The sequence below is a fragment of the Marmota marmota genome, unplaced genomic scaffold (genome assembly GCF_001458135.2).
Source record: "Marmota marmota marmota unplaced genomic scaffold, marMar, whole genome shotgun sequence".
In the NCBI taxonomy this organism is placed as follows: Eukaryota; Metazoa; Chordata; class Mammalia; order Rodentia; family Sciuridae; genus Marmota; species Marmota marmota.
Window position 1 is genome coordinate 4,197,331 of NW_026000242.1, and position 70,702 is coordinate 4,268,032.

The 70,702-nt window shown below is 50.5% G+C and overlaps 1 protein-coding gene across 3 annotated transcripts; it reads left to right on the forward strand.

Annotated features, from left to right (window-relative positions):
• The first annotated feature begins 13,025 nt into the window (after positions 1 to 13,025).
• Trim29 (tripartite motif containing 29) lies at positions 13,026 to 38,797 on the forward strand. Of its 3 annotated transcripts, none has more exons than XM_048795677.1 (10): positions 13,026 to 14,005; positions 22,132 to 22,227; positions 23,005 to 23,238; positions 24,589 to 24,787; positions 27,422 to 27,523; positions 29,779 to 29,871; positions 31,921 to 32,016; positions 33,447 to 33,548; positions 34,938 to 35,014; positions 37,705 to 38,797. In XM_048795677.1, the coding sequence occupies exons 1-10, from the start codon at positions 13,214 to 13,216 to the stop codon at positions 37,765 to 37,767; spliced, it is 1,854 nt and encodes a 617-aa protein (XP_048651634.1). In that variant the 5' UTR covers positions 13,026 to 13,213; the 3' UTR covers positions 37,768 to 38,797. The 3 variants fall into 3 exon arrangements, with proteins under 3 accessions (XP_048651634.1, XP_048651635.1, XP_015345217.1); XM_048795678.1 differs by having other exon boundaries at positions 33,450 to 33,548; XM_015489731.2 differs by lacking the exon at positions 33,447 to 33,548 and having other exon boundaries at positions 13,029 to 14,005; positions 37,705 to 38,796.
• Positions 38,798 to 70,702: the final 31,905 nt, after the last annotated feature.

The window sequence follows — 70,702 nt, forward strand, 5'->3', positions numbered from 1 at the left end:
CCTGGGATTACAGACATGGACCAGGCTCCAGATACTGAATTCTCTTTCCTTTTTTTTTTTTTTTTAGTACTGGGTATTGAACTCAGGGACACTCAACCACTGAGCCACATCCCCAGCCCTATTTTGTATTTTATTTAGAGACAAGGTCTCAACTGAGTTGATTAGCACCTTGCTTTGTGCTGAGGCTGACTTTGAACTCACGATCCTCCTGTCTTAGCCTCCTGAGCCACTGGGATTACAGGCATGCACCACTGGGCCCAGTCAAATACCAAAATTCTTAACAAAATTTTTAGCAAATCAAATTCAGCAATATATAAAAGCTATAATAAATCATGATAAAATAGCATTTGTCCTAGAAATTCAATATTGATTAAACATTCAAAAGTAAAATTATACATAACTTGGATGACTCTTGAAGACATTGTACTGACTGAAATAAGTAGTAACCAAAGGACAAATGCTATATGATTCTGCTTATATAACACATCTAGAGCGGTCAAAATAATTGAAACAGAAAGTAGAATGGTGGTTTCCAGGAGCTGGGAAGAGGGGAAAATAAACAGGAATTGTTCAATAGTTATGTCTCAGTTTTGAAAGATAAAAAAGTTCTAGAGATCTATCATATGACTATGTGAATACAGATAACACTATTGAACAATTAATGGCTAAGATGGTAAATTTAACAATTGTGTTGTTGGTTGCTTTTTCATCATAATTTAAAGAAAAGTCCATCTACACTTTACCACAGGCAATTAGCAGAATATTTATCTCCTACTCTCCAGAACCTTTAAATAAGCTATTTTACATAGCCAATTGGTTTTGCAGAAGTGATTGAGTTAAGGAGGTGGAGACAGTGGATTACCTGGGTGGGCCCAATATAATCACAAGGGTCCTTATACATGAAGAGAGGAGGCAGGGGGGTGAAAGTCAGATGAAGAGATCTGTGATGTCAGAATTAGGTATTGGAGGGCTAGAGATATGTATCAGTGGCTAAATGTCCCTGGGTTCAATCAAGAAGAGGGAAAAAAAAATAGGGATTGGACTGATTTAACTGACACAATTGCTGGCTTCGAAGATGGAAATGACAAATGAACCAAAGAATGTGGGCACCCTTTAGAAACTGGAAAAGACAAGAAAATGGATTCTCCTAGAGCTTCCAGAAGGAATGCAGCCCTGTCAACACCTTGTTTTTAGCTTCATTAGATTCATTTGGGCTTTTGATCTCCAGAATCACCAAATAATGAATTCGTGTTTTTATTCACTAAGTTAGTTATGTCAGGAATAGGAAACTGTTATCCCGTAAAAAAAGAACCTAAAAAGATTTCTTCACATTCTTCACATTCATTTGAATGGGATCATATCAATAGGAGTAGGCAAAGTTTTTGACAAAATTCAACATAGATTCATAATGATATAGTCTTAGCAATTTGGGAACAGATGGGAACTTACCCAATCTGGAAAAGGGCATCTATAAAAAGAATCCTACAGCTAATATCATACTTAGTTGTGAAAGACTGAACATTTTTCTTCTCAGGAACAAGGAAAGGAAGTCTATTATAACTGCTTATAGACAAAAGTTTACCAGAGGTCTTAGTGCAATAATTCAAGATAAAGAAACACAGGGCATACTGCTTGGATAAGAAGATTAAAAACTGTCTTTACAGACAACAAAATTTTCCACTTAGAAAGTCTTAAGAAATCCACAAATAAGCTAAGAAACTAGAAATAAGTGAGGTTAGCAATGTTAGAGTTAAATATGCAAAAATTAATTGTATTCTATATACTAGAAACTAACAATTGGGAATTTTAATTGAAAATGACATTGATGTAGCATAAAGGCATGAAACACTTGGGGGAAATTAGCAAAATTTATACAATACATTGAAAACCACAAAACACAGCTGGGAGAAATTAAAGCAGATTTAAATAAACACAGAGATATACCATATTCATAGACAAGAAGACTTGATATTTTCAATATCTCCCTGAATTGGTTTTCAGTTTTAATGTATCCTCAGTCAAAATCACAGCAGTATTTTTGAGAAACTGATCAGCTGATTCTAAAATTTATATAGAAACATCAAAGTCTACAATAACTACAAAAAATATGAAGAACAAAGAAAAGTCTAGGAAACTTATTACTTTATTTCAAAACCTACAATAAAATGAGTACTTGTTAGATAATTGTAGTACAGAATACATATTTAGATCACTGGAATAGAATAGAGAGTCTGGAAATAGATTTATGCATATATGGTTAATAGATTTTTTTCACAAAGATGCTAAGGTAATTCAATGGTGGAAATAATAGTATTTTTTTAACATGTAGCGATAGAATAATAAAAATAAAAAGGGCTGGGGATATAGTTCAGTGGTAAAAGTATCCCTGAGTTCAATCTCCAGTACCAATAAATAAATAAATAATATCCTAAGTCAAACATAGAAAACACAACCTACAACAACAATAAATCAATAAATTGGAGTCCATCAAAATGAAAAACTCTTGTTTTTTAAAAGACCTGGCTAAGAAAGTAGGGGTTGAAAATATTTGCGAAACATTTAACTAACAAGTACTCGGCTACAGAATATTTTTACAAAATTTCTTTCTGTTCAGTAAGAAGACAATCAGTCTGATTAAGAACTGGGCAAAAGCTCTGGAGTGACATTTCTCCACTAAAGGTAAGCAAATGACAAATAGGCACATGAAAGGATGCTCAACATCATTAATCATGTGATAAATAAGCTTTACAATCACACCGAGATACCACACAACTACTTGAATGGCTAAAATTTTTAAAAGACTGATTACACCCTATGTTGGCAAGATGAGAAACAACAGAGAGCCTTATGATTTGTTGGAGCGAATGCAAAATAGCACAGCCACTTCAGGAAACAGTTTTGATAGTTACCTATAAGTTAACCCTCTTACTATAACCCAGTAAATCCACTTCCAGGTACTTATCCAGAGTAATAAAAATAATCACTCAATGACACTTATGTAATTATTCACAGCAGCTCTATCTATAATACCCCAAGCTGAAACAAAGACAAATGTCCGTAAAAGTGAATGAATAAATAAGTTACACACTCTCCTTACAATGGAATACTATCTGATATTAAAAAGGAACCACGTATCCAGGCAACAACCCTGATGAATCTCAACAACGTTTTGCTAAGTGAAAGAAGGCAGGCAAAAAAAGATTATATACTGTAAGTTTCCATTAATGTGAAATTCTAGAAAAGGCAAAAATCTGGTGTCAGAAAGCAGATCAGTGATTTCCAGGGGCTAGCAGTAGTTGATTTACCACAAGGGACCATGAGGAAAGTTTCTGGAGCAACAGGAACGTTTCTGTATCTTGCTTCTCAGGGTGGTTTCATGACTGAATACATTTGTCTGAAACTCATTGATTGGTACATTTAAAATTGATTCATGGATACTATGCCTTATGTAATTTATGTTGTATTAATTATGTTTTATATAATCTATACTTCAATAACTCCAATAAAAGGATACCATTAAGAAAATTAAGAGGCAAGCCACAGATTTGAAGAAAATATCCACATATCTGATAAAGACTCAGAGCCACTAAAATATACAAAGAACTCCTATGATTCGACAGTAGGGGTTGGGGGTGAAGCTGAGTGGTAGACTTGGCATATGGAAGAGTCTGGGTTCAAGCCTAAGCACAAATAAATAAACAAATAAGCAACCCTATTAAAAATGGACAAAAGACTTGAATAGATACTTCGAAAAGAAAATAAACGAGTGTCAATATGTACACAAAACACTGCTTGACATCGTTAGCCATTAGGTAACTAAAAAGAGAAGCTACTACACACGCGCCAGAATGACTAAATTTAAAAAGCCTAATAACAACTCAGCACTGATGGGTCCCTGGAGCAACTGGGATGTCTCCGCGCTGCTGGCAGGAAGGCGAAGTAGGGCAGCTGCTTTGAAACCAGGTTTGTTTCCCATAAAGTCCAACAGACATCTACTGTTTGACATGGTAATTCCACTCCTAGGTATTTATCCAAGAGAAATGAAAACATGCTCACAAAACCAAACATTCATAGAAGGTTTATTTACGATAGTCACACACCAGAAACAATCCAAACGCTCAACATCAGAATTGCTAGACAAATTCCAGTGTAGTCACACAGCGGGGTCCCAAGAAATGACTCCTGTGCATCAAGACAGACGAATCTCAAAAACGTAATACTGAGGAAAAAAGCAGGGCACTAAGTAAGCAGCACATGTCACGTGACTCCACTCATGTCAAGTTCTAGATTAGGCACTACAGATCTATATTTGGAAACTAGGTTAGTCTGGAGTGGAAGTGGGTGGTGAGATTGACTCTGAAAGAATGTGAGAGAATTTTGCGGTGAGGTGGTAATGTGCCTATTATGATAGGCATGTGGGGTACTTGGAGATAAACATTTATCAACACGGTACAGCTAATATTTGTACATTTTAATGTATGTAAATTTTCCTAAAACATAGTAATGTCAAAAATAATAAAAAACCGAGTGGGTAAAAGTAGGAGGAAATGAGAATGGCAAAGTGGGATGGTTGTTGAAGCAGGGTGATGGGCACCCAGGGATTTAAATTATACTATTATGTTTACTTGGTGTATTTTTTAAGTTTTCCATAATAAAAAGTGAAATAAAATAAAGGGGAAGAAAAGGATAATTATACCTCCCGGGGCTGATGTGTTGGTGCGAGGCGAGGCTGGGGAGAGGTTTTGTAGGCTGTGAAGTGCGGCTGACATAAGCTCTCTCCGTGGAATCTGCCTCCCTCTCCCTCTGCTGGGGTTCTTGTTCTCTTTGCTCACTCTTGTTCTCCTTCCTGAACTCCCTGTTTTCCTCTCTCCCATCTGCCTAGCTCCCTTCTTTGCCTCAATTACCCTTTGTCTATGCTGGGGCCTCCATGTCCCTCTCACTAGGCTGCCTTCTTCACCAGGGGCCTCAGGCTGGACAGTGACTCAGGCAGAGCTGGCCTCATTGCCTTCCATGTGACTCACACCTTCCTTCTGCCGCTGTGGGCTCAGGTTGTCTCCTCCTGCTCTCAGGGAGTCCTCTGGCTCTGGGTCAAGTTTTGGTTGGGCTCTGAGTCTGGTTCTGGCCTTGGGCTTAGCTGTGCCCCCGGGTGAGGCCGTACATGAGAAGCCAGGCCTTGCCGGGGACAGGCCAGGATTCTGACTACACAGCCTCCTCCTGGAGAAGGGCCTCTCTGGATTCCTGAGCTCCGGAGGCCAAGGTGTGTGCAGGGGCAGTCATGCGGTGGTGACTGGCTACGAGTGACCTTCCCAGAGATGGAGACTGGAAGAACATGGAGGACTTGGAAAGAATTGTTAGAGACATCACAAAGGTAGCTGTTTGACTTTAAAATCAGTTAGCCTGCTCAGCCAGGAGGAAGAAAATTGCCAGCATAGTTTAAAGGATTAGAGAGAAAGTTCTAGCGTGAGATTATGTGGAGTTCAAAACCCAGTTCTGCTAGTTATTAATTCTTGTGACTTGGGCAATTTACGTAACCTTTCTGTGTCAGTTTCTTTAAAATGGGGGAGAGCATCACTTCAAATTACGGGAGGACTGACTGGGAGACCCATGTCAGGGGTTTGTGCCTGGTACCTTGCTTGGTACATGCTTAGCAAATAATGATGAAAATGCTATTTATTTTTATTCTGTCCAGTCCCTCTGATGGACAGGTGAGTGACCCTTGTCTGCCACTCACTGGAGAGCCTCCTAGGGATCTCTCTCTCTATCCCTAGAGATGAAAATGCTGCAGCAAGTGGAAATGCACCACTGTTCTCAGGAGGGGAAATGTTTTGGAGCTGGAACACCTGGCTTCTTTGGTTGATACTGAGTGACTGAGGGCAATTAGCTCAACTCAGTCTTATTTCCTCTTGATTAAGATGGGGATAATGTTATCTCGTGGTCAGAAGTGAAGTTCAGATGGCAGGGGTGAGTAGCTCAGGGCTGACTCCCGGCTCTGCTGGGTGGCCCTGGGGGAGTACCTGGCAGAGAGGAGGCCCTCAACCAAAACAGTAACTAGCAATGCTGTTCCAACGAAGTAATGCTGATGAGGCAGAGGTTCTTACAGGAGAGGCCTGGCTGAGTCCCAGGCTCAGGATGAGAAAAACATCACATTCTTCCTGGGAGATCAGCACTACCTGCACCTGGGCAGCTTGTGTGTGAAAGGAACGGGGAGGAGGGCATCTTCTGGGGTCAGAGGAGCCAGCCTGGAGCACAGACTTCACTCCGAATAGCCTTCATGACCTTGGGGCTTCCCTGGTGACTCCATTGTGCCCAGAGTCAGTGGAATGCCCCTGGGCCAGCATCCCTCTCCCATACCCATGTTCAGTTTGCTCTGTCCACCTGTCTTTTTCCTCCTATCTCTTGCAATTTTGTAAAGATTAGCTTCTAGAATTCAAATAGCAGGAAGAGAACCCAGAGGTCATCCAATCTGTTTCCAACACAGATAGAAAGGATGGATGCTATCTCAGCAAGGCAGACACACTGCAATCTAACTTCTGTCCTTCTTGCGCCTGTTAGCCAGTTTCCTCTCAAATTTTCCCTCTAGAGGGATAGAGGGAAGCTGGTTAGGCCTGCATCCAAACATCCCTCCCTAGCTTAGGTAGGGTGTTAGGAAACTACTCCTTCTTCAGGCTAAATAATTCCACCACCTTTAACCCTTTCCTCTCAGGTCCTATTTTTTAAGTCTTTAATTATCTCTGCTGCTTTTGTTTCTGTGTATTTTAGGATGCAGCCCTATAATCACAGAATTTTACAGCTAAGAGTGACCTGGGACATGCCGTCAGGAGAGCCACGAGCAGAGGGTTGTGAGCCTCACCCTCCCCAGCTGCAAGAACAGGAAGGAAACTAACTGGTCAATTCTTCTTTGCGAAGCCCTTCCCCATTCCTCCTCCAGCAGAGGAAAACCCTGCTCATTTTCCTTCAAAGCCATAAGTTAAACAAAAACCAAACCAAAAGTTAAACTTTTGATGCTCTGCACAATGATGACCTTCTTAATCCCTCAGTAGTCTGGCCAGGGAGTGAGGAGCAACTTCATTTGCAGGCATGGAAACCAGCGGAGAGAGTTTAAGTAACCTGCCCAAATTCACACAGGAAAGTCCCTGGGCTCCTGCACCCATGCTCCCTGGCCTGCTGCTGTCACCTCAATTCCTACCGTCCCCACAGAGAGCCAGACCTATGGGCCCTCAGGGAAGCTCCTCTCTCATTGAGAAGCTGTTCAGGCCCCAGGGAGCCTAAGCTGGGCTGTGGGGGCAAAAAGTCAAATTCCACCGTGAAATGGAACCAGCAGGATATGTATTTCTATGAAGAAATTTATTTCCACAAACTGGCTCAGGTGATTGTAGGGCTGGCGAGCCTGAAACCCAGGGGGTACGCTACCAGGGGGGAATCTGGGCTGGAGCTGATGCTGCTGTGGGAGGCAGAATGTTTTCTTTAGAGAAACTTCAGTCTTTAACTCTTAAGGCCTTTGGGCTGATGAGATGAGGCGCACCCATGTCACTGTCACTGAGGGTAATCTTCATTTAAGGTCAGCTGGCTGTAGGTGTTAACCACGCGGATGAATACTTTCAAGGCAACACCTAGATTAGTGTTAGATAACTGACTCTCACGGCTTAGCCAGGTGACAGCGCTTAACAGCACGGCATCCTTGATGGTGTTGGTAGAGAGCCATGGACAGAGGCTGGCCTGATGCAGGGGGCATTTTTCCTGGCTAGTGTTGACGAGGTGCTGAGGAAGGGGTCTTGGGGAACCATCGTGGATCAGTCAGATTTCACCACCAGCCCCAGGCCTGACCCCCTACCTCAGGGAGGCCCCACCCGGTTTCTGCTTACCTGAGAGCCACTTTGGGATCCAGTGTATTCTCAGGGGACAAAGACCTGGAAAGATCACAGGGTAGTTCTTGGGGTTGGGGGAGAAGGTTATTGCTTGAATCCCGAGGGACCCCTTGAGCATGGAGCTAGTGTCTCCTTTCTCCCCGCATCCCAGGGTTGGGACCATGCCTGGGTCCCTGGAGATGTGCTATGCATGTTTGTTCCTTTGCCTCCCCCTCCGCACCTAAAATATTCTAGGCAGGTAGAAATCAGTCCTGCTTTTAAAGTGCTTCGAGAAGGGAATTATGATAGCAGGAACGGTACTTCTCAATCCAAAGAGTTCTTCTTAATCCGTGATTGAAACCCCCATTCCCGGGTTTCAGGATAAACTTTGTTGTATTAGGCTAGCATAAATGAGAAAATTAGACTTCAGACATTTTATTATTACTATAAAATGTCAAACCACTGCAGGCTCCCTGCGCTGTCTGTAGCTAGAGGCATTCCAAGAGAACAAAGTTACCATGACCTTAAAAGAACCACAGAGACATTAGGACCCAACCAGAGCCCTCCTCATTGATTCTCAGCTCATCCTTGGCAGAACCAAAGGCTCAGTTCTTCAACATCAACTGCATAGTAAACTGTCATTTCTAGAGTGTTTAAGTTAGACTCAAAGAAGAACTGCCTGCAGCAAATAGTTCTAATGCTTGAAATAAACAGATGAGAGAGGCTGTGAAATCATTTTCCTCCTAGGTCTTTTAAAGGCTATATAGTTAAATATATAAATATTTTTTTTTTTTTTCCGGCAGGGGGATAAAACTGGTGGTTGCTCTCCTCCAATCCTGGGGTTCCAGGGAAGGTAGAGGAGGTTATTTTTTTCCCTTTTAAGGGGTTTCCTCTTTCATGAGAAGATGATTGGTGATAGGTGTTACCGGGCCACTGCAGTGGGTGGGTGAGGCTGCTCCACCTGCTGAATCAAGGGAGGCTGCCAGGAGGGGAGGAGAATGGCTGTAAGATGTCTAATGAAGGAAGCTTGGGAGGAAGCCTGGGGCTGGCTGGGGGAGGGCGTGGGAGAGGACTCCGTGGGGGCTGGCTGGCAGGCCACACCTGATCTGAGAGAGCCCAAGAGAACAGGTAGAAGTCGCCTCTGCTTCATAAGGATTTTTCTCTGGAAGCCACACCTGCCAGCTCCTCCTTCCTCCTGGTCCTTTAGGGATGAGGTCGGGGCCAGCAGCTAGAGTCCCTCCCGTTGCAGAGGGAGAACAGAATAGGGTGGGAGATGATCGCCTGAGGGGGGGGGTCACTGAATCCCTTTCTTTCTTTCAAGGCTTTTTAAAATGAAAAGTTCCCTCTGCTTTGAGGTCCTCTGTCAGTCACAGTGGTAGATCTGATAGCCTTTGGAGATTGTTTTTGCCAGTTGGCATGTGACAAATAAGATCTGGGGGCCACCAAGAAACATCCTTTCAGGGAAGCGGTGCAGTGGAGTTGAGCTGGTGAAGGGCAGGAGCCTCGCAGGGGACTTTGTGCATAGTCAGGTTCTTCAGTGGGCAAAGCCAGAGAGAGGGACCTGGGGGAGCTTGAGGAACCAGCACCGTCCCTGGAGGGTCCTTGATGTCCACCTCAGACCTCAGAACTAGAGTGTGGAAGCCCTTGCCTCTTTGGGGAGTGGTGGGAACAGAGGTGGTCTAAGGACTTGGACTGGAACTGGAAAGACAATGTTTCTTTGATTTCTTTCTCTAGGGAGTTCTTTTTGGCATTGGAATTTTTGGGGATCACAGGAGAATCTACTTTCCACCAGGTATTTGAGGTGAATAGCCCCACACAGGAGGGGAAGCCTGCCTTCTAGCACATGAAGACCAAAAGACCAATCAGTCTACACCAGCTGAGAGTTCAACTGAATAAACTTTCTGCTGAGTCAAAGCAAAGGCCGCCCACCTCTGTCTGGCGGGGAGGATACGTCTGAGCATGGACATCCAGCCCTGCCCAGCCTGGTTGGAGAGACAGGCCTCTCTCAGGTTGTCCTGGGCTGTCACTCCTCTGGGCAGCTCAAGCCCTTGCACATATTTCTCTTATTCATTGTTAACTCCAAATTCAAGCTATTTGCTTACTGATCTCTTTTCCCACTGGACTGACAACCCCAGTGGCAAGATGGGCGACTCATTTCTGGCTGTCTGACCAGTCCTTGCTTACCACCTGGTCATGGTAGACTGTGCAGTAAAGATGTGAATGAATGAATAGTAAAGGGCACTGGTGGTCTGAGCTAAATGCTTTCTGAGTAGGACAGACAGGGAGGTTGCAGCGATAAAGGTTGTGGGCTCCGTGGGACAGCCTCCTAGAAGACAGAACCATACCTCTTCCCATCTGCCTTGAAGCACTGAAACCTGCTTCCTTCCCTTAGGACAACTGAAATGGGCACTCTCCAGCTTCCTTCTATCCTTCCTCCTGTGGTCCATTCACCTGCCTCGATCATCATCTGCTGGTCCTCCCAGGTTGTGTTGGAATGGGCTCACTTTGGCTTAGGATGGTAGCTGTGCTTCTTTTCCCAGCATGCCTCTCAATGGTACCTTGAGATTGGCCAGGGTGCAGAAATTCGAAAACACTAGAAACCAGTATTTTTTTTTTTTTCATCCTGGAAGAGCCAGTTGCTAAGCTTCCACTAGCACACACCTGCAATCCACTCCATTTCCTACTGTGTATACACCTTTCTCTTTTCTCTCTCCTTCCTACTTATATTCCTTCCTCCCCCTTTCCCTCCATCTTTCCTTTCTTCTTTTTGTTCTATTATTTTATCCAATTCTCCATCTGTTTGTTTTCTTCCTTCCTTCCATCCATTCTCTCTCCACCCACTCATCCCTTACTACCTAACTCCTATCCATCATTCATCCGTTTCCATTCATATCCATCTAATTTTTATTTCTTCCTTCTGTCCATATGTCCATCTATCCATCTACACACAAGTGTTTTCTGGGCATCTTCTCTCTGTCAACTTATTCCTAAGGTTCAGAATATTCATGGAGATTGCTGCATGGCAGGTACATGAACTCTAAGGTCTAGCAAAGGCCTGCCAGGCTCAGCCAGCATTGATATTGAATCTTTACCTGGACTCCTCTGGCCTTCTGTGTCTTCTTGTCCTCTCTTTTCTTTTATTCTTATAGTGTATTCTCCCAGGGTAAAGGACCTTCTCAGGGGAAGAGGGAGGTGCATGTCCCAACCCCAGACCAGAAGAATGCTTTGCTCTCTCCCTCCGGCTCCAGCTTCAGGCAAAAGCCCAGATTTTTTTTCCCCTTTTGGGGAAAAAACTCAGGGGTGCTTAACCACTGAGCCACATTCCCAGCCCTTTTTACTTTTTATTTTGGGGCAGAGTCTTGCTAAGTTTCTTAGGGCCTTGCTAAGTTGCTGAAGCTGGCCTTGAACTTGTGATCCTCCTGCCTCAACTTCCCAAGCTGCTGAAATTATCCACATGCACCACCAAGTCTGGCTAAGAGCTCAAGCTTTTTGAGAAAGGGATTCCTCATCCTAAAAGTTCCCATGAGATCTTACAGTTAATGAACAAGAGGGGGCTCCTGTGGAATCTGAGGACAGGAGCCTCAGGTAAAGGGGAATCCCTATCATGAAGTCAGCACTACCCACCCCTACACATACCTCCTCTTAAAACTTGGCTGCTTTGTGAGCTAACCTTGTCTCTGCCCTTGTTCCCAGGGCTGTTATTGCAAAGGATTAGCTGTCAAAGCCTGGTGAGCCAAGGGGCGGGGGCTCCTGGAGCCTGACCTAGATTGGAGAGGAAAGATGGGAAACCCACTCCCCTCCGCACAGCCCTGAACCTGCCACTCCAGCCACACCCACTGTCTGCTCCACCCTGACCAGCGCAGCCCAGAGAGGCATAGCCTTATATTGGGTGTATGTCGTGGGGTGGGTGCTGGCTTCCCACAAAGTGACCAGGAGAGATGAGGGTCCCAGGATTTTTGTAGGATTCAGGGAGAGGAAGAAGTGGGATAGCTCTCACTTTTCTTCTGGAGAGTGCAGAATCATCTGAATCCCACACTGCACTGACCTCATTTTGCAGGATATTACCTATGGCTTGCCTGGGGAAGGTGGGAAGATTTTTCTGAGTCACACAACAAACTTACTGTGGAGAAAGGTGAGACTCAAGTGTTTTAGCCCCAAGGACCAAGCCACCTGGCTTGTGTTGCCTGTATTCCCTCCATTACTGTGTCTCTGGCCTTTAGATGTAAGCAAGTTCTGACATGCTCTGGTGAAATTCTTAAGGTCCATATGTATCTTGTTAGGGCCACCAGGATAAGAAAGACTTCAGAAACAATATTGTGGAGAGATATTTAGGTGGCTTCATGGTACCCAGGCTGAAGAAGGGACTTGAGAACCATAAAGGTCTTTGGTTCAATCCCAGCTCTGCCACTTGACTGACACCAATAAGTTGGCTTAGCTTCATTTTTCTCAACTACTCAAAAGGCGTGATGGAGCTGGGTACGGTGACACATGTCTGTATTCCCAGTGCTGTAATTTCAGCAACTTGGGTGGCTGAGGAAGGAGGATCACAAGTTGGAGGCTAGTCTCAGCAATTTAGTCAGGCCCTAAACAACTTAGCAAGACCCTGTCTCAAAATGAAAAATAAAAAGGGCTGGGAATCTTGCCCAGTGATTAATGCTCTTAAGTTTAATCCCTGGTACCAAAAAAAAAAAAAAAGGCATAGATTGAAGTGAAGCTTAAATAAATTCACATGTAAAGGACCTAGGACAGTGCCTGGAAGTTGGTAATAATAGGTGGCCACATCACTCCATATCCTAAAATCCAAATCAAATTGAAGCCATATCTCCCCGTAGGGTGAGAAGCATCTCCACTCTCCCCAGGTGGAGTCTGTCTCCTGTGAAATCCAGCCCCGCAAATTACAAGGCTATTTGGCTTGTGTGACCCAATTAACAGCCCTCTGTCCTGTGGCCCTCTGCAGACACCTCGGCTTCTGCCCCAGGGGCTGCTGGGCTCAGAAAATCCTGTCCACCTGAGGAAAGAGGCTCCCGCTTCCCTGATGAGAAACAAATGCGTCACATAGAAGCAGCCCAACTGGTTGCTGAGTTGTGAAAAATAATTAAACTGGGGGAGAAAAAAAAAAACACACTTCTTTAAAAAACCAGGTTAGGGATGAATGTGCAGGGCGTGGGCCTGAATAATTGGCGGAGCCACCGCCTCTCCCTGGCCCGTTGTGTCAGGCTGGGCCGCTCCTCCCCTCCGTCTGCAGCTCCTCCTCCGGGCAGGTGTGTCCCGGGCCTGCGGCTGCCTGCCCCACTCCCTGCCGAGACACCCGCTGAGAGGTCACCCACCACAGTCCCAGCAAGCCAGACAGACCAGCTTGGTGATCTGCCATGGAAGCCGCAGATGCCTCCAGGAGCAATGGGTCGAGCCCTGAAGCTAGGGACGCCCGCAGCCCGTCGGGCCCCAATGGCAGCCTGGAGAACGGCACCAAGGTCGATGGCAAGGAGACGAAGACCGCCAACGGGCATGGGCACGGAGGGGAGGTGGCCGAGGGCAAGAGCCTGGGCAGCGCCCTGAAGGGGGAGGGAAAGAGCGCCCTGTTCTCCGGCAACGAGTGGCGGCGGCCCATCATTCAGTTCGTGGAGTCGGTGGATGACAAGGGTTCCAACTACTTCAGCATGGACTCTGCGGAAGGCAGGAGGTCGCCCTATGCGGGGCTCCAGCTGGGGGCCGCCAAGAAGCCGCCCGTCACCTTTTCGGAGAAGAAGTCCATCTTCTCGGAGCCCCGGAAGCCCTCGGTGTCCATCGTGGAGCCTGGGGAGGTCCGCAGGAACAGCTACCCGCGGGCCGACGGGAGCCTCCTGCGCTCCAAGTCGGGCTCCGAGGAGGTGCTGTGCGATTCCTGCATCGGCAACAAGCAGAAGGCCGTCAAGTCCTGCCTGGTGTGCCAGGCCTCCTTCTGCGAGCTGCACCTCAAGCCCCACCTGGAGGGCGCGGCCTTCCGCGACCACCAGCTGCTCGAGCCCATCCGGGACTTCGAGGCCCGCAAGTGCCCCCTGCACGGCAAGACCATGGAGCTCTTCTGCCAGACCGACCAGACCTGCATCTGCTACCTTTGTATGTTCCAGGAGCACAAGAACCACAGCACCGTGACGGTGGAAGAGGCCAAGGCCGAAAAAGAGGTAACTGAGTGCTGAGCTGTTTGCTGTCCCTCCAGACCTGGCCTCCCTCACCTGCCCTCTGACCTTGATCCCCATGGGGCTTCCTAACTATGGGGGCTTAAGATCATTCCAGACTTGGCCCTTTTAGAAAACATTTCTTTCCCCTCTGTACCTGCTGGCTGGGAATCAGAGGTGGCTCCCAACCAACTAAAGTTTTAGGAGGCAGGGGCATTTTTTTAGATAAGCCAAGAGAGGCTCAGAAAAGATTGCTTGACCAAGGTCATAGGTTACATTCAAGTCTAGGCAAAGAGTCAGACCTAATGGTGCAGAACTCTCTACTGGGCTCTGCCTGGCTAGGGTTATCTCTCCTTTTCCTCCTGTTCCTTCTCTTTCTCTCCCCTCCACCCCCCTTCCCACCTGAGTAGGACTGGCCCCTGGGGAATAGGTCACAAGTGAAGGAAGATATTGGAAGGACCGAGTTTGGGGGCCACTAAATTGTCCCTTTTGGCTGGCTTCTGGTTTGCATCTGCAGGACAGTGGCTCCTTGTTCGGTGTGATTCCCTCTAGGCTCTTCACTTTGCTCCCAGCCTCCTTTATCCTTTGCTCAGCAGGGCTGACTGTGCTTTGTGTGTGGTTGCAGGTGGACATGCCTGTGCCTGTGGGTGGACGTTTCTGGATTTTGTATGGAGGTGGGGCGTAGGTAAATGCGTATGTGTTTTCTATGAATGTGGGTGTCTATGTGTGCATGTGGATGTTTGCACATATTTGTGTATGGGATACGTAATTGTTTTGCATGAATTCCATGTATGTGATTATGCGCTACTTCCATGAGGCAGAGCAGAGGCAAGTGGAGGCTTGTGTATGTGGCACACCTGGGGAAGATATTCTGTGCTGAGAGTCCAGCTGTGGCCATTGCTTTTTGCCCCACAGATGCTGGGCCCACCATCTGGCCCTCCTTACTGCAGGAGGACTCTATGGGGGGCCAATGCTGGCAACTCTGCATTCTCAAGAGTTTTTGTACCCCTCAGAATGAGGCAACACAGGGTCCCTCCCTGCCCAGCTTTTCTGACCAGTAACTTGCGATTATTCTCTCTCTCTCTACCTCCTGCTCATACCCCTGGGCAGGGAGGGATGAGACCGAGATGGGAACAGAATCAAAGATCCCTTCCAGAAACTTCATTTGGCCTCAAAAGAAGATATCCCCGCTCCCTCTGGTCCCTGCTTTGTACTGGGAGCTAGAGGTGGGACATGACCATGGAACCCATTCTCAAGGACCTTACTTGGAAAGTTGAAAAAGAACAAAAGGTAGTCACCTTCAGCCACAGAAGCAAAGACATTGCAGAACCTCAGACTGAGTTTTAGGAAATGTGACCAAATTCTAGTCCTGATTTTTATATCTAAGTAATGGTAGGACAGTGAATAAATCCTTTCCATTCTCTCAGCCTTGGCTTCTCTCTATGTGAAGCTGAGTGGTTGGGTTAGATTTCTCTGTGGAGCCTAGGATTCTTGGACAAGAATCAGGGTGACAAGAGGTACCCAGAACAAGGAGGTGCTCAGAAGACACAGGATCCAGGTTACCACTTCTATTGCAAGCAAATCACACTTACGGACCTGTTTTCTATGCAGGGTTGGCCCCAAATATCATCTGAAACAAAGGTGTCACCATTTAAGAACATCCAGAGTGCCTGTGGAAGAGGTGGGCAGGAGGGTTTGGGGTCTTGTTTCAAGTTCTGGTTCCAGGGGCCTCCATGATGTAGGTCAGGAGGCAGAGCTCAAACACACAACAGGACTGGGGAGCACCCTCCCAGTTACATAGTAGCAGCTTGGAGTAAACATGGAATGACAAAATAAACAATAAACAGAGGACAGAACGCCAGGCCTCATGGAATTCTTGAAATCCCAATGCCTCCTCTTGCACCTTGTGGATAAGGACACAGGCCCAGAGAAACAAAGGACCTGTTCAAGATCCTGGTGGGAGGAAGAAGCCCCCTAAGTCTTCTTCCAATGTCTGAGAGCACCTCAGGGGAAGGGCATGGGGGCATGGAATTCAGGATGTGTGTGCTTTAGGAGAAAATGCCTGATCCTCTGACCAGGGCTGTGATGGGGATCTTTGGGCAGCCTGTGTGTATACACATGTGTGCACCTGAAGCACAGGGATATGCAGGCAGAGCAGGGATGAGAAGCCAGGGGACTAAGCTGAAGCCATTTGTCTAGACCTGGCTGTGCTGGAATGTTGGTGGGGGGTATAGCATAGAGCAGGGGTCTTGGGTCGATGGATCAGAGGGACTGAGTATGTCAATCCTGGCATCCTTGGGAGGCATCTCCTGCAGACCCAGACATCAGCCCACACACAGCTTCTTGCAAGGAGCCTGGGAAGAACCTGTTCTGCAGGCCTGTTGGTGAAGGCCAGGTGGGGTAACCCAGCCTAGCGTGGGTTAGTCGCTTAGAGCTGAAGATGACACCCATGGCTGCAAGTGCTCGCCTCCTGGGCCTTGGTTATCCCCAAACTCCATGCTCTGAAAAGATCATTTGGCTCTGTTTGTAGCAATAAGATGGTCTTTTCCCTGGTAGACCCATGTCACAATGTTTCCCCTCTCACCCCAAATATCACAAGGGGGTCCCATGATGTCAACTGGTCCACCCTCCACCTCTGGATATTTTCCAAGACAGGTTAATTAGTGAAATGAAAATGGATTAGGTATCTCCTTTCCTGTGTCAAATGTCCCTGCCATCTAGTCTAGTTCCCTCCTATGCAGCAGGCCAGGGTGTTAGGACCTGTCTTGGGGGGATGACAGGCTGTTCTGGAGGCACTGCCCCATTCAGCCTAGGTTCTGGGGTAACAATATCATCAGCATAGTAATACGCATGCCCATCACACCCAGCCAGTGTCACTTGGAGGGGCTCAGCCTGGGAGCTTCATCCAGTCTCCACTGCATGGCTTTGTTCAGTTCATTCCTTTCTCCATGCCCTGGACTTTATTTCTTATCTTTTTGCCCAACTCTTCCAGGAAGGCTGAGCTGACAGACTGCTGGGTTGCATGCCCCTTGTCTTTGAGTTTCTAGCTATACTGGTCTGGGCAGGCAAGCTCTTTGGACAGACAGTGGGGCTGAGATTTCAGATGAGGAGCCAGGCTATCGGCCAGGGTGCCCTGGACCCAGTCCCAGGAGATTTTCAGGGAGAAATATCTGCTCTGGGAAGGGCATGAAACAGGAGGTAGGATGACCTGTCCAGATTCTGAGAGGAAACAACCAAATAAAAGATTTAGAGAGAGGAATCAGGAGCAAAGTGACCAGCAGCTAGGCAGGTAGCAATTCAGTCTGTGTGGAGCACATCTGTGTGCTAGTGCTCAGCCTGGCGTGTGCGTGGTTACAAATGCCTGGTCTTGTGGGTGGGGAATTGTACCTATTTTATAGAAGAAACAGGTTTAAAGATGCTGAAAGACTTGTCAAGGCACAGTGTGGGAGAGGGTGAAGCTGGGATTTCTCGCCACCATTTTAAACCTTTTCTCCCCATAGAATTGGAAGGGTCTCCTTGAGATCACTGAGTTCAGTGGCTTCCAGGTGGCTGTCCTTGGGTTGGTATCACTTGATGACTTATTAAAACACAGATTAACAGGCTTTATCCCAGGACGTTCTGATTCAGGGAATTGGGGCCTGGGGTCTGAATGTTAATCTATGATGTTTACACATCAGGGATTCTGATGTGCAGCCAGAGTGGGAATCAGAAATCTAGTCCAATGTCACGAGGAAACCAAGACCCAGGGAGCTGAGGTGACTTCTGAAAGGCCCCCCTGCTCATCTGCAGATGCCAGGGGGAGCCCTTTCTTGGCCCAGCTTGTACTTCCTCTGTCCAGAGGCTCTGAGGAAGCACAAGGGACTGGGGGTGTCCAATCCAGCAGTTGCACTGATATCAGGCATTTGACATCTGAACGGAAACAGGGAAATCTACCCAGCATTTCAGATTCCTATCTGGATAATTACCATTTGTCTGGAAGTACAAATTTGGCAATTAACTAACTCACTTGGCAAATGTCACAGCCCACAGCCCCGGTTATTTCAGACTAGGGGAAGATCATGGTCTATCTCCCCTTCCCTGGGGGCCATGCAGGTACAACTGTCAAGGTGAGTATTTGGGTGTGCCAACACCTACCCAAAGGCCTGGTCCAGGCTGAGGCATTGCCAGACTCTTCCACTCCTCGAAGAATTTCAAGGTTGGGTGGACCACACAGGTGCCATCTCAGGTATGAGAGAGAGAGAGAGGGAGAGAGAGAGAGAGAGAGATGCAACCCAGTGTGGGAGAGCGAAACAAAGGAAGCATTTAGGGACAGGCCTAGGCAGGGTGAAGGGGAAAAATCAGGGAGGAGTAGGAAGTAGGCAGGAGGGAGGTATGAGTAGGGGAGGGACTGTGGAGAGCTGAGGCCCTGTCAGACATCAGGGGCTTCAACTGCATTCTGTAGGGGGAGGATCAGGAGAGAGAAAACTGGGGCCTCGGGCAAAGGTATGGGGAGGAAAAGGGAGGTAATAAGAGAAGAGGTTGAATTGATGAAGTCCATGAGGTAGACTTAGTTTAGCAGGAATGAAGGAGGAAGGGCAATGTTCTAGAGGAGAACCTGGTACCACCACCTTTGGAATTGCCTCTGAAGGTCGAAGAATAGGATCTGAGACCTGTCATTGCCTTTTGACCTTACTGCTGCTTTCTTTCTGACTGTGAGGACTCAGACCTCGCCACTTTTGCAAAAGGGGGCTTTTACAGAATTAAAGAAAATTCCTGGGCTGGGAATGTAGCCCAGTGGTAGAGTGCATGTCCAGCATGCATGAGGCCCTGGGTTCAACCCAGTACCCTGAAAAAGAAGAAAATTCCTGGCACTTAGTATGTACTTAGTAATTAAAGTTCTTTTCCTTTCCTCGCCTAGAGTTGCAGGAGAACAAAGTATCTTTGGAAACTTCCCAGGTTCTATTACTTCCTGTATAGGATAAGTCTCAAAGAGCTGAACATATATGAAGTGCCTTCTTAGACATCCGTAGAGCTCTTACCCTGAGCCTTCCTCCTTGACAGGGTAGGACTCATCCCAGAGAAAGGATCATTCTAGCAGCATACAGATCCTGGTCCCAGGACCCTTTCAGAACCCTCTGTGCCCTGCAAGTCTGATCTTGCTGGCTGTGCTATGGGAGCCAGGCCCCTCCCAGCCAAGCCTGACTTCCCTAGTGCCCCAAAGAAAAAGAGGACCAGTCTCCTCTCCACCCTGGCCGATTCTTCCACCCACTGCTGCAGACAGCTCGTCTCCACTTCTGACCCTGCCCTTACACATGTCCAGACTAGCCACTTCTTCTCCTCCCCTCCCAGGCTGCTGGCAGACACTCCAGCTCTCAGACCTCAGCTAGCTGGCTGCCCTCTCCCCACCCTCTCTTACACAGGATGGACTCCCAGGGGGCTGACCTGTCTCTGCCTTTGCCCAGATGTTCTAGGCAGCACTGGACTCTCTGTGCCCTGGTCCCCTGTACTCCATCCCTCCTTTCTCTTTCCCTCCATGCTCACCTAAGTGAGACATTTTCTCACCTGTGGGCTGACCATACAGCTTCTATTAGGTGTTCCTTTGGCACAGCTGTTCACTCCTGACATTCAGCTCCTTAACCTTCACCTTCTCTAGTCAAACCTCCTCCCACGGGCAGTGCTTAGCCTACCCTCTTCCCCTCTTCTGACCTCTGTTCTGTTTCCCTAGTATCCTTCCACCATCAGTTACTCATGATCTAACCCTTTATTTTGCATTTTCAGTCTAATGTCTTGACTTCCTGGCCTCTGTGTACCCCTTACACTGCTCTCTGTGCCTGGACTGTGTCCATACCACTTCTAAACCCAAACCCAATGACATACACTGAAATCACCACCCAACACCCCTGAGACCTCACCTGACCACGTCGGCCCTCTCCCTTCACTTGCTTATGTCCCACAGACCTGCCCATCCCTCTGTCCTCATTCCTGCAATTATGGTGACAATAATGATGATGGGGACCATTGTTCAGTCAAGGCTTGCTCTGTGCCAGATGCTTTCTGGGATCTTCAGTCCCTGATCATCTTCCATCCCACAACTTCCATGGGAGGCAGGTCCTCTTACTACCTCCATGGGACAGTTGGACCTACTGAGGCTCAGAGAAGTTAAGCAACTCACAAAAGCCCTTGCCTGTAGGTGGCGGTTACCAGATGCTAACTGTTGGATTCCCCATCATGTGCTCTGGGCAGGCTCCCTTCTGGATGCCCCACTCCCCAATAGCTCATTTCATGGAAGGGTGACCCATCCGCTTACTGGCAAAAGGGCTTTTACTGGGGTTGGGCCTGGGCCTGAGGGTGGGAAAGGGTGTGCTTTTGCTCTCTGTCACCAGCCCTTGTGAAGTGCTCCTCCTCCACATGCCAACTCCTCCATCCTTCAGGTTAGGATGCCTCAGCTGTGTAGTGGGAGTTTTGCAGCACTCCCCCACCTCAAGCCTCACTCAGGAGTTCTTCATGGATGGGAAAGTCGCCTGGGACAGACCTGTTGTCCAGCCTCTTGGTCTCTTCCCTAGAGCCCAGATCTGCCACCCAGGCCTGGCCTTCTCAGGGTCCTGGCCACTGGATCTGCCACCCGGTTTTCTGGGCTTTCCAGCTCTGTATCCTCTGAGTGTCTGAGGATCAAGTTTCTACTACCACAGTGTCTTCTCCCAGCCTCGTTCCAGGGACCGGGCCAAGTCCCTACCCTCCTCTTCTTGTGCTCCTCTCCTCTCAACAACCCATCTCCATCTCTGGTAATGACATTTTCTATGCTGTGGGATCTACAGCCCGTCTTTGTCTTGATCATGGGGAGCCCAACAGTGTGGTGGTTGCTGAAGGGCAGGCTGTGGGGAGGCAGGGGCTCCCTGTCTGGGGAGCTCGGTACCTCATGCCCCATGCCTTCCACACCCTCTGGTGCCATTTCCTCAAAGGCCAGGAAGACCTAAGCACCATCAGATCCACTTCCCTGGGTGTTTTCAGCAGATACCCCACAGGCCCCTGCTCAGCCTGATGGGATGTTCAGAGGTGTGCTGTGTGGTGATGCTCTGGGCCCCGGCTGCTCATGACTCCTGCTGATGGAGCCCATGTTCCTCATGGTTTGTTGAATCTTGACTGTTCTCACGAGCTCCCCCGAGAGATGGCTAGAGAAAGAGGTAGGCCTCCGCATTCAAAACCCAGTGGTCCTGGAGACCCTGAGCAATCCGAGGCTTCTTGGCTGCTTGCTTATTGGGTAGAAATCACCCCTTGTCTTCCGTGCTGGAAGGTACTTTGGAAGCACTAGCGGAGACCCAGAAGAACAAAAGAGGTGCCTCTTGACTAGACTGGTGGCCTTGGCCTTGACTTCTTGCCTCAGTTGGACATGCTTTTCAGAGAAGGGCCTTTCCCCACATGGAAGGCAAGTGTGGATATGAGCACATCCTGATAGAGACTCTTCCCAACCCACTCCACACCCCTACCATCCATGTGCCTGAGGGCAGGGGTCCTAGGTCCTCTCCCTCCATCCCAGCCTTTTCCACCCTTCGAGCCTCATTCTCTAGCCTTCTCCTCCTCCAGAGACCCCAGGTAAAAGTCCCTGTCTCACCCAAACTGCAGAATGTGTTCCTTCCCATAAACAGGTTTATAGCTGTGCCTGCCCAGACAGAGCCCAGGCCGGCGGCAACCCGGTTCCTGCTTGCAACACACACCCCACATCATGCCATAGAAACGTTGCACACAGTTACAGCCACAAGACACTCCCTGGCTGGGTTGGGCTCAGTCCTCTTCTTTTCTCCCTCTGTGGCCCCAGGTCCGTTGAAAGGAGCAAGAACCCCCAAAGTGAGCACCCTCCCACTCATGTTGGGTGCGGGGATAAGGGAGGTTTAGTCCCCACAAAGGCATGATGAGGGCAGCCAGCCCTAGTTACCTGAGAACAAGGAGATGGTGTTTGACCCTTGGTAACTGGCATGGAGTCTGGCATGGAGCCTGGCATGTCTGAGGTCCTGAGGGATGTTTGTTGGGCAGAGAAATGGAATGGATGCAAGTGAGCCCTGCCTGAGACTTGGATCCCTGGGTGGGCCCATGCCCTAGATCTCTGTGTCTATGCCCCTTTCTTCTCAATTTCTCCAACCCTGACTCTTTTCCTGCAGACAGAGCTGTCACTGCAAAAGGAACAGCTGCAGCTGAAAATCATTGAGATTGAGGATGAAGCTGAAAAGTGGCAAAAGGAGAAGGACCGCATCAAGGTAAGCAGCCCCCAGGCTCCCTTCACCGCACTTGCCCTGCCTGTCCTGCCTGGGAGGAGGCAGGCCTTGGTTCCTGTTCAAGGTTTTGGCCCTCAGTGACATCCCACACTTGTTTGTTGTAGATTCTCTCCCTGACCCTTTTGCATTCCCACCTAGCACCCAGATAGGATCCCACCTGTCACCTAACACTCATTGTATATCATCTTAGCAGAGCACATCCCAGACCCACCCTCCAGTGTGTTGTCTAGTGTCTGCTAATGTGTGCTCTGCCCATCCCCCCAGACTCCCCAGCCACCAAATACACACCATTTCTCTTCTACTTGTGCCACTGTGACTGGAAGTATGTCTGCCACGGTTTGGGGATTTATAAATCATATCTGAAATCGTTGTCTCTTGATCCTGGCCACACCAACAGCCAGACAATACACTTTTTGATTTGGTGTTTTGTTCTGGTTGGGGTTTGAGTGAGCACACCTTGACTCTTGGGAGAATGTCTAGGCACACAGGGAATCACTCAAGTGTGGAATGGTTGCTTGGGTTAACCTCTGGCCCCCCAGAGGAAGGAGCCACAGGTGGATAAGGAAGGGTAGGCTGTAAAAACACTGGCTATCTCTGTCCCTCTTTGATGCCTTTAAATGAGATTCATAGCCAGACAGTCTCGCCAAGTTAGGGCTCTGGGAATGCCCTGATCCTGAGTTGAGAACCTAAGGGTGTGCTCCCCTAGGGAGGTAGTTTTCCTTAATGAAACTCTCATCCCTCCTCTGATTCTGGACCTAGAGCTTCACCACCAATGAGAAGGCTATCCTGGAGCAGAACTTCCGGGACCTGGTGCGTGACCTGGAGAAGCAGAAAGAGGAAGTGAGGGCTGCCCTGGAGCAGCGGGAGCAGGATGCTGTGGACCAAGTGAAGGTGATCGTGGATGCCCTGGACGAGAGGGCCAAGGTGCTTCATGAGGACAAGCAGATCCGGGAACAGCTTCATAGCATCAGCGACTCGGTGCTATTTCTGCAGGTGAAAACAGAGTCTTCCACCATTCAGTCCCTAAATCCCGCCATCCTCTCCCTTCTCATTCTATCCACTTTCCCACATCCTCATTAATCATCCTTCCATCCATCCATCCATGCTTCCTTCCATCTGCCCATTTAATTTTTCCACCCAATCTACTTCCCTACCTCCTCTAAAGATGGTACACAAACACCACCTTGTACCATCTTCAATTGATATGTCCTAGCAGTGCTCTGGGTTACAGTGGGAAGGAGTTCTGTGGTGGATTAGTAATGTCTGCCGTGGGTAAGGGAGGAATGGTGTGAGTGCTGCATACTTGTTATCTTTGATCTAGTCAGTTTGGCTATTTATGCATCCATCTTTCTGTCTGCTAGAATGTTTTGTGCACTCCTTGATGCCCAGACTCTATTAGGTGTTGTGGTGAATAGAGAAGTATAAAACATGTTTTTCTGCCCCCAAGCAGCTGCAATCCAGCTGGGAAGATAAGACATGTACAATTAGGGAACAATATAGGAAAACATGTAATTAAATGATAAAGCATGTGGCTCAGGAGATAAGTGCCTGTGGAAACTCAGGGAAGGGTGAGCAGGCTGGAGCAATCTAAGGACAACTTTGTGCAGGAGAAGGAGTCTGAATAAGGTCTTGCAGGCCACTTAGAATTTGAGAAGGAGGAGGGATTCTCCAGTGAGGGGAAGGGAGGGGAGAAGCACGAATGTGCAGAGGCAGGATGGAATGAGGCGTGTAAAGGTGGAAGGTCCCTGTCTCACCCAAACTGCAGACTGACCCAGAATGCTCTGGTAATTCCTTGCACTTCTTTCTGCTTTCTCCTGGAATCTCACTGTAGCCTGTGTCCCTCTCAAAAACCCCTGTGATGTAGGAATCCTGCACCCAGATTAGAGGTATAAACCATGGAGTCATATATCTGAATGCTAAAGCCATCAGGATGTTAGCATCTGTGGATTTTTTTTTTTTTTTTAAGTACCAGGGATTGAACCCAGGGAAGCTTAACCATTGAGCCACATCCAAGTCCCTTTTCAATATTTTATTATCAGGATCTTGCTGAGTCGCTTAGGGCCTCGCTAAATTGCTGAGGTTGGCTTTGAACACGTGATCTTCCTGCCTCAGCCTCCTGAACTGCTGCTATTACAGGTGTGCACACCACTGCAACCAGCTGCATCTGTAGATTTTAATTGAACTTTTGCCTAGTGAGAAAAAGTGAGGCTAATTAGCTGATTTTAGAACCCAGCTCCTCTGGCTCCCAGCACTGAGTCTTCCAGCTGGGCTATAAGAGCCCCCTTGTTGACAAAAGATCCAGAAAAACTCAAGAAACTAATGGCTTCTTTCCTTTCTTGGTAGGAATTTGGTGCTTTGATGAGCAATTACTCTCTCCCCCCACCTCTACCCACCTATCATGTCCTGCTGGAGGGAGAGGGCCTGGGGCAGTCACTGGGCAACTTCAAGGATGACCTGCTCAACGTGTGCATGCGCCATGTTGAGAAGATGTGCAAGGCTGATTTGAGCCGTAACTTCATTGAGAGGAACCACATGGAGAATGGTAGGTCCCCTCTGTGTGGAGGCCCAAGGTCATGAGCTTTTCCCTCCCAGGTCAGTTCCTGCCTCCTGGTGCAGGTTGGCACCTAGCTAGCTGGCCCCTCATGGTTTTCATCCACCCATCCCTTTATGGGGATTTGAACTCAGGCTCAGGGATTCTAATCCCCATTGAGTTTACAGCTATTACAAGGGGTCTCCAGAGGAGGGTGATTCCTGGGCATTGGCTGAATAAGTGCCTCCTCTCTGTGGATCATTCTCAAACCTGGGGATTGGTTTCAGTCAGATCTACATCTGATTGTCCAGCCCAGCCCAGCAGATGTGTGCATGCTGTTGCCGTGTGGGCTAGATGCCAAGCTGGTAGCTTTACAAACTCCAGCAGAAGTGACTTAGAACTGCACCTGTTCTTAGAGGGAGGACTTACCTGTCACCATGGCTGTGTTGAGTAGTGTTGAGCCCAGAGGCTGCACTTGGCCTGATAGGCTGGGGACAACAGGATATAGCCTGTCTCTGTGACTCAATGTGTCCCTGAAATCAGCACCTCTTCTGAATCATGCTATCCTTGCAGAGGTCAACTGAATCATCTCACAGACTCTCCAAACCTGAGAAACTACCCCTATTAAGTCTTTTTCTACCCAGTCCCTTTAGGGCCTGAAGCCTGAACACTTTCCCCAAGGGCCCACCCAGTGGCCCAAGCCCAGCTCAGCTTTTAGAATGAGGTTTTCAGAATGCAGCCTGATTAAGATCTTCCACCCGTGCACACTAAAGGAAATAATCCCTGTCTATCCTAGATGGAGCTCAGGATTCTTGCAGGAGGAGAGGGGCTGAGTAGGTCACTGACCAGGGTCAGGAACAGGGACACCTATATATCTTGGTGATTTCACACAGCCTCCCTGTAAAATACAAAGGGACATTCAATTATACCTGAGGACAGATAAGACATTTTAGCAAGACAATCATTTGACTTTAAATGGCACTGACAGCCTCTTCCTCATGACAATAGCAGTGCTCCTGGTGGTGATAGAGATGGCAGAAGATGACTGAGCTCCCTGAAAGCCCTGGCGTAGGGCTGAGCTCTTCACTTCCGTTGCTTTACGGTCCCCTTGTGGAGCATTGCATTTTACAGATGAGAAGGCTGAGACTCAGAGAAGCATGTTCTCAAAGTGCAGGTCGCTGGGCAGGGGTGCTATGCAGTCCCCTGGGTCTTCTCATCTGGAAGGTGTCATCGGTTGATGGGTGTGGTGATCATTGTCCCAGGGTTCAAACCTTGACAAGACCTGGGAAGATGGCCAGGCCCTTGCAGGAACCATCCAGCCTTCCAGTTGCTCACATCCCATTTCTAGGTCATGAAGGTGCTGGCCTGGTCCCTGTGCAGGTGTGACCCTGCATCCCCTACAAGGTCTGTGGTGAGGTGGCAGCCGAGAGCAAGGGGAACTGCTGAATCAGCAGCTCTGCACCTGTGCCTGGAGTCACCTGGGGAGCCTCCTTTGCCTCTGTTGTTATTTTTGGTGTCTTCTGTAAGAGGTGGTGGATAGGAGGCTGGTGAGGTGAACTGTGGAGTGACTATCTACTGCTCCCTGATAGTAGACTCATTCCCACCCTCACAGACAGGGGGTAAGAGGCAGCAGGCCACCTTCATCCTGGCTCAGTGGGCAGGTGGTGGGGCTACCTTGTTGTGTATGCATTTATTCTTTTTTTTTTTTTTTGGTTCCATGGATTGAACCCAGGGATGGTTAACCACAAAGCCATATCCCTAGCCCTTTTTTATTTTGAGACAGGGTCTCGCTAAGTTGTTTAGGGCCTCTCTAAGTTGCTGACGCTGGCTTTGAACTTGTGATCCTCCTGCCTCAGCCTGCCGAGTTGCTGGGATCACAGGCATGTGCCACTGCATCTGGCTGCATTTATTCTTTGAACTACGGCTGAGTGCCAGGACCTGCTAGATGCAGGGGCTGGAGAGGAAGGATGTGTCTGAGCCACACTTCCCTTCTCTTGCCCAGGAGAGAGAGAAAGGGAAGGACAGAGAAAGTAGAAGAAAGGGAAGTAGTAGGAGACAGGAATGGGGTGGAGGACAGCTTGGAGAGGTGGAGCATCGAGCGGTAGATTTCTTTTGGTCAGAGTCTTCAGGTGGGTGCATCTAAGTGCTCAGCTGCCTTGATTCCTGGACCATGGAAGTCTTTACTGGGACCTTGATCCACCACCTGTGACTGCCAGGAGTGACTGGGGCTGAGCTGTGAAGTGGGGAATCAGGACTCAAACCCCAATGCTGCTCTTCTTGACCTATGTGACATGGGTCAATTTGCTTCTCTCATCTCCTGAGCCTTTTTTTTCTTACCTGTCACAGAGAGAGGTTTATATACCTGCTCAAGGGTCAAAGTACAGACTGAGAAATGGATATCATAGTCCCTTATAAACTGAAAGTACTGTGCACACGACCTTGCTCACAAGGGGACAGTCTAACAGAGTGAGTGACTCAAGGCAAGACTTCCCCTGCCCCACTCCAAAGACTGAAGAGCAGCACTCTGAGGCTCTGGGACCTTGATTGTCCCCAGCACAGAGCTGGTGGGCTATGGGTTCTCAGCCAGCCAGGCATGTCCCAGTGGGTCAGTTCCTCCTCTCCATTTTCTGACCTCTTTCTGCCCAGGTGGTGACCATCGCTACATTAACAACTACACAACCAGCTACGGGAGCGAGTGGAGTGCGCCCGACACCATGAAGAGATACTCCATGTACCTCACACCCAAGGGTAAGGACAAGCCTCCTTGGCCTAGGTCTGGCACCCCTCTTGCTTCTCAAGAGCCCCCCTGAGTCCATGGAGCAACTCTCAGCCAGGTTCCTCTTAGGTGGAGTGACACTACCTCCAACATGCCTGGGGAAGTCCTGGCTGTTGTCTTGGTGTGATTATGAACAGCACCTGCTTTCACCCTCACAAGTGACAAGTGTAAACTAACTAGATGACAAATTACCCAGCACCCTACTCCTCAGAGGGCTCCATCCCTGACCCAGGCAGCTTGTCCTGCCCCTGCCTCTCGCTCCCCTCTGCTGGGCTGGAGCTGTGTGGAGCTTCCACTTAGGTTTCTTAGGGCTCAGGCCCTGGGAGGGCTGCCTTCTCTGGGGCCTCCTCTGGGGTCAGCTGCTGCTTCTCCTCATTCCTCACCTGGCCACTTGGCCCCTGAACCTTCTCTCCCTAGGTCCTGCAGAAGCCCAGCCTGCAGGGTTACAGTCTGGTGGGGTCTAGACCAGGGCCTCCCTGTCCTTGTCCTGGGAGAGCACTGGCACATTCTTGGACACCAACAACAAACCACAGCAATGCCTGTTACATAAAGGAGGGTGTGCCAGGCCATCAGCCCAGGATGGAGGGGGTTGTACACTTGCACATGTGGGACTGGGGGACCAGGAGAAGAGTGGGGACCTCTGGGAAGGGGACGAAGGAGACCTGGGGAAGGTGAACCCGAGGCTCTGAGCTGTCACTCACATACCTACAACAGGAGGGGCTGGGGATTTGGAGGAATGAGCTCACTGGAGAGGAACCTTTGTGCCCAGCCCAATTTGAAAACAATACCTGAGCTTCTTCCAGCGGCCAGGTGCCCGGTCCCCTCCTCAACATTCCTGGTGTGGGCCAGGCCTCCTAGCCAGTGTGCCCACTCCCCTGCCCAGGGCACTGCCTCTTTGGGCCAGTTGTGTGAGAGTATGAAATGCACTAACCAGACAACCCCAGTGTCACTTTCCTCGGAAGGACCCAACATGACTGTTGGGTGCCTGTGGCTCCCCCCCTTGTCCCTAGATCAGCCCTGTTGACCCAGCGAGTCCCCAAATGGCTCCTCCTTGACTATTTTGCTCAGTGAGAGACTGAGGGCCAGTGTGACCTCCCTTCAGGCCACAAGGAGGGAAGAATCAACCTGCCTAGGTGTCACCTGGAGAGTCCCAGGGTCTGGGTGACCTGGGGTGGTCAGTGTTCCATCTGGCTTCAGCGTTCATGTCTGAGAAGATGCAGTTGCCCCCAGGGCTAGAAGCCCTCCCAGCTCTGCCCCTCTGAGTCAATCTGTGACATCTGTAGGTGGAAGAAACCGGTTCTCCCGGTATGCCTGTTCCAGCACAGTAAGCAGAGCCCTGCATTGGGGACAGGAGGGGCAGGACATCTGTCTTCTGGAGGGCTGGGTAGAGGAGATGCAAGGGAGAAGTCAAGGAGATTTGTCAATATCAGGGAAACAAGGCCACTTAAGGTCACCAGGCCCTGGGCCTGGGAGGTCCGGCAGTGCTGGGACTTCTCAGGAGAAGTGGGTCTGGTGGCTCCCTGAATGAGGAGCTGTGTGCCCAGGAGGAGGGTGCAGGGGATCCCCAGCACAGGTGCAGGAGTTTAGAAGGACTGGCTGGTGCTGGCCCTGGTGGGCCAGGCTTGGGGAGTGGAATGGGTGGACCCAACAGGAGGGTCCTGGCACACACGGGAGCTCATTTTCTGCATCTGGGAAGTGGGGATACTGATCCACTCTGTCTTGTTCATGGGCTGTAAGGCTCCCATAGCCTGGGGTAAGCCACAGTGCTGTGCTGGTACCAGATTACCTGGCCACCTGCTGGTGACTCGGCCCTCGCTCAGCCAGTGGCCCAGCTGCTCCTGTCATCACCAGGGCCTCTCCGTCCTCTCACGCACAGGGGACTGGCTCAGGAGGGAATTGTTGGCTTGTCAGCCTCCTCATGGCCCCCAGGCCCCCTAAACAGAGTGATCCTATGTATTAGTATGTTCAGGACTCTCCAGGTGAACCCCAGTGCTCAGGGAACCTTGAGCCTCTTCACTCCCTAAGGGGTCTCCATTTAGATGGTAATTAAGTGACAGCCTAATGCTAGACCCAGTGACTCCTCTTAATGTGGAGTCCAGGTCCCTTGGTGGGCAGTTAGAGACCTGTTTAGGATCCTGCCCAAGACCCCAAATTAGAGTCTATGGCACCCCAAGTTGAGCCAGACCCACCTTTCTGCAATGACAAGCTTTCCTTGTATGCTTCATAGGGGGCGCCCGGACATCCTACCAGCCGGGGTCCCCCAGCCGCCTCTCCAAGGAGACCAATCAGAAGAATTTCAACAACCTCTATGGCACCAAAGGTAGGAGGGGCTCATCTCAAGGCTGGGCAGAACTCATGTGAGGTATAGGCGGAGGTGGGCTGGGGGCCAGGGCTGGGGTGGGGGCCAGGAGCTCCGAGGAAGATGAATGTGGGGAGCTGGGACAGGATGGGCTTCTACTGAGCTTGAAGTGTGTGTGTGTGTGTGTGTGTGTCTACACGTGGGTGTGCACAGGTGTACACAGCATCATTAGTTAGGCTGGAGAGAAGCTGCTGGAACCTCAGCATCACTGTAGATCCCTGGGTCCATGTGCTCTTCTTGTCCCTGAGGATGAGTTGGAGGAAACAGGGTGAGCGGCACCCCTGGGGTAAGGTCTGGGGACCTCTCCCAGCAAGTGTCTCTGCAGAAGACCTCTGCTGGTTTGTGTACTCCTGCACTGAGAAGTTGTATGTTGGTTAAAACAAATGAGCTTAGCTGTGGATGGAAAGGAAGGCATGGTAGGAAATGGAGCCACCCCTGCAAATCCAGGAGCCACCACTGTCACATGGGCTGAGCAGGAGATCCCTTAAGACCCAAAAGAGGTGAAATGGGGGCTGGGACATGCCTTCCCCTGGGGGAGGCGCCAAGCACAGGGTCTCCCTCTGTTTCGTGTGGTGAGAGGTCCACTATGTGCCAGGACAGGGCCATGTGCTCAGTAAACACCAGCTTTGGGAGACCCTGGCTCCTGGGTGCTGCCTACCATGTGTGGAGAGGAAGGGGACTAGGCCAGCTCCACCAGTTCTACCCAGACGCAATACCAACACTGGAAGGACACTTCAGTGATGACCAGGCCCATGGAGATTGGAGTGGACAGGGCATGTCCAGGCCTCTCTGTTCAGCATGAGATTCCCAGCTGGGACCCACCACGGCCCTCTCCTCCATATCTGCAATAGGGAGCAGTGGTATCTGCCCTGCTCACAGCTGCAAGCTCAGGGCCCAGAGTGGAAGAGCCTAGAAAACAGTCATTGAAAGCCAGAGAGAGGGAAGGAAGAAGAAAAGGGCAAGTTCTCTGTCTCCCAGGGTCTTGGGCCATGAAGGCCTGGCACGGGAGCTTCCCAAGATCCTTGTGGGAAGGATGTGCACCAGGGAGGGCCCAGCCCCAGCACCTCTGACCACTGAGCCCAAATGGTATCCTTGTCCTCCCCCAGGCAGCTATGTCAGAGGACACAGGGACCGGTGGCCCCTGCTGCAGAGCAGAGCTGACTGGAGAGGCTCTGGGCCTACTGAGAAGGGGCTGGAGAGCGTTCGTCATGTCTGGGGCCCAAGTCCAGGCTGGGACATCCTCATGGTGCCCTGCTGTTCCTCCCACCACCTCCCCACCACGTTCTCCTCTAGATGACAGGGACGTATTTGCACAGGAACATCTGTTAGCCTGTTCAACCTGGCAAACAGGAATCCAGGTGTTCTATCAGCTGCCTCTGTACCCAAGTTTCAGGATATGTTGGAATGTGTTTATTCAGTCACTCATACATTCACCATCCACCAGACAGTGAGCACCTTTCAGAGGCCGGGCTCTGGGCCAGGCACCAGGTGTGGTTCAGGGCCAGTCAGGTATTTCCACAGGCCCCATGGAGCCCCATTGGGATTTAATTAAGTAATTGCATCCCAGAGGACAGGGAATGTAAGTGCTGTGAGGTGTAGGGCTGAGGCACACCCCGACTTGGTGGACTTGGTGGAGGTGGTGTGGATGCTCACACGTGAAGACTCACTCCATGATTTCACTTTGGGGAGAAGGCAGGAGAGAAAGTGAGGGATGCTGAGGGACAGAGAGGAGGGGATGCAGCCAGGAAGAGGGTAGGGTGGTGGGGGGCCTATTTAAAGGACTTGGCTCCTTATTCTGAGGACAGTGGCCTTTAGGTAGGGCAGGAACATTTTAAGTTTTAAAAAGATAACTTTGATGGAAAAATGGGGGAAGGCATGACTAGGGACATCAGCATCCTGTCTTGGGAGGTGGCAAGAGGCTGGAGAGACTCACAGAATCAGCAGTGTCCTGGTCTTGCTCTCCCTCCTCTGTGCCCCGCTGAGGTCTGATGCCCCTCTTTGCCTTGCCAGGTAACTACACCTCCCGGGTCTGGGAGTACTCCTCCAGCATTCAGAGTTCCGATGACCTGCCCGCAGTCCAGGGCAGCTCCTCCTTCTCCCTGAAAGGTGAGCCCTCCAGCTGGTCGCCTGCTGTTCCTCTGCAGCTGCCCTGCTTGTCTCTGCCCGCTCTCCTGCCTTCCTCCCTCGCCTTCTGGAGACCAGAGTCCTGGCCAGAAACAAAACAAAACAAAACGGCCAAAAGCTTTGCTGTAAGGAGGGCAGAAGATGGGGCTGGGCCACACCAGCATTCTCAGGGTTCCTTGCGTCATACACTCGTCCCTCAAGATGTGCTGTGACAAGAGGACTCAGGTGGGGGAAGGATGACTCCTCAGTACTCTTGTGCCCTGCCCCCATGGGCCATGAGCCCAGGATACTAGAGCTTAGGGCAGGGTCTTCCTGCTGCAGAGATTATTTAACTTTGTGGGCCCAGTGACTCCCAGGCCCCTGGGCCATGGCGCACCCTCGGTATCCTACAGAGCCAGTCCAGAGGGAGCCGCTCTGGAGAAGGTGGGTCAGATGACTGCGAGGCCTCCCAGGTGTGATCTCTTTCCCCTGAACTCTGACACCCCCTGCCTATTGTGCTCCCCAGAATTCTTGGGCCAGCCTGAGGGATTGGTGTCTCCCGCCCCCTAGAGGGTTGGGGTCATCTTGAGGGGCAGACTTGAACCAGACCCTGGTTTACAGAAGGCCTAGGGCCCTCCCGTCTCTCCTGTTAGGTCCTAGGGTCAGCTCTGGTGGGCTGTGGTGAGAGTACCCCAACTCCTCTGACACCCAAATTACTGGCCTGGAAGAAAGGATCAGCAGTCCGGGGGTGGGCAGAGAGCAGGAGGGAAGGGGCTGTGAGACAGTCACTCATCAGTGAGGCCTCTAGGGTGGCTTTATCACCCAGCAGTCTCTTCCAGGCTAGTCCAGCCCATACCTGGAGCAGGGTTCTTGGCTGAACCAGCCAGGTGGAGGAGAAAGGAACAGAAAGGAGGGCATGTCCTGTCTCTGAGCTTGGCCTGGGCGGCTCTGGGGCTCGTCTTGACCAGCAGACATCTTCCTTGCTTTCGGTCAAGCCTGGCCTGAAGGTCACCTGGCCCGGAAGACAGCCACCCTTGGGCATGGTTTGGATGCCTCCTGACATCGCCCCATGGGCCTGCACAGACTCTCCTGTCTCAGGCCTGGTCCTGGGAGGGACTCCCATGCCTCGGAGGATGAGCCCAGAACATTCCTACTTTCATGCAGATCAGTTTGTGGAGCCCTTCAGGAATGGCCCTCAAGAGGGTTCCAGATAGGTGCTGCCCTGTGTGCCAGGAGAGCCCCAACCTGCCAGGACCCAGCCCATCCACTCTCTGTCAGCAGCCCACAGGTGGGGACAGTGCCTGGGCTGTCTGCGGGCTCCAGGGCCTGAGAAAGGGCTGCCAAGCACAGAGCGTGCAGAATAGATCCGGCAGGGAGTGAGGGCTTCCGACCTGCTGGCCAGTGCTTGCTGCTAACACCTCTCTCTCTCCCAGCAGGCACTGGGAAAACTCCCTATCAGTTCACCACCTTGGGACAGGCCACTGCCGAGTTTTCCAAGCCACTGGACCGCAGTGGGCTGTTTAAAAATAATCCTGGTACCTGCCCGTTTTCCAACCCTTCCTTTTCCCTCTCCCATACCAGGGCAGCTGGGCACAGGCATGACCAGAACCTTGTGGGGGTTCTCTGACACTTCTAGGGTGCCCTGGTCCCTCCTCCCCAGAGGGATGCATGTCCCCAGCTACCACCCTCACTCACTCTCTATCTGGATTTCTACCACTGCTCAAGGTTGCTTCCCTGGGCCACCCCTCCCTGCCCAGCCCCATCCTCCCCCCTCTGGTGGCTGCCATGGGATTTTCTTTCTGGTTATTGGGAGGTGAGGTGTGAATCCTCCCTCTCTCAATCTCCACTCAGGACCCTGGGGTCCTGGCTCTGTCTCCTTGCCCTGCCACCTTGCTCAGTGTCATGGGGGAAGTGCTGCAGGTGATCTGGGCCTGGTGCAGAGCAGGGCAGGAGAAGGCTGTCCCCAGGGGGGCAGGCACAGTCTTGCTGGACAGGGGACTGTCCAAGGACAAACCCTGTTTATTTCCTGAGCTTCTCAGCATCCAAGTCACAGCCTATTTTTTCCCAGACTGTGTCCTGTCCCTGCAGGCTGATGGCCAAGGCTGAGAGTGCTTTTCCCTGTTCTGAGGACCAGCGCTCCTTACGGATCCCCTGGACTGAGGGGAAGGGCAAGGAAAGTGGCTGCTGGGCCTGGGGCTGGCACCTTCTGATCAAGCCCAGGCAGTGCCACCTGCTCTGGTCCTCTCTTGGCCTGCTGTCCTAACCCTGGGGGGCAGCCACCCTGGAAACTCACTGCCATTCTGTGGGCCCCAGTCTCCTGCTAGAGGCCGTGGAGCGGTGGAGCCTGGTGGAAGGAGCAGGCATAAGGGTTTTGGAGTTTGGCAAAATCTGATTTCCAGTATTGACCGCTGCTTGCCCGCTGGGCGAGTCAGGCACACTGCCGAGCTCCCGGACACAGGGAGGGCTGAATTAGGAGCCCACTGCAAGCCAAGTGCCTGGCTCGGTGCTTGGCACAAGTGGGGCTTGGCAAAGAGGAAGCCTCGTATCCTCCCAGCACTGGGGAGTCGGGAGCGCCTCCTGCAGGAAGGTTCTGCAGGCAGTGCTATGGGCTGGGGGTGGGAGGGGAGGGGCCATGGTGTGAGCGGGGTGGGTGGAAATCCCTGCAGGGCAGTGTGGTGCTGACCTGGCTGGGGCCACCTCGCCTGCTGCTTGGCAGGCTCCTCCTCTGCCTGCCTCCCTGCCTCCTCCTTTGGCTGGCCTCCCCAGGTTTTCAGTTGTCAGTGGCAGTGCCAGGCTGCTGCACACCTCTTCAGGTGGCCGTCTTGGGTAAGGGGCTGGATGGCGCTTGGTGGTCCTAGAGATAGCAGCTGTGCTGCTCCACTACCAGCCGGTCCTGCCTCTGACAGAGCCTCCTGTCTTCCCAGGCTATCCCTCCCTCATCCGCAGCCAGACCCCTAAGGCCCAGCCCCAGACCTGGAAATCCGGCAAGCAGTCTGTGCTGGTGAGTAAGATGCTGCCAGGGGACTAGCTGGGCACAGGCATGACCAGAAGCCTGGGCATGGAAGGGGTTTCCCAGGGCCACTGGTCTTCATGTCCCAGGGTCTGTGGGAGGAGGAGGCCTTTTCTGGGCCATGCATGGGGGAGGAGGCAGCAGTGGCCATGACACCCATAGAGATCCAGGGCTTATGGGGAGGGAGTTGGGTAAGCACATTCTGTCTGGGCCACAGTTTTCTAATCTGTGAAGTGGGCCACCTGGTTCTTTATTCGGTGAGTGACTGTTGGATTCTGCACTTGGTGGCTCATCCTCCACCAGCTCTGAGACTGTAAAAGTCTCCTCCAAAGGATGGGCCTGGAGATGGGTCCCACCTCCCTGGGGCACTTTTCCAGCTCTGACAGCACAGAGGCCATTGGGATGATAATGTGGGGGAGATGGCGTGGGAGAGGCTGGGATGCTAGGAAGAGGCGTATTGGGGGTTCAGTAGAACATGATCCTAAGCCAGGCCATCAGAAGAGCAGCACCGCGAGGGCTCCAGGCCACCCTGGCCCTGGCATCTTGGAGGAGTGGGAAAACCTCTGTGGGGTTAGTGATCCCCTCGGCCCTTTAGACCTCATGTGCCCGAGCCTTGCCCAGGACCTCGGGGGTCAGGGACTCCCAGGCTGCTCTCCAGCTTCCTGAAGCTTTTCTCTGAGGCCCACACCAGGCCCTGCTGAGGAGCCGCCGATGGCTCTGCCGTGAGGATAGCATCAGGGGTTTGCTGAGCCCTGGGCTCCTGCCGTCTTTGCATTTGGAGCATGGGGAGGTGACTTGCTCTGGACCACAAAGAGGTCTGGGGCTGGTTTAATTGGAAACAAACTTTAATTTGCTGGTGATGGGAGTTAAGTGATCGCGTGTGTAATTTGGAGCTGGGCCCCGGGGCACCGCAGCAGCGGCGCTGCAAAAACAGATAGGAGAGGAAAAGAAGCCTCCTCCTCTGGGACTCGGCCCTTGGCCTCCCTGCCACATTCCCCCTACCTTCCCAGAGCCTGGTCCCTGCAGAGAAAGGACATCACCACCTGAGACTCTGGCTGGACAGGGTCCCAGTGTCCAGCGAGCTCTCAGGGCTGGGAGAAGGGGGCCAGGTGCTAGCAGGCAGAGGCTGGCCTAAGCATCGGGCTGTCTGGGCCTCAGCCCCAGTCCTCTTGCCAACCTGCTGTGTGACCTTGTATGAGTCATTCTCCCCTGTGCCTCAGTTTCTCTACCTGAAACAGGAATCAGATGGCTTGGATGATTTCATGTCCTTCTAATTCTCCGGAGCTAGGCCCCTGAGCCAGGCAGGAATGGAGAGAGGGCACCTGTGGGTGTCACGGGGCCACATTCCTGCTCACCCACCACTCCAGGCTCTTAAGACGGTGCTGTTCACTGACCTGCAGTCCACGTTACGGACCTGGCCTTCCTGAAGGAAAGGCTTCTGCCATGCCCAGCGCCACTCACTTCACCTTGTGAACCGTTTGGGGGTCCAGGCCAGCATGGGGGTAGTTAGAGACCTGTTCCCAGCTCTGCTTTGAGCCCTGCAGAGTAGCCATGTGACTTTGTCTCCCTGGGTCTCAGTTTCTTCCATTGGTAACCAGTGGTTTAGCCGAGGTCTGAGCTCTGACGCTCAGGCCTGCACCCTCTGGGCCTAGTCCAGCTGCGGACCAAGTGCAGGCAGGGTGCTGGCTGGAGGGGCAGGGCCAGGGCAGGCAGGGCCAGGCGGGGGCTGAGAACAGCCTGGGGGGTGTGGGAGGGTGGTGTCTTCTGTATGGGGGTCAGTGGGCAGGGCAAGCTCAGTCTCTGACCCAGCTCAGGGACAAGCCCACTTCCTGAGACCTCTAGGGGGACAGTTCACATGGCCAAGCAACAGCTAAATTTTGCTTTTGCATTTCATCCTGAAAGACCAGCTGAATTCTCAGGACCTGGAAAAGGGGTTAGGAGGAGAGGGGGACACTGCTTGGTACAAGTCGCAATACACAGAGAAGGCTGGGAGAGATGTCGCTGGCAGTGTCCCGAGAAGACGCTCCCTGAATACCTCTGAGGGAGGCAACAGGGCTGTGGGGAGCCCAGGGCTGGGGGGCCCAGGCCCACGGGGAGCAGGTGCAGTTGTTTGCCTGTCTGCACCTTCTTTGTTGGGGACAAGCAGATGCTTGAAGTCCTTGAGACTCAAGAAGCGATATGGAAGCCTGGGGGTGGGAGGTGGGGTGGACTCTGAGCCACGCTGCTGGGGCGTCAGTCCTGGATCCCGTACTCACCTGCTGAGTGACCTTGGGCAAGTTGCCTAGCCTCTCTGTGCCTTGGTTTGCTCGACTATAAAGTGGATACGATAACAGTAACCTATTTAATTGGGTGGTTGTAAAAATTAAACGAGTTCGTCCATATAAAAACCCTCAGCACAGTGTTGTTGGGCTTTATGGAGTGGAAGGCGCCACAGCCTTGGTGCGGGCGGAGGCTGCAGCGCATCAGCCATCTGGCAGGAGTGAACTCCAGTTAGGATCCGAGCTCACAGATTCTGGTGACAGTAGGGGCCCCCTGAGTAGATAGATCTCATGGGTCTGGCCACGGGGCCCCTGGACTTGTTGGGGTTTGGGCCATTGCTGCTTCCAGGGGGCCGGGCGTGGGGAGGGCTGGCCGGCGGGCTCGGGGCCGTCAGCTTCCCTAACCTCTCTGTCTCCCCACAGTCTCACTACCGGCCATTCTACGTCAACAAAGGCAACGCGATGGGCTCTAACGAGGCCCCCTGAGCTCCGGCACGAGGGATGAGGCACCGCCACCCCTGCCCTCTCCGCTGCTCCTGCTGTTCCTGCCTTCTAAGCCACCGTGCTCTTCCGGGTGGGGGCTTGGCCCTTCCCTGCTGCCCCGGCCCCCTGCCAGCCCTCTCAGGACTTCATCCAGGCCCCGTCTTGCTTGGTGACTTTGGGTGGGCCCCTTGTTCCTATGCCGAGGCCAACCCACCACAGGGGGAGAACAGGGTCACTCTCTCTCCAACCCACCACCCTTCTCCTCTGGGGTGGGGTCACCGAGGCCCACGGGGTATCAGCCTGCCCTCCTGCCCAGGCCCCGGGGTCTCCAGGCCTCTTCCACCTGGTGCCTGGTGAAGCAGCTGCCTCCCGCCCATCCCCGAAGACCTGCCTTCTTTCCAGCAGGTTGGCCCTGAGAGGAGAGGGCTTTTGTGTTGAGAGGCCCCTGTGTCCTCTGGGGTCCTACCAACAGCCCCCAGCCTGGAGGAAACTACAGGCCTGGCCACAGAGAGGCCACTGTCTTGGTCTCACCCAAGACAGGGTGGGCCATGGGTCTGTGCCATATCCGCTTTGAGTCTGGGTCCCCAGAGGGTGAGCAGGTTGACTGTAGCCAAGAGACTTCTCTCCTCCACCTGACAGGATGAGCAATTCCCTGATGTGAGATAATCTACCCATGAAAATAGCTACTGGCCCGGCCGCGCCAGGGAAGTACCACTTACCTTAGAATCTCATTAACTTCTAATTGATGGTTCGCCCCGGCGATGGACAGCCAGCTGGCTAGTAGCGGCCAGTGCTGTTTACCAGGGTGCCTTGCGTTGCCCCCGAGGGGAGCCTGCCTCTTCCCCTGACTGCCCTCTGTGTCACATGCCACGGGGCTCAGGGAGACAGACCAAACCAGGAGCAGCACGGCGGGGTTGTCTTTGACCCCAGTTCCAATGGGGGCTCGAGGTGGCCAGCTTGCAGGGGGTGGCAGACTTTCAGCTTGGGCTTTCCCCTCCCAAATAAACCGTTGTCACTCATTTCTCTTGTGTTGAATGACTGGCTCTCCAGGGTCCCTGGAGGGCTCCGAGTCTTTGGCTATCTTCCCTCTTTCACCTTGAAGACGGGGCACGCTGGGGTCTCCCTCCACCCCTCTCCACCCCAGGCTGATTCTCTGGGGTGCAGGAGACTGGAACTTTCTGAAACAGGTCTTGATTGACATTAAGCACAAAGGGTGGGAGCCTGGGGATTCTGGCCAGCCTGCACCAGGGTCCCCAGAGAGTCTTGGGGAGCCTGGAACCCAGAGCCCTCTGATGCTCAGATGCCAGAGGTAGAGGTCGATTGGAGACTCTGGACCTGGGGGCCTCCTCAGTGTGGGGAGGGCCTCCGAGGCAGGGGAGCCTGAGGACAGCCCCATCCTGGGCTTGGTGGAGGAAGAAAGGCCATGAGGCCTTTCAGTCCCTGGGGGGCCCAGAGAGGCCTGGAGGGGCAGTCAGGGCAGGCGTCCTGGAGGAGGTGTGTGAGCCAGGGGGTTAAAAGGATGCAGAAGCCACGGCCTTCTCTCTGACGTGGCCGGCGCACCGAGGCCCTCTCTGTCCTGGTCCTCACGCTGCACTAGGAGCAGCAGCCCCCAACCCTGGGAACAGGCCCACTGCTGCGGGTTCCCGAGGGGACCTGTCCCTCCTCCCTTTCCCAGTGCTGCTGGGCCCTGGAGGCTCTGGGTCCAAGCCAGGGGCCGGGATTCCCAGGGGGAGGCTCCTTGAAGCCAGAAAAGGGAGGGGGGAAAAGAACAGGAAGAGAGAGAAGAGGGGAGGGTTCAGCAGGCACAGGAGAGGGCCGGCCCCGGGAGGGGGGACCTCCGTGCTGCCGGGCGGAGATACGCCCACACAGTGGCCAGACCCAGTGGCCCATACAGTGGCTATGGCCACCCGGGGCTCCTCCCGTGGAAGCAGGGAGGACAGAGAGCTGCTGGGTTGGCTGCTGCTCCCTGCAGCCCCTGCCCAGGTGCTGGTCTTCCCAGCAGTGTCCTCTGAGGAGTGCCCCTTCAGGGCTCCAGCAGGGCCAGCTCACAGGTGTCATGGAGCCTCCTGGCCTTTAGGACCCGCAGTCCTTGTGGCTGTGACAGGGGAGGCCACGCTCTTGAGCCCCATGTTGCCTACACTCTGAGGCCCAGGGCCTCCTCTGGGCCCTGCCCTAAGCCCACCTGGCCCTGGTTGGGAAACCAGGTTGGGCTGATTCCCCAGGCTGAAAGCTGTGGGGGCAGCCGGGTGCCGCCTGACCTGGACCCGGGCCTCCTCCACCGACAGTGTGGAGGGTCCAAGATGGGAAGTCAGGAAGGCCACAGTGATTGGAGGCCCTGGCGCTCTGCTGGGAACTGGGAGGATGTCCCAAGCATCCCATTCCCAGTCAATCCCGGCGGGTTCCACAGCCCTCAGAGCTGTGCTTACACAGCAGTCAAAGAATTCTCTCTCCTGTTTTTAAGACTCCGCCCCCGGCAGCGAGGGTGAAGACAGGAGCCTTGGGCAGGTCCCAGGGCTGGGGCGGGGTGAGGCAGCTCTTCCCAGGAGGAAGGAGCGCAGCAAGACTCCATCACCACTGTGGGTGTGACCCAGACCCGGAGCAGAGGGCTGGCTTGTGCTCCCATTCCCTCTCCTCACCCAGCTCAAGGCTGTAAGCAGTTCTGGGCATGACATTGGCAGCCTGCTGGCAGACAAGGGAGGTGGGGGGTGGCCCTGTGCTCAGTAGCAAGCTCTGGTTGGATGGCTGGGAGACCTGAGTTTGCATCCTGGCTCTGTCACCTCTGGCTGTGTGATCTGAGCAAGCCACTTGCCCTCTCTGGTCCTGATCTACTTCATCTATAAGATGAAGTCTATTTACCAGATCATTTCTGGGGCTCTTTCCTAGCTCTCATAATCTGTGAAATAGAGACAACAATGAGGGAATTGAAAGAGACTGGAAACTTGGGATAGGTCACAGACTGGAGCTCTGTGATCAGGACTGGGTCAGGCAGTTTGTACTCCCAGATCCCCTGGACTTCCTGCCCAGTCCAGTGGTCTGCCTCTCCTTTAGACCTGACTTCAAAGATTCTGGTTCCAAGCCTTCTGGCCCAGAATGGAGGGAGGTTGGGGGACTCAGAATCTTCTAGTCTCTGCTCTGGTCCTCTTGGACCCCTGGATCTGGACTCTATTTTGTCCTAGAATGGTTCCCAGCTCTGGACAGGTCCCAGAAGCTGAGATGCAATTATCTGGGAGGAGGTGGTGGGAGAGGAGGGTGAGAGTAACAAAGGGGAGTCATGAAGGTGTCCAGTGAGGGGCGCCTAGGGCCCTCTTGGGGCCGAGATAAATTTCCAAGGGCAGCTGGTAGTCTGGAGCCAGACCACCAGCTGTGGCCCTTGTTGGCATCCTGGCTGTGCCACCCACCAGCTATGTGACCTTGGCAGGCTGCCCAGCCTGTCTGAGTCTCAGTTGGGATAACAACTTAATGTTTTGAGCAACAAAACCAATGTGTGCAAATACCTGCAGAGCAAGTGCTCAGTAATAGAGAGGTCATATTATTATCATTAGTATTATTGTCAAATTAACAACAAAGCAACAGTGAAACAGCTCAAACTTGGAGGAAGCTTGAGTTTCCCATCTTTTTTAGCCTTCTGCACCTGAGGAGGGACAGGGTGAATGCAATCTGACTAGTTTCCCTTTCCCATGTCTTTCCCAGCCACAGAACCTGGGCCAGGGCTCCTGCAGTTCTGAATCATGACCAGCAGGTGGCAGCATTTTACCGTGGTTAATGGGCACTCTGCCTCCCTCCCCAGCCCCGGTGGTCAGCAGCACTGGGTTCCACAGCCCTAGCGCTAAGCCCCTTTCTTCTACTTCTAGACCCTTCCGTCCTAGACTGGAATGTGTGACCACAGGATGGCAGACCTCCAGTCTGAGCAGGAGTGAAGGGTGGGCTCCTGACCCCACCAGGGGTATGGAGGCCAAAGGTAGGACAGGGGGAAGGTCCCCTCTCTGTGGGCACCACCTTGGCTCTGTCTGCGGGGGGCTGGCCTGAGGACTGGTGGGGTGGGCATGCCCCGTTCATTTCTGCAGCCTCGTGACCCCTGCCTGTTTCTCCATCAAACCCTCAAATCATCCCCCAAGAGTGACCCAGTCAATTTTATCTTTCTGAGTATTGACTATTAAGTTTGAAAATGAGCTGTTGTTCAGCCACATAAACGAGGGAGATAAACGCTAATTGCTTGGTGGATGTGCCAACTTCTGGTTCCTAATTCATCACCTTGCCAAAGCCGAGGCTAAGAACAGGCAAAGGGAGAGAAGAGATGGCTGGCAACCGGACCTCTGGGGCCAACAGACCCTCCTTCAAGAGAATGTGGCAGTGAGTGGGAGAGCCAGAAAGCCCCTCCCCAGGGGATGAGAGTGATTCCCCCGGGGTCTCCGACAGGGAGCTGGGTGAGGGAGGGATGGGAGGTCTTTGGCTGGGTTTATGGTTATCAGGAAAATAACCTCATATGGACAGGTTCCTCACTGGCCTGTGGTGGGCCTTTGGTACCAAACTCTAAATTTCTCTAGGTTTGGTCTCATTATTATGTCAAGACCCTCTGTGGGCTGAACTGATGGGCTGCAAACCCCATTCTTGATTGGCAGCTTGCAGGAGGTTGATCTGGCTGCGGAAGGTACAGCCCCAGAGCCTATGCCTGGGGCTCCCATGTTGGCCTAGGGATGAGGACTGACTAGATGACCCACACCCAGGTGAGACAGAGGAGCAGAGGGTCCTGTGGAGGAGCAGGACAGGAGCAGTGGGAGAGAAAAGACCTTGTTCTTTTCCAGATATGATGTTCCCTCTGCATCTGAGGTTCTGCATCCTGATGCAAACAACCGTGGATAAAAATACTAGAAATGGCGTCTGTACTGATCATGTAGACATTTTTCCTGTCAATATTCCCTAAACAATACAGTGTAACAACTAATTACAGAGCATTTACATTGTATTAGCTATAAGTAATCTAGAGATGATTTAAAGCCTACAGGAGGATGTGTGCAAATTTGACATCCTTTTATATAAAGAACTTGCACATCTATGGGTTTGGATATTCACGGGACAGAAGGAACCTGGACCCAATCCCCTGTGCACACCAAGGGTGACTGTATCTGTGTTGTGACAAGACATGGGGTGATAAGAAGCAGGGACGCAAGGTCCCCCCTCATCCCCTGGGGGAGGTGAGGGTGGATGGGCTGTGGGCTCCTCCAGGTGTGGGAAGCAGGAGCACTACACAGGGTGGTGGGAGCTGTGCTCTCTGAGGAGGGGACCGCTGTGCTGGAACTCATGCTGGGAAGATCTGGGGAGACCAGACTTGGAGTTGTCCCTGGGTGTGAGGAGGGCAGAGGCCAGCCCAGGAGCAGCGAGGTTAGGGCCCCATAACTTGGCTGCATAAAGAGCTGGGACCTGCAGGTGCCCTGATGGCTTCCTAGGCACAGGAAGGATCAGATCAGTGCTCTCAGAAAAGGGCTCAGGATGCACTGCAGTGGAGGTCTAGGAGGGTGGCTTGGGACATAGATTAGGGACTGACTGTGACAGGTGGAGGGATAGACGACACAGAAGCAGGATACAGAGCTGAATCTCATGGTTTGGGAAATTCCTAGGGGCAGAGATCTGGTAGGCAGAGGAGAGGTCAGGTCCCAGCTGCAGGGGACACTAACACCAGGGAGGGGTGACTTCTGCTGTAGGCTCAGTGGGGAAGCAGAGACCTGACCCCAGAATTCACCCCTCCTCTATGACCATGTGAGAGGCAGCGTGCTCCCTTGGGCTGGATCCTGACCCCGCCAGGCAGCATCTTGGTCCATGGCACAAGATATTTTTCTTCCTGATACTCAGTTTTCTCATCTGCAAAATGGGATTAATATTTGTGACCAAATTTCTTTCTTTTTTGGTGAGGATTAAATGAAAGGAAGCAGGCGAAGGGTCACCACAGCGCCTGCACATTGTAATCACTTGGTAAACAGGAGCTTAATAACAGAGCAAGGCGGAGGGCTGGACTTTTCCTCCCTCCCTGTTGTTTCTGGGAGGCTCCTGATTTCATTGGTGGTGGCCTGGGGAAAAGCCTGCTTATCTCCTCCAGGCCACCTGGCTGTGGCTCCTGGGCCCTTCCTCCCGTGGTGGGCATGCAGCCACAGGTCCTCTGGGCTGCAGCTGGCAAGGGAGCCAGATTGCAGGAGGCCAGAGCTTCTACTCCCCGCGCACAGGGCCGGCCGCTACATGCACGGGTGGCTGGGGTAATTAATTTACACATTTCATCCTGCTTAAACTAATAAGCTTTCCTGCTCCGCCTTTGCCAAGCCTGAGCCTTCATGCTGGGCCTGCCAGAGACGTCACACCGGCCCCTGGGGAGGCTGACATTCCCCACTGTTGTGCATGCCCTGGCCCCAGGCTCCAAGGCCCTGGGTCCAGTTCCTGACCTGCTGGACCAGGAACGCCCCAGAGCCATCCCGAGGTGCCCATCTACAAGTGCAGTGGGCCCTCCCTACCCACAGGTTTTGCATCCGTGTGTTCAACAAACTGCAGATAGAGAGTATTTACGCCTGCACTGGACACAGACAGAATTTTTCTGTCATCATTCCCTAAACAATGATACCTATTTACAGAGCATTTACATTGAATTAGCTGTTATAAGTAATCTAGAGATGATTGAAAGTATCTGGGAGGATGTGGGTAGTTATATAGAATCACTGCACCATCTTATGTAAGGATTTGTGCATCCCTGGATTGGGGTACCATGTGGGTCCTGGAACCAAGCCCCCGCAGAGGACCCTGTACACCCATCTGGAGGAGAAGCTTGCCCTGGGATCCCACCCTTCCAGCCCCTGCCCTGCCAGCTCACCCTGCCTCTGAGCAGGGTTGGGCACAGAGGTCTGGGAACACGAAGATGTCCTGTGTGAGGTGATGAACATCTGTCTCTACTAAAGGTGGCAAAGCAAATGTAGTGGAGTGGAAATAATATGTGTCACGTTCTGCTATTTTGTCAAGAAGGGGGAGACGCATGTACATATCTGCCTGGATGGGGAGAAAGCTCCTGGATGGGTATATGAGAGATGGGCGGTCCCCAGGGAAGAGCTGGAAGCTTCCAGGCGCAGCAGGGAGACTCTCCCTGGAGGTCTGTTTGTACTTCTTGAGTTCTCGAGTACCATGAATACATCACATGTTCAAAAATGTTGAGAGATCAATACAAACATAAGGCAAAATCCACCTGTGCAGGGTATGTATGTTGGGTGCCCCTTTGGGCGTGGGAACCAAGGTGTAGGAGAGTGATGGTCACAGCTTTCAGAGAACAAGGGATGAAGAAAAAAGGTAAGTCTTTGTTTATGATGACGGCTGGTGAATGGATCCCCCAGGGAAGCCCAGGTCCTCTGATCCATAGAGGAATCAAAGTGGGTAGCTCAGTAGGACTTCCTGGAGGAAGGGATGCTTGAGGAGTTTTGCAGGTGGTATACGAGCTGACTGGATAGGGAAAGGAAGAAGGGTTGAATGTGACTGAAGTGCAGGTCCTGTCAGGACCAGAGCCTTGGGACACTGCTCAAGAGCTGCTAAGGAAAGCCAGCCCAGCCCCTAGGATCCAGTGATCACGGACCCAGCTGGAGCAGTAAGTGGGCACTTTAGGACCCAGTTCTGCACGGAGACACTGTCTCATTAGCTGAGCACCACGGGCCAGCTCCTTCCGGCTGCCTCCCCCTACTTATGGATTCCACTTGTATACTCTGATTCCAAATCCTGCAGGATTTAATATCCACTCTGTAATCTACTGGCACCAATAGGCATTATCTAACTAAACCTTAAATTGAAAATGCTAGGCTTCCATTTTCCCTGTGCCGTCGGGAGAAGTCGGGACTCTCTTGGTCCGATGTAATTTACTCTTTCGCTAATTAAAGTGCATCTCTCTGCTGTCCTTGCAGGCACAGAGCCTGCCCCAGCACCCATGGATGAGCAAGGCAGGGGCCTGGGCTGGCCAACCAAGAGCTGAGACTGTCGCTGGGTCTATGCCAAGTGCCTTTTGCTTTAAATCCATTTCATTTCCTGAGAGGTCAATAGGTCTTTGCTAACATTTATCCATGCATTCATTCATCCATTCATTTATTCATCCTCAGTTCATTACTCCTCCATCCCTCTCTCCCACATTTATTTAGCACTCAAAGCAGGCACAGAAATAAAAGGTGCTAAACCCACAGCCGGGCTCTTCCTACCTGAGCCCTCTCCCCGTTTGCCTCGATGGTCTTATATGACGCCAATTCCCAGGTCCATAGAGGAGCCACAGGGGAACCAGGAGCAAGAGCAGCTAATGTTAGAGACGCTGACTCTCCACCTGACATTACTTAAGTCACTTTCCTTTTTAAACAATTAAACATTTTATTTTGAGATAATTATAGATTCATATGCTATTTTAAGAAATAACAGAACCTGTGTACTCTTGACCCAGTTCCCCCCAATATTGCAAAACCGTAGCACAGTATCATGACCAGGATGTTGCTGATGGTCAAGATTCAGAGCAATTTCTTTACAGAACCTCTGCTGTTGCCCTTTCATGGGCTCCTTGTGTTAGTCAGTTTTCCATTGCTGTGACTAAATGCCTGAGAGAAATCAACTTAAAGGAGGAAAGGATCATTTGGGTTCAAGTTTTAGTCCATGATCACTCGGCCCAGTTGCTTTTAGGCCTGTAGTGAGGCAGAACATCATGGTGGAACCGCTTGATAGGACCGCTTGGTGGCACATGCCTGTAATCCCAACGACTCTGGAGGCTGAGGCAGGAGAATGCTAGTTCAAAGCCAGCCTCAGCAACTTAGTGAGTCTCCAAGCAACTTAGTGAGACCCCGTCTCTAAATAAAATACAAAAAAGAGGATGGGGATGTGGCTCAGTGGTTCACCACCCAAAGAAAGGTCCAAACCAGATTACTTCTCCTTTTCCCTCCTCCCTTCCTCCCTGACCCGACAATCACTAATCCTTTCATTTATGAATTGGAACCATACAGTGTGCTACCTTGGGGGAATTGGCTTGAAAAGCCCTCTGAATTAAACAACTTGGCAGGTGAGACACACACTGCCATCCCATTTTACAGAAAATGCAAGTTTCTGGCAGTGAAGTAACTTGCAGAGGCAGGATCAAGCTCCGGTCACCCCGCCCCCGGCCAGGCTCTCAGATGTGACACTGAGTGGTAGATGCCACTTGAACTAAAGGCCCTCAGTTCTCCTCATGCCCCGGTAGTCACCGTGGACTCCAGAACACTGCTATAGGTCCTGTCCTAGAGGCTGGAAGGGCAGTGCCGGCCTGTCACTGCAGCCTGACTTCTCCAGGGTGGACAGAAGGGGCCCCTCCTCAGGACTTCTATGGGGAAGGGGTCTGGGGGGATGTGGACTTGGGGGTCCCTCCTACCTCCAGTGGGGCTGGGGCTCAGGCCCTCCGGCCAGATAAGCCTCAAGGTCACAACAGGTAACTTTTGAAATGGTGTCACTTGAAGAGCTGACCTAGTGTGGGACGGCTCAGCTTGCTGGAATGAGTGGTTCCCTGGGGTCCCCTTGTCCCATCATCCAGCCACAGGCCACTGCTCTGCTATTCTCACCTGGATCCTGATGGGTCAGCAGAGTTGTGCAGAGCTGTGAAGCCTGTATTCACGGGTCCCCTTCACCATTGCAGAGGGCCTCATCTCCCTGTGGTGGTCACAAACCCTGATCCCTGGGAAGGGGGCCCGGCTCTCTGCAGTGGGAGAGGCTGGCTGGACATGTGGGCTGCACTCCCCAGTCTCAGTCCCCAGGTCAGAGGGCCTGAGGACTTCAGCATGAGTGGGTGAGGGGAAGGGAGCGCCTGTGTTCCTGAGTCAGTTGGAGTCAGCGGAGGGGACACAAGCCTTGGGCCTCAGATGTCCTCTAGAAGACAGTGGGAAGGAGCTGTATGGGGATGGACCACGCTTGCTCCATGGCAGAAAGAATTTTGTTCAAATCTGAGCTGAGGGACTTCTATCTAGGATACATAAAAAACACTTATGACTCAATAATAAGAACTTAATTATAAAATAGGCAAAGGATCTGAATATATAATTTCTCTGTGGAAGATATACAGAAAAAATGATGCAAAACAAACAAACTGAAAACAAACAAAAAACCCCAAAAGCAAAAATACTCTTTATATTATAAGTCATCAGGGGAATACACATCAAAGCTACAGTGAAACCTGGTGCCAACGCACACCTGTTTTCCCAGCTACTCAGGAGGCTGAAGCAGGAGGATCCAAGTTCGAGGCTGGCCTGAGAAATTTAGCAAGACCCTGTCTTAAAATATAAAACCAAAAGGGCTGGAGGTGTAGCTTAGTGGTTAAAGTGCCCTGGGGCTCAATTCCTGATACCAAAAAAAAAAAAAAAAAAAAAGGATGATAACAAACATTGGTGAGAATGTAAAAAAAAAAATTTTTTTTTTGAACCTTCATAACACAGTTGGTGAGAATGTCAAATGATGCGGCCACTTTGGAAACCAGACTGGCAGGTCCTCAAATGGTCAATTGTAGAATTACCAGGTGACCCAGCAATTCCATTCCTAGCTGTGTATTCAAGAAAGTTGAAAACGTATTTCCACACAAGCAACTTGTACAGAAGTGTTCATGAAAGCATAATTAATAATAGCCCCAAGTGGAAACAAGGAAAATGTCCATCAACTGATGAACCGATAAAATGTATTTGATCCATACAACTCGATTTAGCCGTAGAATGTTCCATGGCGGAGCCTTGACGCACTGTGCCAACTGAAATAAGCCAGTCAGGAGTCCACGGAGCGTGGGACTCCCATCCATATGAGAGCCCAGAATAAGCAAATCTGTGGAGACGAACAGTCTGCTTTGGGCTGGAGGAAGGGGACAGAGAGGAGACGGCTAAGTGGCATATGCTTTTCCTTTTGAAGTGATGAAAATGTTCTAAGATTGATTGTGGCAGAGTTTGCACAGATCACAGATATACTCACAGATCTGTGAATATATTAAAAACCATGGTGGTGCACACTTTAAATGGGTGAATTGTGTCCTATGTGAATTATGTCTCAATAAAGCTGTTTAAAAAGGAAGGGAGATAAACCCACAAAGAAAATTTGAGGCTGAGTGTGAGGTGTGGTGGAGGTGGTGGCTGGAGACACAGCACAGCAGCAAGCGGACACCTTGAGGTCTCGGGCCTTGCTTGGAGGACTTTCCTGGGCGGGAGAGTGGACAGCCCTTGGAGGAATGCCTTCTGGGGAAGAGGTGCTGTTGGGCGCAGCCAGGAGGTGCAGAGATGACATGGGGTTGAGGCAGTGGAGGCTGGCAGTGCCGTGGCCTTCCGCAGGGGAAGGTTTCTCAGCGGTGGGTGGGGAGTTCTGATGGGGGTCCCCATCCACTGGCAGTTTCTCTGGTGCTGTGCAGTTCCCAGGGGCTGTACCCTGTCCCACCTCACAGTACCCTGTCCCTCCATGCAGAGTTCATCCCACCACCAACTTGATTCTCTGCAGATGGACAAAAATGACCCACTCAGTGTCCCCTGGGGCAGAACATAGGTGACAGGTGAACAGACAGGGAGGGTGGGAATCTCTGGCTTCTGTCTTCTTATCAGTGGCCTTGGGTGCAGTTCCCCCCTCACTGAGTTGCCAGCATGGCAGAAGGAGTTCTATTAAAAGCACAGGAGCCTGGTGCTGTGGCGCACGCCTATCATCCCAGCAGCTCAAGAGGCTGAGGCAGGAGGATCCCAGGTTCAAAGACAGCCTCAGCAATTTAGCAAGGCTGTAAGGAAACTCGTGAGACCCTTTCTCAAAATAAAGAAATAAAAAAGGGCTGGGGATATGGCTCAATGGTTAAGCACCCTTGGGTTCAATCCTTGGTACCAAAAAAAAAAAAAAAAAAAAAAAAACGCACAGGGTAAAGTACAGCTGGTGGACAGAAATTGACTTCAGTGGATCCTGGACTTGGAGTCCACCCTGTGAGCAGCTGCAGAGCTGTGATTATCCCCATTTTACAGATGAAGAAACAGAGGGTTGATGAGCATTGGTGATTCCAAAGCATACAATTGCCAAGAGGAGCAGGACTCCACTGTGAACGCACGTCCACCATCATATCCTCCCTGCCTGGCTCCTGAACCGGGCAAGGTGGACACCTGCAAGAGCTCTGTCAAGATATTCTGACGTTTGTTCAGCCAATGAAGGCACACTTCTGCATAAGCAGGACAGGTCTCATTAGACCCCTCTCCCAGGTGGGAAAACAGGAAGCGCCTGAGGTCCTATAACTGACAGCCTTGGGCTGGGACACTGTAACTTTCCTCCCTCAACCTGGTAGCCAACTGGATCCAGTGGGGGAAGGGCCAGAGCACCCCACCTGCTGCGGACTTCAGAGCAGCCCTGTCCACGGTCCTGGCGATGGAAGCAAGTCTCTCTGCAGGAACTGGGGGGGGGGGCCAGGAGGTGTGCGCAGGTGCAGGGGCCTGTGGGCTGGTAGACCCTGTGCCACCATTTGCAAGACCAAGTGTGGGGAACCAAGTGATTCCCCTCAGGGGACCTTTCTGCCTCTCCAGTGGCTGAGGAGAGATGAAGAGACCCGAGCCTGCTCTGCCCAGGGAAGGTGGCTGCATATCAAACGGGAATCGTACAAGCACTCTTGATAAACAGCAGGCGGCTCCGCTCCCGCCGGCTAACAGGATTAATCTAAATGCACACAGACGCAGCTGGGCAAAATCAAAACACAGAACCCGGGCTAAATTACACCACTTAGCCGTGGAGCCCTCCAACCCTGCCACGAGTCACCTGACCTGCTCGCTGCCAAGAGGCGGGGCCAGGAGGGCCCTGCTGGCTTCTGAGGGGCACAGGACACCCACGTGCAGCAGGGCCAGTGAAGTGGCTCTGCAGTAGGGCTGGGGGACAGGTGATGGCTCCACAGGGAGGCAGGCATTCAGACAGCCATAGAGGGGCATGGGCAGTGCCTGAAGGATCGCAGCAGCAGGAGGGGTAGACAACTCCTCTGGAGAAGTGGGCAGGATCCCATATGCCCCTGTGACTGCCACTCTTTCCCATCAGACCTGCCTGATAAGTTTCCTCCCCAGCGAGAGTCACTTGAAGGAGGAGAGCCTGGCGTCCTGGGCTTAATCTGGACTGAAGGCAGGGGGGACACTTTTCCAGATGACCACATTTGGGCCCTGCTCAGAGGAACTGCCATGAACCCCACCTTATGACTGAGGAAGCTGGGGCAGGATTAGGTGTTGGATCATGTTCTCTGCATGGCTCTGAACCTCCTCCTAAATCCTGGCTTTGGTGAGAAGTCAATGTCCTGCTCTGGGTCAGCTCCAAGCCCAAGGTCAGGACACAGCCTATAATTAATTCCCCAGGGCCCAGGCCCTGCTTCCCTCCAGTTTCAGCTCAGGATAGCCATCACCTGGGGGTGTCCCCAACACTATTTGAGAGGTCAGTGACTATGGCCAGAAGCCCCAAAGGCTGTATAGGGAGGGACCTTTAGGGGGAAAGGAGAAATCACTTCCTAGGCTCCTCAAGGTGGGTGAGAAGTGGGAGGTCACCATGTCCATCTCTTGGCCTCTGGAGGCAGATAAGCCAGGTGGTAAGAAGCTCCCTCTTCCTGCACCACAGGAAAGATAATCACAGTCGCTAATGTTCACAGAGCATCAGTGCCGGCATCTTTGTATCCATTATCGCCTCCAATGCACCTCAGCCCCCCTAGGAGTGGGTGATGCTGCAGTCTGGCTCCATTGTCCAGGATGGTGAGGTCACATAGCTGGGAGCCAAACCCAACCCCAAAGTCCCGTGATCGCTGTCTTTCCAGGATCCAATGCAATTCCCAGCTCCTCCAGGGTGGGGAAAGGAAACAGATATGCAGACACTGGATTCTCCTTCCCAAGCATTCATCAGGGACAGTAAAGCAACAGACTTGACCCTTGTGTTCAGGTTTCTGCTCCCCAGTACCTGGTTTCATGGCCTGGAAGACCCCCTTGCCCCTTCGAACCTGAAATTTCTGTTTTGTTAAATAAACAAGGGGGGAGGAAAGAAAATTTTGTCTTACCTGCATGACTTCATTGTGGGAATCGATGAGAAAACTATCCATGATTATGGTGTTCATGCTGCAAGTCCTCCTCTGTTAGGACACTGCACCCCCGAGCAGGTGCATTTCTGTGCTGTTTTTTTTTTTTTAATTTTTAAATTATTTTTTTATTAATTTTAAATATTTTTTATTTTTATTGAAACCAATTAGAATGATCACTGTATTATAATACAAGTCAGATTAAGAATGACTTAACAATGAGCCGGTGGCGGACCCACGCACCTCTGCACGTGGACCCAGCGCTGAGACACCATCGCCTCTGCACAGGACCCAGGGGGCGGGACCTGGCATCCCTTTTGCAATGAGGTAAACTGAAGCTCTGGCAGGAACAAAGACCCGCCCGTGGTCCCCTGGCCCTCCGGTGGTGGAAGGTTCTGAGCTTAGACTGGGATTTCTGAGTCCTCGCCCTCCCACGGCGAGGGCTCTGCCGCCCTGAGTGATTTATGGCAGGAGGCGCAGACGGAGCGCTGTGTCAGCATTTCACTCCCGCGCCTACCTTCCCACTCTGGTCTCTGCCTCCTTTTATCTGCCACTCTCGCCCTGCTTTTCCCAGGGCTGCCACTCACCTCCTACTGCGCCCTCTTCCCCAGTTGCCCAAGGCTGAGCTGGCCCTAGTTTCATCTCCTTCCTTTCTGGGGCTGAGGCCTGGTGCTGAGCTGTTGGAGGCCAGCAGCTGGGGAGGTGGAGGGGGGACTGGAGGCGGGGCGTGCAGCTGGCAGGTGCCTGGGCAGTGGGCAAAGGACATTTGAGCAGAGGTCTGTGACTCCAGGCCCATGAGTGATGAGTGTCACCATACGCAGGGTCCTCAATGCCGGGGCACCAGGGCTGTGAGCACAACTGCTCCACATGGCCATAGACCCTGGGTGGAGGTCCTAGTGCCTTGCCACGGATCCTGGGGCATGAGGAGCAGCAACCCGGATTCCAGGTCCTGGTGGGAAGGGATTCAGGGGCTGAGCTTCTGTGCTGAGGCCTGGGATCAGGGAGGGCAGAAGCAGACACTGGATTCTCCTTCCCAAGCAATTATCAGGGACAGTAAAGCAACAGACTAAGGGCTTCTGCAGAAGTAAACAGGGCCACCAGTGGGTGCTGCCCTGGCAAGGTCATGAAACAATTAAACACAAACAGCCCATATTAAGTTTATGAAGGCCAAGGATTTATTGTATCAACTCATTTTTAACATGGATCAAATGGAAGTTCAGAGAGACTTTTTAACTTGTCCAAGATTGCACACCTAATGGATTCAGAAAAAAACAAACAACAACAACAACAACAACAAAAACAAAACAAAACAAAACAAAAAAAAACTATGGGCTGGGCCAACTCTCCCTCCTAACCATGAAAGCGAGGCTATGGGTCACTCTGGCCTGTTCTTGGCTATACTGTCTTTGCTGCCCTCACCCCTTTCAGCATCTGGAACTTCTGGAAGCCTGCTCTGTTGGGCCAAATTCAGAGTGACCATTCAAGGCCACGGCTCAGTTTCCCTGATTGTAGCTGCTTCCTCAACATCCAGGACCTGGGTGGGCCTGGGGAGCCTGGGGAGCCTGGGGAGGTCTTAGAATTACTATTGCTCTCCTTTTGAGGATCATAAGACCAAATGGGCATTTTGGAGGCACTGATGGTACAGAAGGAACTTGAGGAGCCAGGACTTTAAGATTACTCAGAGGGAAAAAAGAGGGTGTTCCGGGGAGAACAGGTACTAACCACACGGAAGGGGCAGCTGTGATCCTTGAGGTGCCAGCACCTGTCTCTCACACCCTCTCCTGGTCTTCCCTGCATTCTGGGACAATGAAACAATAGCGCATTGTTGGTCCAGTGGGGCCCAGAGCCTCCCCCTGACTCCCTGCGACTGACTGTCCAGCTGAGGAGGCTGGCACTGGCAGAGTTTCCACCCCATGCACAAACTTGTTATTATGTTGCTGGGCATGTGATTTGCAGCTAATTTGTTAATCAGCCACAGCTTGTGTGACTTGGGTGAAGATCCTCCAGGATGGTGACGTGGGCATGGGCTGGCGAGACCCTCACGCTCAGGAACCTCCATCAGCCCTCGCTGCCCTTGTGTGACACCACTTCCTCTGGCTCTGTTTCCTCTGTCCCCAAACCAGACACATCCCTTGAGACCACCTTTGCCCTAAGATGTCAGCTACCAGGGGCCTTGGGCAAGTTGCCCCACCCTGGAGGCCTCAGTCTCCCCAATTTCTAACAGCAGCAGAGTCCTGATCTCTGTGAAGATACCTCTCATCAGTGCTGTGCCGATGGAGGAGCCGGCTTCTATGGGCTCACGAGAGTTGAGTGTTCAATTTCTAGTGATTTTGTGAGCTGGTTGATAAACATAGCTATTACTAAAATTAAATTATATAAATACAATTAAACAAGTTACATTAAACACAAAGGTAATAAATACTCAAAACTCATTACTTCCTAATTATTTTACTGCATTTTACTATTATCTATGCTCTTGAGGTTATTTACATTGGACTGTATCTGTCTGGGGAAAATTCTATATAAGGGCAGCCTACCAAACATCTCTTCCCTATGCCACATTCAGGAACGTTATATGGCTGGCTTGAAATTGGCCAGGGTAAAAATATTCACAACATGAAAATAGGCAAATGCTGTAAATCAGAACTTTATTGTTTTGTATTTGTCTAGACTTTAAAAAGTGATGGAGAAAAATCTTAATAATGCGTCTTAAACCTCAATGTACGCTGCGTCTGCAGCTATTATGTTGCAAATAGCCCCCCCAAATGGAGGAAACATTCTTTAAGTGAAAACTATGATCTGATGCAGCAAAGAAGTCGCTCATGTAGCTGATGAACAGAGGAAGTTCCAACAAATATTTTCGTTGTTTCACTGTCTTTTCCCCCAATAATGTAAATGAAAAAAATCAGCCAACATTCATGTGGGAACTACATTCATTTGTCAACCACAGTCATCACTGGCTACAAGTACAGGCGTCCTGCAAAAAATCATCTAGAGCATTCTATGCAAATCAATTGTTTATATGGACTTTGCAATAAAGGGTATTTCATATTTTATTATTGTTTGTAAAATATGGGCCACGCATCCTTTGTATCAGTAAAATCAGCCCCATACATGTGCATCAACACACATTTTTCCTGGAGAGCCAGTTGTTAAATTTGACAGCACAATGTCCACACAAGAGGACATTATCCTCTTCTTTCCTGTCTCTGTCTCAGCTCTAGGTCCCATATGGTGCCATCTGCCCTTAGTAACTCCACCAGATATTGGGGGGGAGATAATCCTTGACCTCCTCATTACCTTTCCCAACCCCCACCAGAGCAAGATGTCCCTAGCTGTGGCTGGGCCTTTCACTCTGGAGTCCTGGAAGAGAAGTTGTCCTTAGGGTGCTTCTCTGGGCACAGAGCAGAGTGCCCAAGGCCCTGGCACTTGTTGGCTCAGCTTTGGGCGCATCTCCACCTTTTCCTGGCTCCTTCCAGAACCCCACCAGTGGCAGCACCTAGGGGAGGTGTTACCTGTGACCTGGCTTTTGGCAAGAACCTCCTAAATGGCTTCTCCTCTTCTATCCTTGTCCCCTCTACATGTAGCTATTGGCATCCTTTCAAATCCCAAATTAGGTCCCCTGCTGGACCTCAATTACCTCCCCCTTTAGTGTCTTCACCACAGCCCACAGGCACCCCGGCCTCAGGCCACCTCACCCCATCTCCTGCTCTGCACCAGCAGGGACTGTTGATCGTGTTGTTTACAACATGTTGTTTACATTTATATATGTAAGTAAAAAGGGATTCATTATGAGGAGTTACGGAGGCTGATAAGTCCTGAGACTCGCCGTTGAACGTGTGTTGATATTTCATTCATGTTATTGGGGAGAAAAGCAAGTGAAACAATGAAAATGAGCCAGCAGTGTCATTAGCACATCCGTCTGCCTGTCCTAGTCCCTGTGGAGCAGAAGGCGCGCGGGTGCTGCAGGCTGGGTGACCGTACCTTCCACCAGGTGGGCAACGCTGCTGTCTACGCGGCAGGTCTCACCGCTGTTCCTCTTCTCCCTGTGCCCCAGGACCCAGAACCTGGGTAAAGAGGAGAGGAGAGGTAGCTTAGAACAACCTCAATGGCCCTGATGCAGTCTCCATTTCTCACCTAGAATATAGACTTAAAATGGAAGCCCTCATCTCACAGCTTACTTCTCCAAAAGGAAGCATGTTGCCAAGCCCAAGGTGTTAATCTTGCAAACTTCTCATCTCCGGTGAGTTCCTGCCCATGCCAAGGAAGGACAGAGCTTCTCATGTCCCTAGGAGGCGACGCAAGGCTGGGGCCTTTGAAATCAACTGCAGCCACCTCATACATATTCAGGAGGGTGACTGAGAATGGGTCCTTGCTCCATCTTGAGCCCTGGAGAGAATCGTCAGACTGTTGGATTGCTCCTCTTCTGGCTTTGCCCATTGGGAGGGATCTCTGTTCTGAACATGGAGGAGCAGTTGTAATATGGCAGCAGCTCCATGCCTGGGGACCGTGGAAAGACAGATCCGTCCTGGGAGAGTTGTGAGTGGGCATGTCTGAAAGCAAAGGGATGAACTAGAGACCTGAGCTCCTGATGCCCAAAGGATGAATGTTTCCAATGGCATTTCCCACCATCCTGGGCACATCCCTACCCCCTGGCCCCGTGTGGTTGGGAATGGGAAACTAGAAGAAACACTCCTTCGCCCACATCTCCACTAGTCAATAGTGGAGACAAAATTCAGGCAGAAACTTGTCTGGCTGGATTTCCAAGATGCCAGGGTCATCTGCTACCTGCTCCAACAGCTGCTTGGCAAGGGGAGTGGGCACACCTGTGCAGGGACACTGGGAGCCAGAGGCACTGAGTGCTCCCAGTGCAGGGGCCTCTCAGGAGACAGATGACTGGTGTGGAGCCTGCACTGACTGGGGTGGATGTCTCTCCTCTCCTGAACCTGGCAGCAGCAGAGAGTGGGCACACCCCAGCCCTGTCCTCTGGGAATGCCACGCCCCGATACCCATCCTTGGCTCTGTGCTGGGGCTACAGCTCAGAGGGTGGGTATGAGCTGTTTGGTTTCAGGACAAAGATAAGGTGGGGCTGATTAATTCATCCAATAGTTATTTATTGGGAGTCTGTTCTCTGCTCCTGAACTGGCTCTGTTTTGGATGTGGAGATCCAGGCACAAACAAAAGAGACAAGGTCCCTTCTGTCATGGACAGAACATTCTAGTTGGGGAGATGTCAGAATGCACGTGAGAATATTTAAAGAAGAAGACAAAGGGCTGGATTTGAGTCTGCATTTAGGATATGTCACATCCTAGCTGTGTGGTCTTGGGCAGGTTATTCAATTGCTCTGAGCCTCAATTTCTCATCTTTAAGGTCAGGACTATTGAAATAACACTGATTTCATAGCATGTTGTGAAGGTTATTTGAAGGAAATTATATGAAATATGCCATAGAGCGTTTGGCTTAGCAGACATACCTGTCCTTATGTGCACCTATTATTATTGCTATTGTTATTATTCATAACACATATTCAGAGATGAAAGGAGGAGAGACCAAAATATTGTCCTTTATTTCAGCAAAGCAGTACCTGGGAAGAAGGGAGGCAAAACCCACATCCACACAGCACCACAACCTTCAGTTGGTAAAACATCAATTCGGCCAGCTCCTTGAGTGTTTGGTCAACAAAGACTCTAATGACTGACATTTTTTTCCCCACTGGTGGGATCAGGTGGTTGTTTGAATTGGATGAACCAATTGATTGTTTTAATTGAATGAATCAATTCTTTGTTCTGGTGTCGTGGTGACCCAGTCTAAGATTGGCCACGATTTATCCAAGGCCCTGGTGCTTTCTCTTTCACAGTGAGCCTCTTGGCCTTGTTCCATCTTAATTTTACAGCTGTTACAAATCTGTAATTGAGCACGAGGACACACACGTGGGCACACACACATACACACATGTGCGTGCACACGCACACAGAAGGCGTACCAACTTGTTATTATCCCCACTGAGTTGAGACCGAGAGGACCCCAAGCTGATCTTTCTGCCAACAGATTTTACCTCTTCCCAGCCAGGTTTTTTTTCCCCCATTGCAGAAGCCAAAGAGCCAAATGGCAGAATCTGATGTGGTCACTTCCTGCCAGTCACTGGGCCAGGCTCTGGCTGTTGGCACACCGCTCTGCTGCCCATGGTGAGACAGCATCAGTTCTGCCTGGCATGGAGAGGGGCGGGTTGGCATTGCTGGCCTGGAGGTGCTCCTGGCGGGGAGGGAGAGGAGGCTGGTTACTGGCAGGCAAACCTGTTGCCACTAAAACTTGGCACGTCTGGGCGGCTGCAGCAGCCCAGACAGAATTAGCAAGGAGAATGAGCCCACAGCAGTGCCAGTCTGGCTCCTTGGTACTGCCCATGGAAACATAGTTCTTTCTTAGCAGAGAGGTTGGTACATTGCACAGGCAAATCTACATGTAGTGGGGTAGATCTACCCATGATCCCAGGATGACTGTGATGCCATCCTGTAGGAGTGGTTCCTTAGGGGGCTTTTGCCCCATATGTCTGGAACTTGCATTTTCTAAGTTTTTCTTGCAGGGATAATAAATGCCACTTCTGAGCTCTTAAAAATTGGCAAGCTGATGACATCTTCGGAATTGCACCTGCCTGCTCTGGGAGCATTGTTTCCCATCGTCACCCTAAGCCCTGCCTTGATGGTATCCATGGGACTCAGCTTTCCTGGGGCATGAGTCAGGCTGCTCAGCAGGGCACCTTTCTTTCCATCTGCGGACAGATCGATAGCACTGTACATGGACTGGGATCCCAGGATCCCAGGATCCCAGGATCCCAGGGTCCACGCTGCCTTTTACAAGCCATGGGATGCGGACAAGTTGCTTAGCTTCCCCGGGGCCTCAGTTTCCAGCTCCCCTATCAGCTGTCACAAAGATTGGGTGGAAGGCAGCCGTGAGCTACAGTGTAGGAACTGTGATGTGCTGTCCACCAGACTAGCCCCCTGTGGGCATTCTCCTCCCTCAGCCTTGTTAGAAAGTGGAATTGGATAAAACCCTCAGGGGAGACAGGATGTCCCTTCTTGGGGAGCCCCTCCCTCCTGGCCCATCTGCCTCATCTCTAGATTTTTCTTGGAACATCCTGATATTCTAGAGCTAGTCTTTCAGCATGCACAGACTCAAGGAAAGGAAGGGACAGCGACAATGAATACAGAAACAAAAGATAAGGATTCTCTTTCTATCCCTTTCTTGGTTTCCTATTCCGAACTGGGGGAGAGGCCAGATTTATTTTTGACGAATATATCTGCATTATGAATTATATTGGGGATGGAATTGTTACATTAAATCAAAATTAATTTTCAACTTCTGTTCAAGGCGCCATAAATAATCAACTCCAGGGTAAGGTTATGGACTGAAGTCGCCCAAATTATGCTAATAAGGATGATTAAACTTTTGAATTCTAAGTTTCTGTAAGAATAACAATCAGTTAGCATTTACATTTCTACTGTGCCCTAGGATCTGCAGCTTTTTTGGAAGCCGATATTAAATATAAATAACAATACCATTTTTTAAAAGCCAAGTTGAGCCCTTTGGGGCATATTCTATTCTCTTTCCTGGTGCTCAGACTCTACAGATGTATCTGAGGCAGCCAGAGATGGAAGGGCAGGTGGAGCCGAGTGCTGTCGAAGCTGGGCACTTGCATTTGCCTTTGAACTCAAAGGGATTTTCTTCTTCTTCTTCTTTAGCAGTCCTGGGCATTGAACCCAGGGCCTTGCACATGCTAGGCAAGTGCTCTACCACTGACTTACTTCCTCAGCCATTTTTATTTTTTATTTATAGACAGGTCTTGCTAAGCTGTCAGGATTGCCTAGAAATTGCCATCTTCCTGCCTCAACTTCCCAAGTGGCTGAGATTATACGTGGGCACCCTATGCCTGGCTGGGATTTTCAATTATTAGTTCAATAATTAAATGTTGCCTTGTCGATTTGATGAGGAATGCTTGGGAGACCTCTCAAGCTTTGGGGGTGCTATCCCCAGTCAGGAAGGGTTGATTTCCAAATCATTGCTCTTTGCCTTTTCTGTTGACATGCTATGTGTTCTTGGGTCCAGTGCATTAATTTTCTGGGCTTTGTTGTCCCTCTCCAGATTCTGGGGACCTTTTAAGGGAGGCTGCTCCATTCTCTAGTCTAGTTAAGAAGGGGCAAAAAGACCCAGTGGATTCCCATCTTCTGTTAGTTAGCCACCTTCCCCCAGAGATGCTCATCTCCTGACGTCTGTGCAGGGGCCTGGGCAGCTGCTATCAAAATGACAGGTCAGCCCAGAGGTGAGGCTGCTGGCTGAGTGGCTATTGTTTATCCCAGTTTCAATTTCATCGTCATGACAACCCACACAAGTCATTGTCCCAGTGATGGCTCTGTGTGAAGGTGTGTGGAACGCGCTTTGTCCGGGCTCACTGGGCCTGACGCCTAGCGGAAGAGGACCCGTCTCTGCACTGGGTGCTGCTCCTTTCTCTGCTCCACGTGTCCAGAGTGTTCTTATTTTCTCCACCACTTACCCAGAAATTGTTTTTGAAAAGTATCTTATTTCAGCTGAATTTGGCCCAGAGTGATTGGGAATATTGCTCGACGGGGTTTGTTCTCCCTCCTCAGCTTTCTAGCAGGCAGCCCTCGGTGTCTGTAGAACTTCACGGATCCTGCTTGGGGTGGGGGATCTGACTGCTTAAGCCTCACAGCCTCCAAGGGAAGGTCTGTGAACGTTCCGCTCCCACCACCCTGTGTAGATGTGAGACACCAACATTCATGGCATAGACAATTTAAAGGAGGAGAGATTTATTCTGGCTCATGGTTTCAGAGGCTTGTTGGTTGGCTCCATTGCTTTGGGTCTGAGATGGAGGAGAACATCATGGCAGAATGGCAAGGTGGAGGAAAGCTCAGCATATAGCAGCCAGGGAGGAGGGGGGGGTGATGCTGGGGACAAGAAATGCCCTCTTTCCAGGGCATGCCCCCAGTGAACTACTTCCTCCAACCATGCCCCACCACCTAGAGTTTCCACCACCTCCCAACACTCCACTCAGCTATCAATGGATTAATCCATTGATGATTTCAGAGCCTTCATGAATCAATCACTCCCCAAAAGTCCCACCTCAGGGGGACTCGCTGCATTGGGGAACAAGCCTTTAACACGTGAATCTTCAGGGGACACTTTGTATCCAAGCCCTAATATAGGCTTAATGCATCTTCAAGCTAAGGGGTACTGTGTCTCCTTGAAAATTTCAATAGATAACTGGCGTTTTGGTTTGCTCTACTGCCCTGAGAAATCCTCAGTCTGTATGGGGCTGTTTAGATACCAGCTCACGTTGTTAATGTCAGATTTACCTTGGAAGAATGGAGCATGTGTCCACTGAATTTCTCTTCCGGTCCTCGTGTGCTTTATGATTCTGAAGATGCTTGTTCCTTTGGTTTAGGAACAGCCTCCCCGCTTTATTTATTTTTTAATTTTATTGGTACTTTGTAGTTATACATGACAATGAAATCCATTTTGATATAATTACAAAAGTATGGAGTATATCTTATTCTAATTAGGATCCCAGTCTTGTGGATATACACAATGGTGAGACTCACTGTGGTGTATTCATATATAAACATAGGAAAGTTGTGTTAGATTCATTCTGCTGTTGTTCCTCTTCCTTTTCCTCTCCCATCCCTTCATACCCCCTTGTCTACTCCAACAAACTTCTATTCTTCCTTCCACCCCTTATTGTGGGTTGGCATCCACATATCAGAGAAAACATTTGACCTTTGGTTTGGGAAGATTGACTTATTTCACTTAGCGTGATAGTCTCCAGATCCATCCATTTATTGGCAAATGTCACAAAGTCATTCTTCTTTATTGCTGAGTAATATTCCATTATGTATATATGCCACATTTTCTTTATTTATTTATCGGTTGAAGGGCATTTAGATTGGCTTCATAGCTTAGCTATTATAAATTGAGCTAAACATTGATGTCAGCCTCTCCTTGATTCTGGCTCTTGAGAGGAAGCCCTGATCAGGTTTGCTCACTGCTGAGGCTTATAGGCAGGCCAGTCTCAGAAAGACACCCTGCTGTCCCAACCAGCCTTCCATTGGAGGAGGCTTCTTTGTGGTTATAGGATCACTTGTGGTCAAATACTGGCTTTTTTTTTTTTTCTTTTGCCTAAATGTAATAGTAACAGGACCTTTTCTTTTTCAAGATATTAAGATTGCTTTTGGTCCAAAAAAGAATGTAGTGGGTGATTGGGGACCAATCAAGTTGCCAAGTGAAGGAAGTTTGTTCTGGAGATGGTGGATCCACTACTAAGGGACAGGCTGGGGTTAGGCCCAAGTGCTTGGGCCCCTGTTGTCATGGATGAGGAAAAAGTTGAGGCAGACAAGGGAGGAGGGCGGGGCAGAAAGCAGGAAGAGAAGTCAGGAAGCAGGAGCTGAGCAAAGCCGGGGAGGAGAAGCCTGCTTGGAAGGTGGTCTGATTTGGGGCTCAGGCTAGCAGCCCAGCTGAGAGCAGTGGTCTTCACCTTCTTTTGCAGGGGGGTACCGAGGATTGAACTCAGGGGACCTCGACCACACCCCCAGCCCTATTTTGTATTTTATTTAGAGACAGGGTCTCACTGAGTTGCTCAGCACCTCGCTTTTGCTGAGGCCGGCTTTGAATTCAGGATCCTCCTGCCTCAGCCTTCCGAGCCGCTGGGATTACAGGTGTGCACCACCATGCCTGGCAGTCTTTGCCTTCTTATTCCCCTGCATTCAACACGTGTGTCTGGAGCACCTGCTATGTGCCAGGAACTTGGTCCTCACGAGTGGGTGGTGAGTGAAGGAGACCAAGCTCCCAGCCCTAACAGATTTACTGTCCCCTGGGAGAGCAGGATCCCAGGAGATCATTCAGACATTTAGCATGTCAGATGGCAAGTGGTCTATGTCAGGAGAGGGGCATAGGGGGTGTGGGTGTGACATAAATTAAACTGGGGTGATCAGAGGAGGACTTTCTGAGAAGATGCTACTCCAGCCAAGAACAAAAGGAGGTGAGAGCTGGAGTCCTGGGGACCTCTGGGAGAAGACCAGGCAGGGGGACCAGCACGTGCCATGCCTGTGGGCCAGCGTGCTGGAGGACCCGGAGGGGACCTGCAAGGCTGCAGCGGGTAACAAGGGACAGAACCACAAGGATGAGGTACAAGACATCACGGGGCCAGATTGCGCTGGGCTTGGCCTCCATTGGGAAAGCTCTCCAGGAGCAGAGGGAAGACACAGGGCTGGGGACCTCTGGGCTCTTGTAGGATCCCTCTGGCTGAGGCGTACAGAGTATGTAGAATCTTAGATATCAGCTGCTTAGATTAGTTCCTCATCACTAAACTGCAGGTGGTGTACGTGATGACAAGATTATCTAAACTCTACTGGGATTAGAACATTTCTAGGAAAACATTGAACTGAACGTGTCACAAATTTGTACCAATGAACAAAGTTACAGGGAGGCAGACTTGGCTCAATCTAGGTATGAGCCTTGCCTCATCTGCCCACCGTGGCATTAGGGACACTAACCGAAGCCAGCTCCTGTTCTGGTCCCCTCTGTGCCTCTCGTTTTTGCAGAGTACTGGTTCCCAATCTGCCACACAGGACCTCATTCAGGGCTGCTGCTCTCCCCATGTCCTGCAGGATCCCCCAGTGCAGCCCTGTCCTTCTCCCCTGCACTCCTGTGGCTCTCCAAGCTGAGGGAACAATCTCAGGCCAACATTACAGCTCCCGCTCCTGAACTGAGGAATCTGTGCAAAATCTCCCTGCAACCAGCTTGAATCTGTCCAAGCTCTAGTACCTGAGCTCTCTGACTTTGGATTGACTTCTGTGCTACCTGGGAGCGTCCCAACCCCAAGGACTACAGTCTCTGGTTTTCTTGGGAGTTTTAATCTAAAGACTCCTGGACTTACCCATCGGAGAGCAAGAATGCACCTCATTGCTCTTTCCATGATCCCCAAACCAGAAGGGAGATGCACTAGAGGCACATCACCTTGTCCAGATTTTTGCTCTGAAAGGACAAAGGACAGTGGAGCCAGGTGAGGCTGTCTCCATGTCTCCATGGGGGGGTCTATCAGATTGGCCAGGGTCTCCAGGTGGGGAGAGGGGCCTGGCCTCTATGACCTCCACAGTCCTTCCCCCTCTGACCTTTACTACATTTGTGTCATAGCCCTAAGTTTGCAGGGACTTACTTCCTCTCCTGCTTTGCAGGGCTGAGTCTGGAGGTGTCTTTAGGGATGCTGCTAACTGAAATTCTTCCACACCATTGACAACAAGGCTTTGTGAGTTACTGACTGAGGAGAGATCTAAGCTGGCAGAATCAAAAGAAGCGGGTTTAGGAAAGGATCCAAATTACATTGAGGGAGATCCCACTGCTGTTCCAGGCAGTCAAATACCCCCTTTTGATTGAATAGGCTTGTTATTAAAAATGCATTTAAAAAAATGAAATCGAAAGCAAATCCCTTCAAATAAGATTTCAGCCTCGTCTCAAATCCAGGGGTTTATTTGGAAGTTCCATCTTCTTCCACTCTTCAGAGAACTGTGTGAGAGAGATCACAGCCCTGTCTCCTGAGTACGACGAACCAGAAAGGTAGAAGTGAGTCAGGTTTCCTGAAACCAGTGCACAACGCGCCTCCCTTGGGTGTTTTGTGGTCTACTCACCTGGGGGAGGTGGTCGCCTCACCTGTATTGTATGTCATTTTATAAAAGGGCTGGCCCTTGAACTCAGAGGGGGCCTGTGACTCAGTAGTAGTTTCCTGCTAGCCCACCTGCTTGCTGGGGGTTGGCCTGACTGCCTCCCGCCCCCTAGACCACGTACAACAGGAAGCTCTTCTTCGTGCAATACAAATAATCCCATGCTGCTCCTAAAACCTGCACGCTCCGCTCCGTGAGGAGGAGGAGAAGGAGCCAGAAAGGCACATCAGCCGGGACGGTGTTAATGATAATCCTGCTTAATTCCGATTCCATGATGAAAGGCTCACTTGGAGATTTGATTGAGGTGAGTTTAGGTCAAATAAGAGCAGGCTTCATCCAGCCACATAGTCATTTATCCATCAGCCATTCACAGAGCCAGCCACAAGGCCGAGGAACAATGGCTCCTGCCCAGAGGAAACAGAAACAAAGAGGGCGTCACTACAATATGTGCAATCAGTTCAGAAGTGAAAGAATGTCTCAGGGATGGGACAGCACGGCCCTCGAGGGTCAGCTGTAACTCTGGGGAGGCAAGGGGATGGGGAAGAACAGACGCTGGAGCTGGATAAACTCATGGAAGTGAAGTCAAGGAGCTCGTTAGCTCCTGGGGAGATCACTAGCAGCAACCGCAAGCAGATTCTGGCCTGATGGGGAGAGAGTTTGTGGATATTCCCAGAAGACGCCTGGACTTGCAGTCGGAGGGGCAGGTCCCAGCTCCATTGGCCAGGATTCGCTCCTGGGCAAGCCATCCCCATCTCTGGGCCTCGCTCCCTCAATAACAAAGCCTGTCCTGCTTTTCTCCCAGAGATGCTCTGAGGGTCAAAATTATCATTGCATAAGAACATGCCAGAAAATAGTTAAGAACAAGGCAAATGCAAAGGCATTGTTAGGCATTTTATTTGGAAAATAATTTCAAATTTACAAAGAATTGCAATACTAAATTAGTGCAAAAAACATTCATATACACTTGACCTGGATTCAACTATTATTTGCAGTTTATCCAGTTTATTGTTTATTCTTTCTCATGTATATACATATATGCATATGTAGTTGTAGACTTTGTTTACACACAATATTTTTTCTGAATCTTTTTGTATGTATTGTGGCTTTTTACCTTAAAATTTTCAACGTGTATTCCTAAAAATAGGATTTTCTTTTATACATATTTATATAAACACACACACACATATGTGTGTATATATATATATATATATATATATATATATATATATACACATGTATAGTGATCAGTTTCATAGATTTGCATTGATATGCTACTTTTAGCTAATCTATCACCATGTTTTATATGTATGTGTATATATGTGTATGTGTATATATGTGTATGTGTATATATATATATATTTTTTTTGTTGTTGTTGTTGTTGTTTATTTGATCTAATAATCCCCTTTATGGCATCTCCCCCTGCTGTATAGATCTGGTCTAGGGTCAGACATTGCATTTGTTTCTCATGTCTCTTTCAGCCGCCTTGAATCAAAAACATCCTCAGCCTTTCTTTGTCATGTGTGACTTTGATATTTTGGAAGAGCACCTGCCCCCTTTTTAAATACTGCATTTCTTCTTTTGTATGTTTCTGGTGTTTCTTTGTGATTAGACTGGGGTTATGCTTTTTCAGTATAACACAACAGTAACAGCACAACATAGGCGATGCTCTGTACTTCTTGGGGTATCACACCTGGAGGCAGATAACGCCCCCTGTCCCTCCTGGGTGAGATTGTTTGGTCAATGTGTTGTGTGATTTCCTTACTATTTCTTATTTTCCCCTTCTTTGTAACTAGTAAGGAGACACCTTAAGAAAGTTTCTGGTCAAAATTTCCCCTACATTTAATATCCATTAAAGACTCATGACTCCCCAGTCATGGTTGTTCCAAAACACTAATGTCCCAACTCCAGCACTCCCTCTACATTGACCTGTTGGCCTTCAGTATTCCTGTCTGCCTCTCTAAGCTCTATTCTATCCATCCATCTATCCCTATCTACTTTTTAATATTTTTTACATGTTGATGAACAATTATTTTATTCATTTATTTATACATGGTGCTGAGAATCAAACCCAGTGCCTCACACATGCTAGGCAAGCGCTCTACCACTGAGCCACAACCCTAGTCCCTCCATATCTATTATTGATAGGGACTCATGAATTCCTTCTTTATTCCAATGGTTAAACATTCATTTTTTATAGTTAATTATTTTGTTGCTCAAATTGCCCCAGATTGGGCCCTTCCAATATGACTCTTCTATTCTGTGACATTCCCCATCATTTGGGGGGAGCATTTTCTTACTTTTTTGCATAATAAGATCTTTCAGGCTTATCTTTGCCTACTCTGCCCAGTCCTGGAATCCTGGTTCCTTTTAGTGGGAAATGGTATTAGAGGCCAGCATATGGACATTAGGTGTGCTCACTGCTAATGAGGTGTCTTGGATTGTTGGCTCTTTCAGTGGTCAGAGCTAGGAATATACATATGTATGCACAAATGTATATATATATACATACACACATGCATATGCACATGTACATACGTGTTTATGCATGTGCATGTAAACATTGACACACATATTTTAGAAATCCTGAGTTCTCACCAATGCTTCCAATTCAAGTATGTTCTGATGGGATTCTCTTCCTCCATTCCCTGTTTGCAAGGGCCCTTCTTCCATGTGAAAACCCTGCAGTTTATTCCACTACCACAAACAAATCTACTGTAAAGATTTCAGGATTTATTTGCACTTCTTCCCCACCCCCTTCCCTCCACACCCCAGCACACACACAGCCTATCCTGCCCCAGACTGAGTGTATGTGGTCAGATACTATTTTCATCAGTTAACTGAGATTAGTTCTTTCTCTTCTCCCCCACTTCAGTGTGGTTATAATCACACTTAAGATGAAATTAGGTTCATGTACTTCAGTCTTTTCCCTCTTCTTATTTTTACAAAATTAATTTTTGAGTTGGCGTATTATTGGCATGCTTTCAAAAGTCAAAATTATTTTTTTTAAAGTGTGCTCAGAAATGTCACATACTCCCAGGTCCCATTCACCCCAATTCCTTCCTGCTCTTTGGAGGTATTCAACTTCATTATTTTCTAGTTTATGCTTCCTGTGTTTCTTGCTGTTTTTTTTTTTTAAGCAGATATATGTTCATTTCCTCATTTTCCCTTATTTCTTACACAAAAGATAGCAGACCGCATATGCTCTTTGTGCTTTGCTTTTTTTAACCCACCAACATCTGGAGCCCGCTCTCTGTCAGTTCGTAGTGATTCCTTCACTTTTGGACAGCTGCATAGTATTCCACTGTGTGTATACACCAGGTGTGTTCAGCCAGTCTCCTGTGAAGAGCTTTTATTTCATGAAAACATTCACTAGAGAAACTTGATCTTGCTAAATGCGCATTACGTGCAGCATGAGATGTGGAGCATCCTGACCACATAATAAACTGGATGTCAGTCCTTACACCCCCTGTTCCATGCTGGGGTTTGGGTGTTTCTGGCAATTGTTGAGCAGTGCTTCTCTTGGTGTGTATGCACAGGGACCAGGGGCTCCTGAGATGGAAGTACATACCTTGTCTACTGTTGGGGGCTGGACACAAACATGTCTGATGGATGAGGATGACAGGGTACTTGCCAAGGGAGAAGGGTGTCTAGAACAGTAGTTCAGACCCCTCACAGGTCTCAACCTTCATAGGGGACTGTCGATACTTCCATCTTCCTGACCCGGCCTCTTGGTGACAGGCATACGGCATATGATAAAGGGGCACATATATGCTCATGAACTGAAATCTCTAGACCATGTGGCCACTCAGAAACCTGTGCTGTGTGAGCACCCTTGACTTAGTGAGAAGCATCATCCTCACAGTTTGCAAAGTCAGAGTTGCTGGCGGAACTGGCACAGATAGATCTCTGGAGAGGTGGGGTCAGGGATGCACTTGGGGTAGAAGTTGGGCTTGTGGGCAGTGGGTCATTGGAATAGCACCTGTCCTGGTGCTGGTTTTTGGCAAAACCACCATGGATGGAGAGCCCAGGGGAGCAGGTGGGCCCAATGTGGCTGTGGAAGAGCTGCTTGGCTACTCGGTGACATTTTTGGTGCCAACCTCACGTTGCTCTCTGTGCTGAGTGTTTTCTCTCTGACTTTACAAAAGTAACAGTCATCTCTTGGTATCCCAGGACTATGGCTTCAGGACCCCTCATGAACACCTTGTGGATGCTCAAATCCCTTATATAAAATGTCATAATATTTGCATACAATCTACACACATCCTCCTGGGTACTTTAAGTCATCTCTAGATTACTTACAATACCTAATACAATTTAAATGCTATGTAAAGATTGTTATGTTGTTTAGGGACCAATAAGAAAACAAAGTCTATACATGTTTAGTACAGATGCAATTAAAAGAATTTTTTTTGATCCACAGTTGGTTGGGTCTGTGGGAGCAGAACCCATAGATACAGAGGGCTGCTCTTCTGAGGGTCAGCTTTTCCAGGGGTGGTAAAATCCTAGGCAGCATTTCTGTTCACTAATTTGGGCTTCACCACAGTGGTCACCGGGGAATGGTGGCCACAAACCACAGAGAGAATGAAGTCCAAGAAAGGGAACCTCAGGGACACTTTTGGCCCTGGGACTTGGATAGGAGTAGAGAGCAGGGCCAGGAGGCCTCTGTGTCCACATTGGACTTACCTGAAGAGTCTCAGGGAACCCGTGACTCCCTGAAAGCCTATACCCTCTCTGTCACCCACAGCTGGGGGCTTGGGACCTTGAGACTTAGGCATTAAGGTAAATAGAACCTCGGCTTTATTTCCTGGCTGTGGAAGCCTGTGACATTCAGGTTGTACTCTGTAGAGAGTCACTGTAGAGACCACTGGTGCCACCCCTCCCCCACGTGCAGCTGTCCCTTGCAGTCTGACAGATGGCCAGTTTGCATCACATTAATTGGCATTTGTTCCTCTGCTCTCTGTGCACGCCTTGTGCCCTTTTCTCCTGTGCTTGCCCCACTCCTCTGAAGAAGGTGGCTATCTCTTCCCCTTCCCTCTGTCCCCACAGATTTGCCTCTGGGCTCTGGAGACTCACAGAGCATTTTGATCAAACGCCTGGTAACTGGGGCTCAGACGGGGCCTGAGGTCTTGGGACTCCAGGGGACTTGGATCCCCGAGGGAGAGAGTAGGCCATGGGACACCCTGCTCCTATGTCCCCATCGCCATCCTCCCCGACTCTGACTTCCAGTTCACCACCCCACTGCCCACTCCCTACTCAGCTGTTCATTTGCTATGGTGGAAGTTTCCTGAGCCTCACTGACCACCTCAGACAGAAAGAGGCATTTGGGCATTCGGCCTCAGTCTTAGAAAACCTGTGCATGGCCGGGCTGTGATGTGGAGCTTGCCTAGAAGTGCCCTTGCTGCTATTCTTGCTCGGTCAAACTCCCTGGAGGAGCTGGCTTCGTAGCGGCCACGTGGCTGCCAGGCCTGGGGCTCACCCCCGCTTGGCAGGTTCCAGAGCTATCCCTGGTTTTCTTTTTTCTTTTCTTTCTTTTTTTTTTAATTTTTAAAATTAGTTACACATGATGGTAGAATGGACTTTGCCATATCATACATAAATGGGTATAATTTCTCATTTTCCCTGGTATTCTTAAAAAAAGACAAACTCAGTGCCTCATGAGACTGGCTGGGTCTCAGTGCTCAATAGTGCTCTGCTTTTGGCCCCAGGCCGGGGAGTTAGCACAGTACCCCAAAGAGTGCTTAAGCTAACGTAGACAGTACCTACCGCACACAGTGCGGGTAATTCCGTGAGCTGCACTTTGTCACGACTGGCGGAGCAGTAGGTTTGGTTATGCGAACACCATGACAAACAGGAGTAGTGCCTTCTTCTACATTGCTGTGATGGCTATGAGCTGCTAGGAGCCAGGAGTGTTTCAGCTCCATTACAATCTGACGGGACACACAAGCAGTCAGTCACTGGCACTGTGACATGGCGCCAGGCTTTATTTCCATCCTGGGCTCAGGGATAGCTTCAAGTTATGTTTGCTACTGATGAGACCTTGACCTTGCCAGCAATTCTGAGACAGGGCACTTGCTTTGGCACCTGTGCCCCAAACCTGTGCCTGGTGTGGCACAGAGAGAGCCTGCCCTGCCTGTCTGGACTTACCATGACACTGTCCCCAGGTGCCCCCCA

What these genes read in the sequence shown, in the direction of transcription:
- Trim29 (XM_048795677.1), top strand. Translation starts at nt 13,214, where the DNA reads ATGGAAGCCGCAGATGCCTCCAGGAGCAATGGGTCGAGCCCTGAAGCT. An exon ending in AGGAGAAGGACCGCATCAAG is followed by an intron (nt 22,228 to 23,004) that starts GTAAGCAGCCCC and finishes TTCTGGACCTAG; the next exon opens with AGCTTCACCACCAATGAGAA. An exon ending in CCGGCAAGCAGTCTGTGCTG is followed by an intron (nt 35,015 to 37,704) that starts GTGAGTAAGATG and finishes GTCTCCCCACAG; the next exon opens with TCTCACTACCGGCCATTCTA.